Here is a 60,948-nt window from a genome sequence, read left to right as displayed (position 1 = left end):
TTTGGTTTTATAAATTACGTTGCTGACAAAAATTGTTTAGACGAAAAATTATTTTAATCAACATGCCACAGTAATAATATTTTCATAAATTTACGCAAGTATCAATTCGAAAGTAACAATGTATGTGTATAATGTTCAGAACATATTAAAAAAACAGTAATTCAGGTAATGCACAGGCCCATGAGAAGGTGTCGAAATTATTTCGCACCTAACGTACGGAGCCGACTGCACTGGTTGGGAAAACATTTACCGGGAAAGCTCATATGTCGTGCCGCGGTATGGCCAATTTTCACAAATTTATTATTTTGAAACTAAGGCCTATTCGATCAAACGCCGGGAGACATAAACGTTTTTTTCGTCTCCAGAAAAACTAAAAAAATTGGGATCGAAATTCCAGGGTAACACACCTGATCCTCCCCTTGTCAGTGAAAAAAAATCGTACAACGCTCATCAAAAACGCAAATTAAAGGGAAAAATCCACGCTTTCGAACGCTGTAAACCGCATGAAATTTTTTTATCGCGTCGTGTAGCTTTGCAAAGTTTGTAAAATATTTTGAAATTTGACGCATCCCCATTTAAATCTGCGTAACTTCGTAAATAATCTGTAAATCGTTTAATGACTTATCAATTTCAAAACTAAATATTTCAAGCTTTAAAATGTTTTTTTAAAAATTTTCTTACAATCGTTTTTGACAAAGTTACTCTCTTGAATTACGCCTATATTTCGGAGTCAGAGTAGGTGTTTAAATTATTTTGTCCAAGTTTTGTAAATTACTAAAATTATTTCAATACTTTTTGTCCACTTTTTGTTTACAGACAACATCATATTTAATGATAAACAAAAATATGAGTTAAAGGACGCATATTCAACAGTAGCTGTAATAAATAAATTTATATATAGAGTACACAAGATGTTAAAAGTAGCAAAGAAAACATTCGACGATACCATTCATAGCGATGGAAGATATAGTGACGACGAATACGAAGACAATTTAAATCATGATAACAATCTTATCATGTTTTATAAGGCTGGCCTAACAGTGTCAAATGCATTACTAATGATAGTCAGTTATTGTTTGTAGTTTAATGTGACTATAGAAGGAAAAAGAGCTCTTATTGCACTCATAAAAAGATTAGGCCAAAATTTGAATAATGGAATGTTAGTCAGTACATGCTGTCGAAATTATACAATCCGCCGAAAGAAAAAATTGCTTTACATTATTACTGTACGTCTTGCAATAAGAATTATCAACCTTTCCCTTTCGCAATAATATGGGCACAATAAAATCTACCTGTTTTGCGTGCACAGTAAACAATATATTTTAAATACAAATAATGGTAATTCTTTTGTTACAATAGATATAGAATGTCATATTCAACAGCTATGAAATAGAAAAGAAATTCAGAGATGTCTCTTGGAAATATGAGAAATGTGAAAAGTGTGAACAATAGTGAAGACATTGTTATTCGTGACGTGTACGATAGCGATTTGTATACAAATATAGAGACGAACGTTCCAGGATCATTGATTTTCATTTGCAATATAGATAGCGCACCAGAGTTTCATAATTCTAAAAGAAGTTTTTGGCTAATGCAGATATTAATAAACGAACTACCACCGAAAATTTGTTTTCAAAATATTATATTAGCAGCCATGTAGATAACAAAAACTGAACCAAAAGCAGATTTTATAAATCTTTATATGACACACTTAATTGAAGAAACAAACTACCTAAGACAAAAGAGAATTCGATTCTAGATCTTTTATAATTTTTTCACAACAAGGAAAATGGTGTAATTCGTTCTTAGATATTTCAATTAAAAATAGATTTATTTTATTGCGAAATCCATTAATATTGCTTATTAAATCAGAAATTGTTTGATTGCACTTTTGAAGTTGTAAATTTAAAATATTTAAATGATTAGTCATAGCTGTTAAAAAAGCTAATTTTTTTAGAAAATCGGTACTTTTGAATTTATTTTGCAACTCTAATGAGTCTTTTAGAACATAACGTTCCAAAAAGTTTGGAATTTCTTTCCGAAGCGCAAAAAAACGTTGCAAACATTTTCCTGCAATTAGCCATCTAATTTCGGAATGCATTAACAGATCTGGATAACTAGCATTAAATTCGTCTAAAAATATTTGAAATTTACGATGGGAAAGGGATCTGTTACCGCCTCTAATAATATTTGTAATTTTGGTTACAGTTTTCATTGTATCGGATAATTTAAGCGCTTTTCCACATAAAACTTCCTGATGGATTATACAATGAAACATTAAACATTTTACATCATTTTCCAAAAGTAATCCCTTTAGACCAGTTTTGGATCCAATCATTGCTGGTGCTCCGTCAGTAACAATAGCAGAACATTTATCAAAAGAATCAACAAATTTTTTTACTTGTTCTTTTAATGCATTATAAATATCGATTCCTTTTGTCGTATCGTGTAGTGGAACTAAAGTTAACAAATCTTCATGAATAGAGAAATCGTGCTGAATAATTCGTACAAATATTGAAAGCTGACTTACGTCAGAATTATCAGTGCTCTCGTCCAAACAAAGGGAATAGTATTTACACGTCGTTAACAAGTTTTTTAATTTTTCTTCAAGATAATTGCCAATATCATGGATTCTTCTTGAAACTGTTTGTGGCGATAAAGATACGGTGTTAAAGTATTGTACAGTTTCATGAAGATTAAACGCTTTTGCCATTTCTATGGCTCCTTTTTTTATGACATTTTCAGTAGAGAAACTTTTTTTTTCGCGAGCTACAAGTAGAGCAATGGCATAAGAAGCAGTTAGAGATTGTTTTGATAAATTTATATTTTTATCTGTATCAACGTGCTTTTGCGATGTTGTATGTTTAAATTTTAATTCTTGTATTAATTTTAATTTTTTTTCGTTATTATAATTTTCATATTTTATTTTGTGACAAAGATTATAGTGTCTCTTAATATGGAACATTTCTGCACGTGACAAAATTTTGGAACAAATGAGACACTGTGGTTGGTCGTGATTATTAAGAATAAAAAAATAATCATTTTCCCATTCTGTTAGCTGCAATTGCTTATTTTTAACTCTTTTTGCCATTTAAATTTTTGCCAAATAAATTTTAATATTTTATTTTAATTTTTGAAATGTTTTTTTTGCCAAAATATGTAGCTGAGCTAACGCGCGTATTCTCCTCTGTTTTATCTTTCAGCGACGGCTCGCTTTGCATCATAGGCTGTGTTCCGTTTTTACTGGCAGTACTGAAAATTTATAGTTCATGTCACCTATACTATACATTTTCAGTACTGGCAGTTAATATCGGAACACAGCCTCAGTAGCACAGGCCTTTCCATCTCGTCCGCTCGTGCGTAACCCCCTCCATATGGCTCAATCTCCTACGCGACGCCTGCGCCATGGGTCTCGGGTAGGAGACTGAGCCATATGGAGGGGGTAAACCACGAGCGTTCGAGAGGCAGGGGGATTTCAGGAAGTAAATCGCACGCCGTGCGCGAGTTGGAAGGCTTTGATGTAGCTGGTGCTATATTCCTGGATCTCAAGCGCAGTTCGTTATCTCCTCTCTAAACATGAAAATTAGTTACGAACGAATGAAAGTTATCTTATGGATATGCAAGAGGCTATCAATTTCCAACAGCGTATACCTAGAGTGAAAGGTTTATCAATTCTCGCAACTGATCTGGTCTTTTTTGATAACATTTGGAGGTATTCAGTTGATGTGATGCATAAAATATTACTTAGATCTGTGCAACAACTGTGGGAATTGTAGAACAAATCCAAGAAGCTTATATTATTAAAATAATTATTAAAATAATTAGGTTAAGGTGAAATAAGGTGTAAAAGTTGTTTTTCGAGATAAAGAATTATCTCACTTTCTTATCATGTTTATGTATCATAACTCACCGCCGGAACATCTTTCATTATGTTTTCATGTGGCTTTATAGGTATCGTATTATTTTTACCATCTGTGTAAAAGAAACGTAATATAATACTCATACAATAATTTAAAATTATAAACCATTTTTGGAAAAATAATTTCAAGCATACCCGTCAATTGTTTCACATAACTGATAACAGTTTTCTGCAATTCCATATTTAGCCCCGTCATTTCATTATTCATCGCTTTCAAGTCTTTTATTTTAATCTTGGCCGACTCTAAAGCAGCTTCTAGTTGCTCACTTTTCTTCTTTTCCGCAACATACAGCTTACGTAAATCTTGCAACTTTATAAATAATGGCTCGTTTACCGGTTTGCATGGCAGTTTTCGCGTTTTATTAATCTGAAATCACATTACATTATGTATTCGTAAATTTCATCCTGTATTTTTTTCTTTTTCATTTTAAAATTGAAATTTGTCTTATATCAATCGAGTTATTTATTCACTATCATACAACATTACGAGACAATATAAGTTGAACGCACAAATTAGCTAAACATTCAATTAATTATGATCATACTACATACAATACAACACGGAATTTTTTTCCATGACGTTGATAAATATAACATTGTTATGAATATATTATACAAAAATTTACATACCAGAGCATTAGATTTTTTTGACAACACCGATGCACTCTTTATGCCAATTGTACGAACGATGTGCGCACACTGTTCGTATGACTTCCAAACTATTAAAATATTAAACTTGAGTCTAAATAAATCAAATTTAGAAATATAATAATTAATCTAAATAAATGTTTACAAAAATGTAAAATTATTCCTAAATTATAATGTATAAATATTGTCGTATGAAATATTATACATTGAGCATGGTAACTCTTTAAATAAAAAATAATCAAACGGTTTTTGTTAATAAGTGTAAAATATTTATATCTCAAATTTAAATTTATCTAATTGTTGACAAATATTAGAGATTTTAGTTTGTTAAAACTGTTTTATTCTACGTATCATCTTAACGCAAAATTGTCAATTCGTGATTTAATACTATTATTGTACAATATTCGCACGGTATGCCTCGGATTAATAAGAAAAACCTTTAATTAAATTATGTCTCTTTTATTTCTTTCAATGGATGTAAAGTATGTACTCCACAAATTTATTTAAAAATAATTTAATAAAATGTGCGCACTTGGAAGTTTTTTATGAGATCAATAAATAAATACCATATGAATAGACTTTTTTGTAAGATTAGATAAATAAACTATAGGTTAATATGCTTTGTTAACTATATAAAATTAAAGTTAATAATTTTTACACCAACAAACCAGTATGTACATATGTATGCACATGTGCGCAGGAGACGAGAGCTGATGACATAGCGCATGATAGAGAAAGACAAGGGTATGCTCTTGATCACCGTAATAACGGCCAGCCAATAGAGAGTTGTATCGTGACTACGTCATCATTACGGCACAATAAGCGGCAAATTGAACTGTTTTAGTTTTCAACAAAACGGACATTTTCCAACAAGCAACATATTTGACATAGCGTAACACAATAAAAAAAAGCTTTAATTTTAGCTGTTTTTCTGTATCAGTTGGTGCAACCTCGCTTTAACTGCATATAATTCATTTTTTATGAAAGTATGTCATTGTCTAATTTATTTACGCTTTCCAATAATAAGGATGTCACGTATACGTATCACGTTTTCGGCAACGGACAGCCATATGTTATTGATTTATCGAGTCAATGAATACTTATCAATATTATATAATATTTGAATTAAACATTAAATAATGGATATAAAGTAAATGTTAAATAAATGTTAAATAAATACGCAATTAATGTTAAATTAATGTTAATTTAATGTTTATAAAATAATAGTTTCAAATAAAAAATTAGTGTATAATAAATATTAAATCAATGTTGAATAAATGTTAAATTAATATTTTTTTAAATGTCTTTTCAAATAAAAAATTAATGTAAAATAAATAGTAAATCAATGTTAAATAAACGTTAAATTATTGTTTTTGAAAAAGTTTTTTTAAATAAAAAATTAATGTGAAATAAATATTAAATTAATGTTGAATAAATGTTAAATTAATGTTCTTAAAAAATGTTTTTTTAAATAAAAAATTAATGTGAAATAAATATTAAATCAATGTTAAATAAACGTTAAATTAATGTTTTTAAAAAAGTTTCTTCAAATAAAAAAATTATGTGAAATAAATATTAAATTAACGTTGAATAAATGTTAAATTAATGTTTTTGACAATGTTTTTTCAAACAAAAAATTAATGTGAAATAAATATTAAATTAATGTTGAATAAATGTTAAATTAATGTTCTTAAAAAATGTTTTTTCAAATAAAAAATTAATGTAAAATAAATATTAAATAAATGTTAAATTAATGTTTTTGACAATGTTTTTTCAAATGAAAAATTAATGTGAAATAAATATTAAATTAATGTTAAATAAATGTTAAATTAATATTTTTGACAATGTTTTTTCAAATGAAAAATTAATGTAAAATTAATATTAAATTAATGTTAAATAAATGTTAAATTAATGTTCTTAAAGAAATATTTTTTCAAATAAAAAATTAATGTAAAATAAATATTAAATTAATGTTGAATAAATGTTAAATTAATGTTTTTGACAATGTTTTTTCAAATAAATTAATGTGAAATAAATATTAAATTAATGTTGAATAAATGTTAAACTAATATTTTTAAAAAATGTCTTCTAATGAGAAAATTAATGTGAAATAAATGTTAAATTAATGTTGAATAAATGTTAAAAAAATGTTTTTAAAAAATGTTTTTTCAAATTAAAAATTAATGTGAAATAAATATTAATTAAAGTTAAATTAAAGTTAAATAAACGTTAAATAAATATTTTCCAAAATCATTATTTTAAATATTTAATTAATGTTAAATAAATGTTGAATAAACGTTAAATAAATATTAAATAAATATTTTTTTTAAAACATTATTTTAAATATTTAATTAATGTGAAATAAATATTTAATAAACGTTTAATAAATATTTTTCTTATAATGAATTGTACAATAAAAAATTAATATTAAATAAATATTAAAGAAACATTTAAAAAATATTGTGTGCTGGTTGGGTTGTGATCGAATCTGCCGCCAGCCTGCCGACACAGTGCTAACATTTTGCTGACTGGGTATATACATACATATATACATATATATATATATATATATATATATATGTATATATACATATTCTAAGTGTTTGGGCCTTAGTGGACTGTATTGATGAGATAATGCGGAAATTGACTGTATGTACTATGTATTGTACTGGCTCAAGTTACAAAAAAAAACGATATACGATACTTTATAATACGCCATGACACTTCCTCCTTAGAAGTGCCAAATCTTATTCAATTAAATTTCCGTGAGTAATAAGAAGTAGTTAAAGAGCGATATACTTTCCCTAACACTAAGGAAAATTGAAATTTATTCAGGTTAATTTGTAACAAATACAAATGTTTGCTTACATTGGATGTTTACATTTTTATATACGTATATGTAGTATGTAATAATATATTCTGATGTAGTGTACCACACTATACTCGTTTAGGAATTTGAACCAGGGGTAAATACGAGCAAAGTTACAATGGAAAATGAACATGATTAGCAAATACACGAAGAGTTGCAACTGGCACACGTGAGTTATATATTAATGTTAAACTGTAATGTACATATGTTGCAGGCAAATAGTTATTTTAGAAAGATAGTATTTGACTAGGAAAATACTATCTGCCTGGTTAAATAGTTCTCGCCCGTTTATTTTTGTGTCCAAATTTTAATTTGATGCAATAAGCGCATGTTTGGTAGTAATTTCCCTAGTAGCACAGTACATTGGCTTTACATTGGTTAACATTGGCGAAACATTGGTTATGTTGGGAGTACATTGGCCAATATTTCCCAATAAAGAGCCAATATTGGTCTTAGAATCAATTGCACATGCACTTATAATATTGCTCGCCAATTAATAAACAATATTGCATTGGAGGTGCATTGACCAAGATTTGCCAATGTAAAGCGAATATTGTTTATTAAAGAAATGGTAATGTACTGCCAATATTACAAGTCAACAATTTTACAATATTGCTCTTACATTGGAGGTGCATTGGCCAAGATTTGCCAATGTAAAGCGAATATTGTTTATTAAATAAACGGTAATATACTGCCAATACTACAAGTCAACAATTGTACAATATTGCACTTACATTGGAGATGCATTGGCTAAGATTTGCCAATGTAAAGCGAATATTTATTGAAGAAACGGTAATGTACTGCCAATATTACGAGTCAACAATTGTACAATATTGCACTTACATTGGAGGTGCATTGGCCAAGATTTGCCAATCAAAAGCGAATATTGTTTTTTAAAAAAACGGTAATGTGCTGCCAATGTTACGAGTTAACAATTGTACAATATTGTACTTATATTGGAAGCGCATTATTGGTCAAGATTTCCAAATCTAAAACGAATATTGGTTATGAAAGAAATATTAATGTGCTGCCAATGTTACGAGTCAATAATTGTATTGTAAATATTATCAATAAACAAAATAGTTTCATAAATGAAGAAACCTCAATCTACATTCCAATAAGCAAACAATATTTTTCAATTGTTTAAAAAAATTTTTTTTTATAAAAATTTTTTATAAAAATTCTTTATATTTAATTTGTATTATATTGACTTATATTTTCTAATTGCATTCTTACTCAAACAAATAACAGAAAAGTTATTCCAGATACTATTCCGCATTTGTGAAATTAGTAAAAAAACTATAATTTTATATTTGTTTATATAAATAATGTGCTTTAATTATACATATTCAATTTTTTCGATAACGTATATTGACCTGATCTACCAGTTATATACACGTATCAGCACAAAGTGTTCACAGGTCATCACGAGGGATCAGTTCGCAGCGATTACACAGGTCAAGCAACGTTCACCGGAGTTGCGACTTGGATGGGTGACCGCTTAGGTTCAAAAAAAAATTCGACAAAAATTGGTTAAAGTGTTAACCTTCTAATATTGGGCCAATGTTGAAAACCCAATGCACAATCAATATATAATATCGTATTTATTTTTTTTCAATATTGGTTAAATAAGGGTCGATATCAAACTTTGCAATATTGGACCAATATTGAAAATCAATTCACATCCAATAGATAATATTGGGTTGACTTGATTTTTCAATATTGGACCGATATTGCAACTTCAATATTGGTTAAATAAGAGTCAATATCATACTTTGCAATATTGGACTAATACTGAAAATCAATTCACACTCAATATAGAATATTGGGTTTACATTATTTCCCAATATTGAACCAATATTTTGTGCTACTAGGGTTGTAATGTATAAATTTTGATTTTCAGCAGAACAATGGTCATACAGATTCTGAAAAAAGAAAACAGATGTTACCTCAAAAAGAAAAACCAATAATAACAGAAAATGTTATAAAGAGTGCATCGGAGTTGTCGAAAAAATCTAATGTGCTGGTATGTAAATTTTTGTATAATATATTCATAACAATGTTATATTTATCAACGTCATGGAAAAAAATTCCGTGTTGTATTGTATGTAGTATGATCATAATTAATTGAATGTTTAGCTAATTTGTGCGTTCAACTCATATTGTCTCGTAATGTTGTATGATAGTGAATAAATAACTCGATTGATATAAGACAAATTTCAATTTTAAAATGAAAAAGAAAAAAATACAGGATGAAATTTACGTATACATAATGTAATGTGATTTCAGATTAATAAAACGCGAAAACTGCCATGCAAACCGGTAAACGAGCCATTGTTTATAAAGGTGCAAGATTTACGTAAGCTGTATGTTGCGGAAAAGAAGAAAAGTGAGCAACTAGAAGCTGCTTTAGAGTCGGCCAAGATTAAAATAAAAGACTTGAAAGCGATGAATAATGAAATGACGGGGCTAAATATGAAATTGCAGAAAACTGTTATCAGTTATGTGAAACAATTGACGGGTATGCTTGAAATTATTTTTCCAAAAATGGTTTATAATTTTAAATTATTGTATGAGTATTATATTACGTTTCTTTTACACAGATGGTAAAAATAATACGATACCTATAAAGCCACATGAAAACATAATGAAAGATGTTCCGGCGGTGAGTATGATACATAAACATGATAAGAAAGTGAGATAATTCTTTATCTCGAAAAACAACTTTTACACCTTATTTCACCTTAACCTAATTATTTTAATAATTATTTTAATAATATAAGCTTCTTGGATTTGTTCTACAATTCCCACAGTTGTTGCACAGATCTAAGTAATATTTTATGCATCACATCAACTGAATACCTCCAAATGTTATCAAAAAAGACCAGATCAGTTGCGAGAATTGATAAACCTTTCACTCTAGGTATACGCTGTTGGAAATTGATAGCCTCTTGCATATCCATAAGATAACTTTCATTCGTTCGTAACTAATTTTCATGTTTAGAGAGGAGATAACGAACTGCGCTTGAGATCCAGGAATATAGCACCAGCTACATCAAAGCCTTCCAACTCGCGCACGGCGTGCGATTTACTTCCTGAAATCCCCCTGCCTCTCGAACGCTCGTGGTTTACCCCCTCCATATGGCTCAGTCTCCTACCCGAGACCCATGGCGCAGGCGTCGCGTAGGAGATTGAGCCATATGGAGGGGGTTACGCACGAGCGGACGAGATGGAAAGGCCTGTGCTACTGAGATGCAAAGCGAGCCGTCGCTGAAAGATAAAACAGAGGAGAATACGCGCGTTAGCTCAGCTACATATTTTGGCAAAAAAAACATTTCAAAAATTAAAATAAAATATTAAAATTTATTTGGCAAAAATTTAAATGGCAAAAAGAGTTAAAAATAAGCAATTGCAGCTAACAGAATGGGAAAATGATTATTTTTTTATTCTTAATAATCACGACCAACCACAGTGTCTCATTTGTTCCAAAATTTTGTCACGTGCAGAAATGTTCCATATTAAGAGACACTATAATCTTTGTCACAAAATAAAATATGAAAATTATAATAACGAAAAAAAATTAAAATTAATACAAGAATTAAAATTTAAACATACAACATCGCAAAAGCACGTTGATACAGATAAAAATATAAATTTATCAAAACAATCTCTAACTGCTTCTTATGCCATTGCTCTACTTGTAGCTCGCGAAAAAAAAAGTTTCTCTACTGAAAATGTCATAAAAAAAGGAGCCATAGAAATGGCAAAAGCGTTTAATCTTCATGAAACTGTACAATACTTTAACACCGTATCTTTATCGCCACAAACAGTTTCAAGAAGAATCCATGATATTGGCAATTATCTTGAAGAAAAATTAAAAAACTTGTTAACGACGTGTAAATACTATTCCCTTTGTTTGGACGAGAGCACTGATAATTCTGACGTAAGTCAGCTTTCAATATTTGTACGAATTATTCAGCACGATTTCTCTATTCATGAAGATTTGTTAACTTTAGTTCCACTACACGATACGACAAAAGGAATCGATATTTATAATGCATTAAAAGAACAAGTAAAAAAATTTGTTGATTCTTTTGATAAATGTTCTGCTATTGTTACTGACGGAGCACCAGCAATGATTGGATCCAAAACTGGTCTAAAGGGATTACTTTTTGAAAATGATGTAAAATGTTTAATGTTTCATTGTATAATCCATCAGGAAGTTTTATGTGGAAAAGCGCTTAAATTATCCGATACAATGAAAACTGTAACCAAAATTACAAATATTATTAGAGGCGGTAACAGATCCCTTTCCCATCGTAAATTTCAAATATTTTTAGACGAATTTAATGCTAGTTATCCAGATCTGTTAATGCATTCCGAAATCAGATCGCTAATTGCAGGAAAATGTTTGCAACGTTTTTTTGCGCTTCGGAAAGAAATTCCAAACTTTTTGGAACGTTATGTTCTAAAAGACTCATTAGAGTTGCAAAATAAATTCAAAAGTACCGATTTTCTAAAAAGATTAGCTTTTTTAACAGCTATGACTAATCATTTAAATATTTTAAATTTACAACTTCAAAAGTGCAATCAAACAATTTCTGATTTAATAAGCAATATTAATGGATTTCGCAATAAAATAAATCTATTTTTAATTGAAATATCTAAGAACGAATTACACCATTTTCCTTGTTGTGAAAAAATTATAAAAGATCTAGAATCGAATTCTCTTTTGTCTTAGGCAGTTTGTTTCTTCAATTAAGTGCGTCATATAAAGATTTATAAAATCTGCTTTTGGTTCAGTTTTTGTTATCTACATGGCTGCTAATATAATATTTTGAAAACAAATTTTCGATGGTAGTTCGTTTATTAATATCTGCATTAGCCAAAAACTTCTTTTAGAACTATGAAACTCTGGTGCTCTATCTATATTGCAAATGAAAATCAATGATCCTGGAACGTTCGTCTCTATATTTGTATACAAATCGCTATCGTACACGTCACGAATAACAATGTCTTCACTATTGTTCACACTTTTCACATTTCTCCTATTTCCAAGAGACATCTCTGAATTTCTTTTCTATTTCATACCTCCGTGAAGTTGGCACCCGACTTTTACGAAATCAAATTTAAAAGTGTGTTTCTTGTAGGATTTTGTCTGTAGATGATTGTAGTAAACATTATTTTGTTTGTAGTTAAAAAATAAATATGTTATCAGTTTTTAAAAAACAGTAAAAAATTATTTAATAGCTACAGCTGAAATGGCATCAGATTTCAATCTGAAATCGTTTGTAGTTATTTGTAGTTCAAGAATTTTTGTTTAAAGTTTAAAATAAGAACGTTATCAATTTTTAAAAAAACAGTTGGGAATTATTTTATAACTACAGCACAAATGGCATCACATTTCGGTATAAAATTGTTTGTAGTTGTTTATAGTATAAGAGTTTTCATTCGTAGTTGATTGTAGTTTAAGAATTTTTGTTTGCAGTTGAAAAATAAATATGCTATCGTTTAAAAAAAACAGTAAGAAATTATTTAATAGCTACAGCTGAAATGGCATCAGATTTCAATCTGAAATTGTTTGTAGTTGTTTGTAGTATAAGAGTGAAAACTCTTATACTACAAACAACTACAAACGATTTTGGGTTGAAATCTGATGCCATTTGAGCTGTAGCTATTAAATAATTTTTTACTGTTTTTTTTAACCGATAGCATATTAATTTTCAATTGCAAACAAAAATTCTTAAACTACAATCAACTACGAACAAAAACTTTTACACTACAAACAACTACAAACAATTTTTAATGACGATACGATGTAATTTTTTTTTTAATTGTAATTTAATACCCAGCTGTTATTTAATAGTCAATTACAAACATATTTTTTAACTACAAACAAAATTTTGATACTACAAACAACTACAAACAATTTTATATAGAAATGTGATGCCATTTGTGCTGTAGTTATAAAATAATTCCCAACTGTTTTTTTTTAAATTGATAACGTTCTTATTTTTAAACTTTAAACAGAAATTCTTGAACTACAAACAACTACAAACGATTTCAGATTGAAATCTGATGCCATTTGAACTGTAGCTATTAAATAATTTCTTACTGTTTTTTTCTTTAAACCGATAGCATATTTATTTCTCAACTGCAAACAAAAATTCTTAAACTACAATCAACTTCGAATGAAAACTCTTATACTACAAACAACTACAAACGATTTCGGGTTGAAATCTGATGCCATTTGAACTGTAGCTATTAAATAATTTCTTACTGTTTTTTTCTTTAAACCGATAGCATATTTATTTCTCAACTGCAAACAAAAATTCTTAAACTACAATCAACTTCGAATGAAAACTCTTATACTACAAACAACTACAAACGATTTCGGGTTGAAATCTGATGCCATTTGAACTGTAGGTATTAAATAATTTCTTACTGTTTTTTAAAAACCGATAACATATTTATTTTTTAACTACAAACAAAATAATGTTTACTACAATCATCTACAGACAAAATCCTACAAGAAACACACTTTTAAATTTGATTTCGTAAAAGTCGGGTGCCAACTTCACGGAGGTCTATTTCATAGCTGTTGAATTTGACATTCTATATCTATTGTAACAAAATAATTACCATTATTTGTATTTAAAATATATGCACTCGCTGCAGGTAATTGGGCGTTTCCGTTGCTACCGTCATTGCGCGAACCGAAACGTCCAATTGCCAGCGGCGAATACACACTCAGTGCGCACTAGTTTTCCCAGTGAAAAACGCTATTATAGTTGGTTTATAATAACCGTTACCGTAAGACATAGGCTAATCATAGTCGATTTATATAAATTGACTCTGATTAGTCTATTTCTTACGGTTTACGGCTATTATAAATCAACCTATACATGATAACCACGCTCTGCGCGCGCATACATATGTATCCATGCATGTATCAATGCGCCAGCAGGAACACCGTTTCGACGGAACAAAAGAAGAAGAAGAAGAGGAGACTCTGTTTGTGCTGGCTGCAGTGTTCTCAGATTGAAAGATTTCTGACGCATGCGCAGTAGGGCACATGTTCTTTATCTAGCAGTAGCGCGCATAGCTTTACAAATAATAGGTATCGGGGAGCCCGTCTCAAGAAGGAAATAGGAAAAATTAAGGAATTGATATGTAAAGGACTTTATCGATTAAAAAATATAGTTATGGTAAGTCATAATAAACTTTATTAATTTTTTGCGTCTGCAGCCGACTTATTACAAATACCAACATTTGTTGCAAGGGCAAGAAAAACTGCAGAAAACCTTACCAGCATTCGAACAAATACAAAATTATATAATTATAAATGTATTATATTATTGTAAACAAAGAAATATAAATGTTATTATAATAACTATTTAAGTAACATATTAACTTGGGATCTCCCGACTTTTCAGAGCGTGTGTCTTGACAATCAACTTAATATCACTCATGCAGCGTCTCTAAATGTACTTTCAAAGATATTTTAATTTTTTCAAAAATGTTAGGTCAATTTGCCAAACATCATATTAACAAGGAATAAATATTTTTTTTAATATTTTAAATTTGTAACGATACGCCCCTCCATCGTCCGTGCGCCACCGTTCCGTCCACCGAACACCGAACGCCGAGTGCAGCCGAGGACAACGTGCGCGCACAACCGAACTTCGCCGTGCAACCACGCGGCGACACGCGCGCCGACCGTGGCGTTCCGTAACGCTCACACTCCGGCTCAACCGACCGAGCGCGCGGATTGGCTTGCTCAGCCGCGCGTTCGAATATAAAAGCCGGCAGTGGGAACGCACAAGTCAGATCCGTCCGACTATCCGACCCGTCCACAAGACCGAGCATTCTCGATCGCTCCTTAAAGACGAGCATTCTCGTCGCTCTCCTGCTCCTCGACGGGCATTCCCGTTGCTATCCTCGGCCGAGTATCCTCGACCAACCGACTCCGATATCCTCGACGAGCATTCTCGTTATCATCAACGGCCGAGCATTCTCGACCAATCACGTCCGAGATCCTCGACGAGCATTCTCGTCATCATCACCGGCCGAGCATTCTCGTCATCATCACCGGCCGAGCATTCTCGACCAATCACCGTCGTCCTCGAATACCTTTACCGTCGAAACGACAAAATTTCGTAACCCATTCATCGGCAGGGCACAAGCAACCTGTCGATCGAGCGCCCCACTTGCACGGGGCGCGCTCGGGCGAATCGCGGCGGCGACCGCGCCGGCAACGACCCGCACTTGCGCACACGCTTACACAACCGCTTTAGCCAATCCCGCCGCGCCCCGCGACTCCCCGACCGTACGGGCAAGCAGCCCGCATAACTCACTAGTCTAGCCGAAAACTTGTAAATAGATAGTTCTAGCATTAGATATAAACCGCTGGTAATCCGAGTACCAGCCATATCAGTATCTCTTTGCGATCTCTCTGTTATTAGCGCGATCATTATCTTTTTATTTTGATATCTCTCTATTTCGTTAGCTCTTTTATTTTCTTTCATGTTCATTCTGTCAGCTCTTTATGCAATTGTTATTTTTAATAAATCCTTCACTATCTTTTGCTACGTAAAACATTGGGTATAGTCATTACGGACACCTGACCAACCGACGAGCCTTATCCGGTCCGATCCCGAAGTTCCCGCACCGCACCGAACCGACCGAAACCGCGTACCGTTACAAATTATTATTTTATTATTATTCTTTAAATTTACATTTTTTACAATACCTATTTATTATATATGCAATATAGAACTTATGGGGCTGAGAATATAATAATACGTAAATAAAAATTCTATTATAATTATATAATATAAGGTAATTGTTAAGAATACCCACTGCACCTCCGATTTTGACGAAATTAGGCTCATTCGACGCGTTTTCACTCAAAATGAAAGAATCTGGCAAGAAAAGTGTCGCTCTGGCCCGCGAATCGAGATATCAAGTGTTAAAGTTGGCGATTGCACAGGTTAAGATACCTGTCATCTCGGCGTTATGTAGCAAACTGAGCATGCGCTTTGGGCACGTTTGCATGCTCCATGGGCACACACATACAAAAAGTGCGCGAATTTGAAACATAAATACAGAGCAATATAAGTGATTCAGTGATAAATGAATAAATTAATTAAGTTATCGTGCGGAAAGTAAATGCTTAAAAGGGGGAGGGGCTTCGCCCCTCCCTCCGCCCCCCTTTTTTTAACCCAACCCAACCTGAATCTTAGTTTTAAATAAAAAATTGTTTTGCATGAAAGTTGAAATTACCGATGTCTGTTTTACAGTGAAATTAACTTTTATCTTAATTTGCATGATACAAAGCACTTTCCACGTGAAGCGAGGTCCATCCCCATCCCACTTTCTCCACCCTCAGCGTACCCTCCTCCACAGATGTCTGCTTTGCAGCCAAATTAATTGTTATTTTAATTTACATGATACAGGGGGCTTTTTACGCGGAGCGAGGTCCACCCTCACCTCACCTTTCCACTCCCACCTCCACCCCACCACCCCCCGCGCGCGCGGGGGCCATAATTGCGCCCAGCAGTGTAGTTGAGCACGAGTCTGTCATCAATGCATATGTATGAGTAAAGTCCTATCTGTGATGACTAGTTCTACTGCGCATGCGTCAGAAGTCCCTCAATCTGTCATCTGAGAACAGTGAGAACACTGGCTGGCTGCCGGCGCGGAGATACATATCCTGCGCGAGAGTCGCGTCATTAGTTTTAATTTGTTAGGTTAGTTTTTTTAGATTGTAATTAAGTGTTAATTATTAAAGAGTTAACTTATTAAAGAGTTCGGACTCTGTGCATTTTGCATCGCGCCACGTATGCCGCAGTGTTGAGTCGAAGACATTAAGATGGCCATTAAGATTAGCCGGAACACGTGGTACGTAATTCTATTGTGATCGTGTAAAAAATTATATACCGCAGTGATTTAAGTCATTATTGGTAAGTCTATTTACTTATTTATTTCTTTGATAGCTTTTTAATTTTCTAATATTATAGTAGCGATCAAGTTTGTTATTTCGATCGTAGTGCACGTCTTCGATCAATCTCTACATATATGTGATATTAATGGATATTAATCCCCTTCAGCAGAGCTCGCAGATCGCGCGGCCCTGCTCTTGAATAAGGTTTTATATATGAGATTTCTGATTTATTTTCAGCGGTATTGACTTTAGTATTGGTTATGTTTTGTAAAGATAATTTATAATTATTGTACTCATGCCTAACTAAATTTCAACAATTCTTAATGATAATGTTATATGTTGCTACATTGTCTATGCGCGGATATTGATAATATATGATTAAAAAATTGCAACAATACAACGATAACGAAACTGTCGTTTTAATGAGTTACGCAATTTAAGTTCTAAAAGCTTCTGATTTGATACAGAAACTTCTGTACATATATTTTTCATTATTTGTTTTTTTTCTACATAAGATGAAGACCATGGCTACGTTTTCTTTCATGCATATCATGTGTGTAACAGAATGTAATATATATATATATGTATGTATATATGTGTGTATATTACATTCTGTTTCACGCATGATACTCATATATATGTGTATACGTAAAAAATTTCTGTATCGTAATAAAAAAAATATATATATATAATTTTATTGCGATACACAGATTTTTTATTTTATAAATTACTAAAATATTCATTTATTCTATATTTGTATAACTGATCTTTGAATCACAGTAAAACTTTGCATAAATCATTTTGAATATTTAAAATATTGAAAAAATTGAGACTTGCTATTATTCTTTTAAATGTTAGTTTGTAACAATAAAAGTAATAACAAACGAAATTAATATAAAAAATGTTGGTCAATAAAATCATATTATTAATACAACTTTTATTTAAGTAAAAATATCAATGCATTTGTAAAAATACATTATTAGATATATTTAATTTTATAAAACTGTCAGTTTAAATTAATGGATTTGTGAAATCTTTTTGTTTTTATATTTTTCTCAATGTGATTTAATTTTAAGTCAAATTAAAAGTCTATCAAAATGCACATTGGTATATATTTTATATTACATAAATGTTTTTATGTACAATATTTCTGATTTCAGTGCAATAGTCAAATATAATTGAGAATTATATCTGAAGTAAGAATTTTTTTTACACTACTGTGTAGTCTGAGATATTTAAATACTTATTTGGTATTGAGCTTGGTAAGTCGTACAGAGAGATCAATTTTATGTATTTTGATAGCTTTCTATTTTATTTCCTAAAATTATTAATAGGATAGCATAACATAAAACTACTAAAACAGTAAGTATTGTTGACATATTAATTTATATAAGATACTTACTTGTTTTAAGAAGTTTATGTTATGCACATGAATTTTATATTATTTCGTGTGTGACACTCTTAAGATTGAAATTTTTGGGATATTGTATATGCGCTTATTATATCAACCATATTTTTGGAATTTACATATTATTTAGATGTAATATATTCCAAAAGTATGGTATAACTGCAACTTTTATATTGAATGTGCTATCTTAGTATATATTGATATGTTGCTCCTTACTTTAATTTATTTGTATTACTAACAGCAAGGCTTTAACTTTAACCCTTACGCCGATGCCGTAAAATATGTAAATACATTTTCTGGTTTGGGAGACTTTTTTAACTTTGAGAAGTTATAACTTTGGTTCCAATTTAAATATTTCAACAACTTTTTTTTTAAAATAAAAGTTCAAAATCTCAAAAATGTGATTGCGTAATCGATTTAAATAGATTAGAATTTTACATGAGTTAAAAATTTTAAGGAAGGTATATAGTTTTAAACTTGTACATCTTATACTTACATATGTTATAAGTATATAAATTTATTTATAGTTATTAAAAAACATGCTAAAAGACATACCGTTTCATAAACTTTTCAAGAAAGTTAAAAGACGGAAACTTAACACTGAAAATTTACAAGAACACGGTTCAACAGATTCTTCAATTGATTTTGATGAACATATTCAGCAATTAAATGCTTCTGTTAAAAGCCATAGTCCTGAAATACCAGATTTTTGTTATCAAGAAATAGAACATGAACTTTCTTTTTCTGAACTATCTCATTGTTTGGAACTTTCTCATTCTGATCATTATTCGGAACATCCTAGTCATTCTGATCATTCTAATCTATCTTGTCATTCTGAATCTTCTAGTCGTTCTGGTAATTTCGATTTATCTCAACAATTTGAATATTCTGGTTATTCTAATTCACATTCTACTTTAAACAGTTCTGGATGTAGCAACAGTTCAATTTCAGATAATTCAAAAATACTCAAATTTCTTCACGGTTGGGCTTTAAAACACAATATAACACATGAAGCTACTTCAGACTTATTGAAAGGTTTAAAAGAAAATCACGAATGTTTTACCAATGAATCTAAATCCACATTCCCTGTAAACGCACGAACACTGTTGAAAACGGAAAGGAAAATAATTAAAAAAGTTGTAGAGCCTGGTTATTACATCCACTTTGGATTACAGAAACAATTGTTAAAAATTGCTTTTGAGTATTTTAAAACTGTAGATTCTTTTAAGTTATTAATAAACATTGATGGATTACCTTTGTTCAAAAGTTTGTCTGATTAAGTTTATCCTATATTATGCAGTGTAATTTCCATTCCAGAATTGCGTAATAAAATGTTTCCTATCGGAATATATTATGGTAAAGATAAACTTGCGAATTTAGAAGACTATTAAAAAGATTTTATAACGGAAATTACTAACCTTAATGAAAATGGTCTCCATTTTGTAAATTGCACTGTACAGTTAAATAGTATTTATTTTGTTTGCGATGCTCCAGCAAAGAGCTTTATAATGGGGACAGTATCGCATACAGGTTTTTATTCTTGCACTAGATGCACTGTTTGTGGTGTCATCTCGGACAATCGACAAATTTTTATAGATTTAGAGAGTCCTGCTCGTACTAGTGAAGATTTTTTACAACGCAGAGACCTGAATTTTTGTCGCCGAGATACCCCTCTTACTAATATTGTGGGTTTAGATTTTGTAAACCATTTTATTTTAGATTATTTACATCTCCAATGCCTTGGTGTTCTGCGTTCTATGATAATGAATATGTGGTATAAGGGAAAAATTCCTCATAGATTTTCGGTTTCTCAAGTTGAACTTGTGTCAAATCTTCTTGTTCGGTTTCAATGCTGTATTCCTACAGAGTTTGCAAGAAAACCTAGGGAGTTGTACATTGTTTCACGGTGGAAAGCAACAGAATTTAGATTATTTATTCTGTATTTAGGGCCAATTGTTCTCAAAAATATTTTAAGTAAAGAGAAATATGTACATTTTTTGGAATTTCATTTTGCTATGAGAATTCTATTAAACGCAAACCTTTGTAAACAACAGGAACTTCGCCAATTTGCTAAAGCTCTTTTAAAACGTTTCGTTCAATCAACTGCAATATTGTATGATGAAAATTTTATTACTCATAACTTTCATAACAACATCCACATAGCTGACGATACAGATTATTTTGTCAATAAATTACATGGTTTCTCTTTAGATACGATATCTGCATTTCCTTTTGAAAGTTATATGCAGAATATTAAGAAAAAAGTTAGAGGACGCAGTAAATCACTTGAACAAATAGGACGACGATTTGCAGAAATAATGTCATATGAATCTGATTTAAAACGTCAAAATAATAAATTTCGGAAGTTTCTTTATCCTCATCATAACGGCCCGTTATTACCAGATTGCACGCGTCAGTATCGTGGAGTTGTTCTTCCAAAATTTAAAATGTTAAATCAATGTTTGATTCAGACATGTGATTCTCTTCATAATGATTGATCCTTCATTTTCTAGTGTAAAAGAATTTTCGAGAAAAATGAACTTAAATAATCGAAAAGTTTCGCCCTTTAAAATGAGCCCTGGAAGATCGTTTTATAATTTTCTGTTTTTACAAAGTTCAAATATCGACTTCAGCAAAGATCAAGTGAGCGTTCAACAGCAAAATTAAAAGATCACCTACAGCTACTCTCCAAAAAAAGTGTAACATGATAAATCAACAAAAATGATAAATCAAATGTTTTAAAAACGCATGTTACAGTTTAACGTTTCTACATACACTTTTAATATCGACTTTGAAAACGTATACTGATTTTTTACGGAGTTTTATGCATAAAAATAAAGATGCGGCAAAATTTATTATGTATTTTGCGAGGTTATTTGACGTAAATTAAAAATTGCACACAAATGCGGTTAACAGCATTTGAAAGCGTGAATCTATACCTTTAATTTACCTTTAATTAGTTTTTGTTGAGCGTTGTACAATTTTTATTCACTGAATTATACGACATTGAAGGCTATTTTTGCTTCAGTGTTGCCTAACTCAGTGAAAAAAAATCGTACAACGCTCATCAAAAACGCAAATTAAAGGGAAAGAGCCACGCTTTTACGAATGCTCTAAACCGCATTTGCGTGCAATTTTTATATCGCGTTGTGGAGCTTTGCAGAGTTTGTAAAACATTTTGATATTTAACGCATTAACATTTAAATCCGCGTAACTTCGTAAACAATCTGTAAATTGTTTAATGACTTATCAATTTCGAAACTAGAGATTTCAAGCTTTAAAATGCTTTTTTATTAATTTTTTTATAATTATTTTTTATAAAGTTCCACTCTCTTGAATAATGCCTATTTTTTGAGTGTTCAGAATATGTGTTCATATTATTTTGTATAACTCCTGTATGTATCAAGGAATTGCGATATGTTACACATAATTAATTTCGACACCTACTCATGGGCCTGTGCATTACCTGAATTACTGTTTTTTTAATAAGTTTTAAACATTATACACATACATTGTTACTTTCGAATTAATACTTGCGTAAATTTATGAAAATATCATTACTGTGGCATGTTGATTAAAATAATTTTTCGTCTAAACAATTTTTGTCAGCAACGTAATTTATAAAAACAAATATGTATTTTAATATTTTTTAAAAGTAATTGTTAATAATTAAACATTGTGTAACAATTTAATGATTAAATTAACAATTTTATGTAATCTAATACAGTAACTTTAGATATCGTGCAAATAATTATAATAATAAATTAACATTTATATAATTTTTGTATAACTTTGTTTAGGTAATATTCATTACGTTCATAATATTCGGCCTATAATTAAGGCCTTTAATTATGCGGAATTAAAAAAAAATGTAAAAAAAGATTTACAGAAATTTTTAATGTGCAATCTTGTTATTGAAAAAATTTTTTCATTTAAATTACTCACGTATTATTTCGCACATATACAAATAAAACATTGAACGAAGATATAAGGTAATATTATTTAACTTTTACAAGAACATTGACGTTTATTCCTGTATTCTATAACTACACGCAGAAAATTTGTACATTTTTAATAGTACGCGTTCAGAAGACAATATATTCTTTAAATGTCAATTTAATAATTACTAATTTATTAATTATGCAATGTGTAAGAGTCGAATAACATTGTTATTTAAAAAATATCTTAAAATACGTAGATAAAAATTTACCAAGGGATTAGAATAAATGTAATAAGTATACATTATTAATATAACAAATTTTTTTTACCATATCGCGTTTATGTTGCTCCGACAACTTCTGTAATTTGATATTTAAAATATTTTTGGTATTGTTAGCCGCTCTTGATTCCTACACAGATGAATAATCAAACACTGAAAATACATACTTGGCAAAAAGTTATTACAAAGATGAAACTCTTTGACTAACAAGGGCACCACACACAACCCGGGTCACCGATTTTGATGAAACTTTACAGTTATGTAGTATTAGTATAGAAGTACTAAATGCTAAACGGAGACGATGCACTACTCAACCGTTGACGTGAAATCGTTGTTTGAATTTCACCATATAGCTTTAATACCGTAACATTGAAGGAGTTTGGCAAGTAGCAGCGTGGTGTGGCGGACAGCGCGAGCGCCTATAGTTTTGCAGGTCGCGGCCGTCGCGAGTTCGAGTCCACAAGTTTTTCTTTTTTTTTCTTTTACCCAGTACTCTTATTGTTACAATATATATATATATATATAATAAAATATATAATAAATAAAATAAAAAAAAATTGGATTTAAATTGGATTTATAAAATGTTCGTGGTGTAAATCAGTTTTATGTTTTACTTGTTTTTATGATTATCATCACCCGAAAGTGTGCAAAATTACACAGCAAGACGACGAATAAATTCATTTGTAATTGTTTTTGTACTTACACATAAATAAATATGCATATTAACTCTCACAATCAAATATATCATATAAATATCTCGCCATCCATATAAATCTATGTGTGTATATATATATATATATATATATATATATATATATATATAAATGTATATAAAGTAAACTAACAAAAGTTCGAATGCAGAGAAGATTTTTTGCGTATTATTATATCTATATCTGTGTATTATTTATTATATATTTTATTATATATATATATATATATATATATATATATATATATATATATTGTAACAATAAGAGTACTGGGTAAAAGAAAAAAAAAAAAAACTTGTGGACTCGAACCCGCGACGGCCGCGACCTGCAAAACTATAGGCGCTCGCGCTGTCCGCCACACCACGCTGCTACTTGCCAAACTCCTTCAATATTACGGTATTAAAGCTATATGGTGAAATTCAAACAACGATTTCACGTCAACGGTTGAGTAGTGCATCGTCTCCGTTTAGCATTTAGTACTTCTATACTAATACTACATAACTGTAAAGTTTCATCAAAATCGGTGACCCGGGTTGTGTGTGGTGCCCTTGTAAGTGTAAATATACTTGAGCTTTTCGCGGTTATTATTTAAAATGCTATTAGTTTATGAGTTGTACGCAATTACAATATTTACGTAAACACATCTTCGTACCTGGAAGACTTTATTAACTTTGAGAAGCTATAATTTTGGTTCCTATCAATATTTTTCAACAATGTTTTTTCAAATCAAAGTTTAGAATCTCAAAAATGTGACTGCACAAACGGCATTGCCGAAAAATGATTTATTACAAAGTTATAAAGGAAAAACCATTAGGCAAAAATGAAAAATTGTTCAAAAATCTACTTTTTCTTTCAAAAAAAATCATATCTTTGCAACAAAAAACTTTTAAAGATTTAAAAAAAAATTTAACAAAAGGCACTATTTGATCAACATCCAAAAATTGCAGTCAATGCCGATAAATTAAAATCGGTATAAAAGAAAAAAGAGTAGGACTATGGGTCAGATATAATGTGTGTGATTTGGTGATGTAGAATCCTACATACTTATATTTAGCACAATTTAATAAAATTACATTTTTTTAAATATTAATAATTGAATTATTTCATTCCACTATAACATTTGTAAAAGATTATTAAGAGATTGTATATTATAAGAAATATTTTCTTTTAATTGGATTTTTATAAGTTTTGAATTTTTGTAAGTAAATAAAAAACTTACTATTCTCAAGTTTTGGATTTCTGGATCAGAGGCGGAATCCAAATAAGCAGTTGGAAACAGCTGCAAGACGCTTTCTGAGAATCTGTTTCTCTAAAATATTTCAATTTTCTGTAATAATATAAAAACGCATTAGGACATGCATTATACCGCTACCGGTAGTCGAGCGTGCTTTTGTGATTTTCTTGCTTACTGGGATATGTAGATAGATTTAATAACGATTTTTAAATCCGATCAACTCTACATCTCTTCAACTATCTCTAAAATTAAATGTAAAAAATATGTTGTAAATAAGACAAAAAACTTACCGTGATAAGCCACCACAGAGTGCTTGGATATTTTTTCACCTTGCGCGGACTTAATTCGGTATAGTTTTGTCTTTATTATTTTTTTTTCATTGAAATTATATATGTCTTTCGAAGAAACTATCGTTTTTTCTTCACTGGTTAACTTGAGACACACAAACATGTTACAATTACTCGTGTTAAACGCGGCGTATATGTATAAAATCACAATCGCGGCGATGCAAATAATCAGTTCGTAAAAACAGCAAATTAATTGTATATTTGAGAATAATTGTGTTGACTATGTTTAGCGGAAATATACTCGTGTGTAGCTCGAATGTGCTAGAGGCCTGTCGCGGGCTCGCAAAAGCTAGCTCGAACTCCCTCAGTCGTGTGCGCTGTCTCGATAGAGAGAGACGGAGAGTAAATAAAACGGATTTAATTTACTGTTCACTGAGAGAAACAATGAAATGCTAGCTCAGAAAATTCCTGCGATTCGCGTAGGTTCTATCTGAAATTACCGGTAGGATAGCTGATATCGATGCTTCCTTCCTTCTTTTTTTGTTTCTTGACATATAAAGAGTGTTTCAAATGAAAACTGAATCAAAAAATCCTAAAACATTTTTTCCTAAAACGTTTAATAAAATCAGTAAGTATTAAATAAAGTTAATTCAATCAGACATACGTCGGTGAAGTTGTAGAGGCAACTAGCAAGTTATTAATTAGTATGTTTTCAAGAATAGGGCCCTAGGCGCGTGATTCACCGACATATGTCTGTTTAAAGGACAGCGTTGATTACATTAGCTTTACTCAGTAATTAGTGCTTTATTAAGCATTTATAGAACAAAACGGTTTACGACTTTTCAATTCAGTCTTTAACAAGGAATAACACTACATGATTGGTGAACCCTTTTTAAGAAACACCCTGTGCATATATCAAGAAATTTTAACAGAGCTGGCAAAAACCCGGGTTTTTCACGTTAAACCCAACCTACTCGGTTATAACCGGTTTTATTTAGTTTTGCCCGGTTAAATCCGTTTTTTAAAAAATTCGTAACTATTAGGTGTAGTGAAAAGAAATCCATTATTTTTTGACGCGCGCTCAAACAATACTGAGTCAAGCAATCACAAAACTGTCTGCTAGAAGTTTTTTTAGTAGGAAATCTTATCTTTTTAACGCCATCAGTGTAATCCGGTCGCACTTATACAACGCGAGATACAGCCCAGATAACATTTTTTGCTGGCAAGTTTTGCGCGCGATGTGCATGCGAACTTTGTAACAGATTTGCATGCGTTTTGTTCGTAGAACGTGTTACATCATGTATATTGCTTACAAGTGGCTAGCTCATGTATTGTCCAATACACCAGCATATCACATGCAAATGGATACCATTTTGCATGTGATTTGCTGGTGTATTGGATAATTATATTTGCTCGTAAGTTGCTTGCACCCAGATAACATCTTTTGCGCGCAAAGTTTGCGCGTCTTATGCATGTAAACTGTGTACGCGATTTGCGTGACTTTTGCCAGCAAGTTGAAATTCTGTAATTTCAGATTGAAATGGGTTTAACAAGTGAGTGCTAACGCCACCGCTAGGCGGCCGCAGGAGATTTTCTCGTGAGTTGAGTGCGGCCACAGGCGTTATATCTAGGCGCCACCGCCGCTAACTCGTCAGCTCATATACTTTAGTGACACTTTGAGGAGCTGCTTTTTGTAACCTCCAGACGAACATTCGCTCTCATTCTTTTCAAACATAGCGTATGTGTGAAAACGCTGTTCCACATAAAATTTTATATTTTTACAAGTAAATAACAATTTGTATTGTTATTTAATCTTGTACATAAATTAAATGTTTAATTCAAATTTAATCTTTTTTTAAATCTTTTTTAACAAAAAGAATACAAGAAATATTTTTTTTGTAAACTAAACATTTATTACGTTTACATTAATGTATTCTGTTTTAATAAATCTATCTGGGTTTGGATCTTATTTTTCAATCGGTCTTAATACCATATTTTCGGTGCGGAAATTCCGATCAATTCAAATTAACTTTTTTTAAATTGGTTTTAATAGCACATTTTCGGCAGGGTATAGCTTATTGAGATCGCGCGCAAAATGTGCTAGCGTTTTGCGTGCATATCGCTTATTGAGATCGCGCGCAAAGTGTGCTAGCGTTTTGCGTGCATATCGCTTATTGAAATTGCGCACAAAGTGTGCTAGTGTTTTGCTAGCGCTATGACGACGCAGTTGGATAAGGTTTTGCTTGCGTTGTAGGAATCCCTTTTGCGCGTGATTTGCTGAACGTTTACCCGCAAAATGTTTTCTGGGAGATTACTAAATCCATCTATTGGAAAAATAATGGATTTCTTTTAACTACACCTAATATATTAAATATTATAGGTTTTTAATTTAGATGACAGCACAATGGCGTTATATCAACGCGACCTTGTGTGGCGTTAGTTTACGAATGCCACACAAGACACAAGGTCGCATTGACATAACCTATAAACATTACACGACTTGATTTATGTGCTGTATATGCAAGTACTCGTATTAAGATAATCTTAATATTTATAGAAATTAAAACTTTATATATAACTTCTTATTATAGCAGAAAATTAATCATCAAGATGGCAAGTTATAGTGGATTTAGTGAGAAACAAAAAGGTGGAAGGAAAATGTCTTTAGAATGGATGCATGTATTAATTGAAAAAAATAACGAGAAAACAATAACTAAATGTAAATATTGTGATTGTGTTCTTAGTCCAAAAATTGAAAGAATCAGAACACATTTAAAGAAATGCACTAAGTTTAACAAAAATGATTCCAATTCAGACACTGACTCAAACTCAAGTCATTCAACATCTGTAGCAACATCAACAAAAGTAAATGAAATAAAACCATTAGAAATTAGCACTTTCAATACAGTTAAAAATAGTAAGTAAATGTTATATTAAATATTATATATATTTTTTGTTATTATACATAACGTGTTTTTAAAATTTCTTAGGATCCGATGACAGTCTTCCTAAAAAACTAAAACGAAAAGGGACATTGAATGATTTCATAATTCCAACCACAAAACAACAAAAGAATCAATTTGATGAAGCTTTAGCTGAGTTTTTTTATGCTTCAAATCTGGCATTCGAAAAAGTAGAACATCCATCTTTTTTGCGATTTTTGAATCTTCTTCGTCCAGGATATAATCCGCCTAATAGAAAGGAATTATCAGGACCTTTACTAGACATCGTGTCGAAAAAAATTGACCTTATGATGACATCTGAATTGATGCAGGATGATAGGCCCATTACACTTCTGCAGGATGGATGGTCGAGCGTGAAAAATGATCCAATAATTGCCACTTCAATTCACACAGGCAAACATTCTTATTTATTAAATATCATTGATTGTAAAACGGAAAAAAAGACCGCAGAGTATTGTTTGGAAGTTGCTGTCGATTCAATAAAAACATGTGAAGAGAAATTGGGTAAAAAAGTATTTGCTATTTGTACTGACAATGAACATAAAATGGTTAAAATAAGAAAATCTTTACATGAAATATATCCAAATATTATAACTTATGGGTGCTCTGCCCATTATCTAAATTTATTAGAAAAAGAACTTACACCAAAAACAGTATTAAAACATATCGTAGATATTGAAAAATTTTTTCGTAATTATCCGGCTCGTGGACTTTTAAAAAAAAAAATAAATTCTAAAATGCTTCAACTGCCAAATGATACTAGGTGGAACTCACAAATTGAATGTGTTGATACTTTTATAAATAATTATCACATATATCGAGATATAGTTATAGAAAATGAGTCTTTATTTGAAAGCCAAGCTGATTACAAACAAATTAAAAATAAAATTTCTAATATTAACATATATTCCAATTCACTAGACTTGCAAAAACAGTTAAAAATAATAGGAAATGCTTTGAATAAATTGCAAAGTGATCAAGTAAATTTTTCCGAAGCATTTATAATTTGGAAAAATTTATTAAACGATAAACAATTACAGCAATATTCAAACAAAATAAAAATAAGATATAATCAGGCTGTTACTCCCTATCATTTCTTAGCTAATTATATGGATCCTAAATACTTTGGGAAAGATCTGAGCAACAATGAAGAAAAGGAAGCTGAAGAGTTAATTCTAAAGTATTATCCAGAGTATGTTGATGATATATTAAGTTTCAAAATTAAAGATATTGATAAATACCCGTCCAACATGTTTTCTGATCAAGTAATTTCAACAATGTCATCACATAAATGGTGGATTATTTTAGCTAATAAATGCGACAAAATAGATAATAGTAATGGCCCTAAAAAAGAATTTTGCATTTTTATGGCAAATCTCTTCAGTTGTCCAGTTTCATCGGCAGCTACAGAAAGAATTTTTTCTACATATGCTCATGTCTGGAGCAAGTTGAGAAATTCATTGGCTCCACAAAAAATTGACAAACTTGTTAAGATTTACAGATATCAAAATAAATAAATATTTTTAATCTTTAATAATTTAATATCTACTTCAAGTTTTAATTAAATTATTTTGAATCATATTTAATTCATTTAACAAAATAAAAATTATTTTATTATATAATTATATTATATAATTTTTATTACATAGTTTTATTTTATGTATTATTTATATTTGTATTCTTATTATGTGTATTATTTTATTTTATGTTTTATTTTATATATTAATATATTATATGTATTAACTAACATTATAATTTCAAAATGCATGTATAATAAATATAAATAATAAAGTGCAATTTTTGTTTTTTTGTGATTTACAATCTAGATATTATTTTATTATATAATTTTATGATATAACTTTTCTTATACAATTTTATTTTATGTATTATTTATATTTTTATTTTTATTTCATATATTATTTTATATATTAATATATTATATGTATTAAGTGACATTATAATTTAGAAATATAATAAATATAAATAATAAAGCGCAACTTTTGTTCTTTTTGTGATTTACAATCTAGATATTAATTTTATTTATGTTTTCCTAGGCTTTAAAGTTGTATAGTAAAATAAAACATCTGTGGGTTTTATCATGGGTTTTTTACTTGGTTAAAACCGATTTTAACTGGGTGGGTTTAACTGAGTTGGGCAAAATTTTACCAGCCCTGAATTTTAAACAGTAAAATGGATTGAAAGTTTGGATTAACAGTTTCCACTTAATATTGAATAAGAGAAAGTCTTGGATATTCCAATATAACCGTGTAGCTTTTACACATTAAAGCTTTTCAATACACAAGTCACGGATTTCTGACTTTCTCTATGTTCATATAATTTCGAAAAATAAAATTGGATGTTTAGTTGCCGTCCAGCAGCAAACAAATTTTAGATTTCTAAATATAACCCAGTATGGAAATCCGTTTCAAAACCGTTTTTAACATAAGTGAATTTCCAATATCAACCACTTTCGCATAATTTTGAAAAGATATACTGGATTACCTACCAGTGATCAAGCCTTGCATTTCCAAATACAACCGCGTAGAAGTATTCTACGAAATTGCATATTGCATCCATATTGCTCTTTGGAATTCCATATGTTGTTTATTTTCAATTGAATACGAATATACATGCAATTACAGACCAATCTTTCATCAGAAAACTAATACTAAATTCTTATACTATTTAAATACAGAAATCCTTACATAAACCAGATCACCGGTTTTCTACGTAAAAACTAGTAAACTTTATGTCGTAAATTTCCTACATGTTCAAATATACTTGGAATTATGGGTATAAACAGATAATATTTATATATGGAATGTCAACTAAATATTACTTGGAACTTGGAATTGCGTGCATAATCAGATTTTATTTTTACTCGGATAGATTTTGTACCAGTAAAGATTTGATTTGTCCAGGTAAGTCCTAATACGACCGTATATAATTTTATATCTGGACATTTCTGGAATTTTCAGCAGGGATGAAATTCCTGTTTACTCTTACGAAAGACGCATGCGCTGGAAATTGTAATCTTATATTGCAATAACTACAAAAAAATACTACAATAACCACACACAAATATTACAATAACGTGTAAATGTTACAATAGACTTGTGTGATTTTTTCGTACTATAAATGATCAGTGTGAAGTTAGCACAAGTAAAAAAAATAATATTTTTTTTAGAGTGCCGGTTTCTTTTCTAATAGTGCTCTTCTATAGTGCTTGATAATTTTTAGAAATAGTTCTAGCGATTAAACCCCCCAAAAAACGAGTTTTAAAAATAAGGTGCCAACTTCACGTTGGCACCCCATTTTCAAAGAAATTATATTTTTTTTAGAGTTCCCAGTAGTTTTTGAATAGTTTTATAGTTCCCAATACTTTTTTTCAATAGTTCCGTTTTATTTCAAAATTATGGAACTTTGGTAATTCATAACTCGGCTCCAAAGTACGTAAAACTTTTGTAATTTTTGCTTTACAGAAGAAAGTTATTTAACTTTTTTTGAGCACTCAAGGAGTACTATTCAGCATACTCAAGAAGAAAACCGGAACTCAGAATTTTTAATTTTTTGGTACTTTGAAATTTTTTCGTGGCGGACCCTACTGAGTACGTAAAACTTTGTAATTTTTATTTGACAGAAAAAAGTTATTTAACTTTTTAAGAGCACTCAGGGAGGGCTAAATAGAACTCAAGAAAAAATTAGAAATCTGAGTTAAAATTTCTAGTAGCAAATAACAATAAAATTCTATTTGAGTGTAGTGTTAAGTTATCACATTTACATTAACGTTATTACTTCTTCAATTAAAGTACTTCCTAAGTGCTTTTAAAAAGTTCGCCACGAAAAATTTCAAAGTACCAAAAAATTAAAAATTTGGAGTTCTTGTTTTTTTCTTGAGTGTGCTGAATAGCACTCCCTGATTGCTCAAAGAAGTTAAATAATTTTTTTCTGTAAAGTGAAAATTACAAAAGTTTTACGTACTTTGTAGAAGCCAAGTTATGAATTTTCAAAGTTTTTTAATTTTGAAAATAAAACGGAACTATTGAAAAAAAGTATAGGAAACTATAGAACTATTCAAAAACTACTGGGAACTCTAAAAAGAATATAATTTTTTTAAAAATAGGGTGCCAACGTGAAGTTGGCACCTTATTTTTAAAACTCGTTTTTTGGGGGGTTTAATCGCTAGAACTATTTCTAAAAATTATCAAGCACTATAGAACTATTAACAAAGAAGCCGACACTCTAAAAAAAAAAAATATTTTTTTTTTTACTTTGGGGTGCTAACTTCACACGGGTCTATAAATGGGGAGGGTCCCAGATGCGCACAAGCTCAATTGGACACCACCAATTATAGTGGCCGATGCCTAGAGTATTTCCGTTAGTTGGGTTAGATTATATTACGTGATTTGTGGTGTCCGTTCGGGTCTGTGTGCATCTGGGACCCTCCCGTAAACTTAGTAAAAATAACTTTGAAACCATTCAACTACATTAATTAATATTAATTCAACTACACATTAATCAATATTAATTTATATGTTAAAAATCAATAATGTTTCTGAAAATGTTTTTTTTTATTCTTTTGCAGATCGTAAATAAACCTCAATTCCATGAATAAATAAAAATTATTTAAAAATGTATTTATATGAAGAAGGCATTATTGAAGAATATCAATTTGTGCTAACTTAAAATTTGTAAAATCTGCTTTTTTTGTTAGTTGTTCATTAGAGAGTAATAATATAAAAACGGAATATATATAAATAAAATTCAAATAATTGTACGCATATATGACTTTTATTGTAATCAAAGGTACATATCAGTCATTCATAACAAAAATAAAAATTTTATGTAAGTTTTAACATAATCTTTGGCTTTTAACACGAATCGTAATATGCTAAACTTATAATAAACTCAGAATTGATGACATAGACTTTAATTCTTTAAAAACTCTTTTTGAATTCTCTGTGCTGTCATATAAGAAGTTGTCATATAAGAAATTTTTTTTTTCTAGTTTTTGCTGATCGAAACCTTATTATTATAAAGTAGTATAATTTGTTGCATATTACGATTCATGTCACGTTAAAATCCAAAGATTATGTTAAAATTTACAAAATGTTTTTTAAGTAATAGAGAGATATTTTGACCGTTACTGTAGCAATACAAATTGAACAAAAATGCCTTCAACAGTCGTAACTAGATCTTCGTGCTTGTATTGTTTGATTATATCACGAAAAAATTTTTATTTTTGCTATGAATGACAAATATGTACATTTTATTACAATAAAAGTCATGTATGCATACAATTATTTGAATTTTATTTATGTATATTCCGTTCTTATATTATTACTCTCTAATGAACAACTAACAAAAAATAACAGATTTTACAAACTTTAAGTTAGCACAAATTGATGTTGTTCAATAATGCCCTTTTCATGTAAATCCATTTTCCAGAAATTTTTATTTATTCTTGGAGTTGAAGTTTATTTACGATCTGAAAAAGAATAAAAAGAACATTTTCAAAGACATTATTGATTTTTAATATCCAAATTAATATAATTAATGTGTAATGTAGTTGAATGATTTCAAAGTTATTTTTACTAAGTTTATAATAAACAGGAATTCTAGATGATATGCTTGAAATTTTATATGCTTTAATATGTACCTAACAATTAATAATTGTTTTATTAATTTTGATTTGTTCCCGATATAACCACAAACTTTAGAATAGATTAATTAATTTTTACAAACAGAAATTTAAACGAAATCCAGTGTTTAGACAAAAAATATTACAATAAATCTAAATTCAAATCATTCTTTTTAATTTCATTTTTGATTTTTTGTTTTATTATTTAAAAAAATAAAGAGACTTACATTTCAAGCATGCTTCTGCGTCTCCACGCTTTCGTCATCAATCGGATCACATTTGAGACAGAGATCGTCAATCCGATTAGTCTAGGGAAATTTCCTATACTTACGTTGAATACTATTGTTCAATCCAAGATCCGAGATCCGATTAGTTATCGTAAACACCCCAAGTCTCACCGGTCATGCACTCGACACTATGGCCGGTATTCATAGTCGAGTCTTATTTCAAGATTGTCTTAAGCAACGTCTTAAGATGCTAATACGACTCTCTGATTGGTTGATGGCATCTTAAGGTGATACTTAAGACGATCTTAAATATAAGAATCGACTATGAATACCGGCCTATAACATTGATTCCAATTACCGCGGACAACTTTGACATTTCCTGAAGAACATTAGTTTCGCGATTCGGTAATAAGCGACGGCTCATCGACGTGCATATTTCCGCGCTGTATTCTCTGCCGACACAAATCCGCTCTAAACTTAACGCACTTCGCGACAAAGCGAATCGCGCTATCGCTTCATTAAAAAATTTAAATTGAACGTTCGAGCAAATGTTAAGCGATATCTTATAGCGTCACGCAAAAAGTTGATCCCGTTACTCGGAAAGCGTGAAAGTTGAAAACCAGTGAAGACTCGAGTATTCCATAGTATGAGGCTCTCGACTGATTTCTCGAAACACGTATTCGTGATTTGGAGGGCATTTTTTCGGCCAATGTTCCAAAATTCTCGCGCGCGTCAAAGGTGACCAGCGCTAATGCCACTGCCTCTGGTCCATCTTGCCTACTTTGTCAGGCCTTTGAATTTGGAAGCCTTAGATCAGGAGCTTAGACGATTTTGGGAAATCGAAGATACTCCTTGACAGGCTCTTTTCAGCCCTGAAGAGCAGTAGTGCGAGGAGCATTTCGTAGCCACGCATTCGCGCGGTGCTGATGGCAGATACATTGTGCGTCTTCTATTCAAGCGCTGTCCGCCGATCGACATCGGAGAGTTCTATAAACAAAATTTACGTATTTATTTACAGATATAAATAAAATTTGCATAAATTATCTTAAATACTTAAAGCAGATACATATATTAAAAAATTGAAATCTCTGTCTTTATGTTTTTAATACATTATAGTTTTCAATTTACTTTTCAGGGACTATATTAGTGATACATCCTTAAAATGTTTTGCTCGCTAATTTTATCTTTGAATAGTGAGTTTTCAGCCAAATATTACAGCCGAAGTCCTTAATATTGTTACGGTCGTGCGATATTTGTAATATGTCACCGTATAGTTTATGTAATCGATAGTAATGAGTTGACGGTTGCTCGTTGACGACGGTTGTGGTTATGTTGCTGTCGTCTGGAGCCTCGTTTCGGTGACAGACGTGTTCTAATAAACGTCTCAGTTTCTTTTAAAGAGTCTGCTCAATTATTTATTGTGCGTGAGTGCGCGTGAGTGTCTTGTGCCACCGTCGGACGTAACAATATTATTAGTCACAATCAGAATAGGCAAGCAAAATCATTTGCTAAAATTTATGGCCATGTGATTTTACCACTATTTTATATTATAATAGATAACATAAGGATCGGTTATTTAAAGCAGTGTTGCCAGTTAAATTATTGACCCGTCGATTGCTCTCTGCAAACTGATTTCTGGAATGTAAGTGTACTAGTTCGGTAGATTCTTATCAAATTTTCATTACTGTTCCGCAAATAGCTCTACATTTCTCTACTTGTGTTACAAACCTCTAACATTTGATTAGCAGCATTCTGTATGGTTTATTGTTAGTAAATGTTAGTATCTGTCTTTTGCATTTACTCAGTGGAATTCACTTTTTTCTAGCATTATTTATTACATTATATAATAACAAATAATCAATTTTAATTAAAATTAAAATTTAACTTGAAAGTCACTTTTGAAAATTTAAAACAATTAAAACCATAATTAAAATTATAATATAAAATTACTTTATAATATCAACTTGTAAAAATGATGTGTATGAGAAGATTCAAGAAGAAAACAAAAAAAATATGATATCTCGTATCTAATTTATGTAAAACAAATAAACAAATTTTTATATCTCTGTGGATCTGATGTTTTACAACAAGAATATTAATAAAATTATTCACAACAATAGTAAATAAAATTATGCATTGTAAATGAAAGTGAAGAAGTTTCAAACCCTACAGATTTCTTATCCCTGAAAGAGTAGATGGAGGAGAATAGCGAGGTTTAGACTGGGAAACGAGATGAGAGAAGGAAGATATTGGGAAAAAGAGGAGGAAAAGAAATGTAGATTATGTGAAGGAGAGGGGAAAACATGGGAACATGTTTGGGAAAGATGTAGAAACAGGGGGGAGGAAGAAGAAAGTTGGCAAGTGGCAAGTATTTTATTTTACTGAATTGTGATAAAATATTATCTGTAATTCTAATCACAGAAGAAGATTTATAACAAATACCATTTTCTTCGTAATGTGTAGTTAATAGAAAATCTTCGAATTTTTGGATGTTTGATTCAATTCTAAAATTTTTTATATGACCCCACTGTGTTATCAGAAAATTCTTTTTTATTCTAATATCAATACGTAGATTAAAGCTGAGTTCGATTAGAAAGTGTAAAAGGCAAATTCACGCGACTTCTGCAACTGTGGGCATTTAATTTTAAATTTTTATGTTTCGTTTCAAATCTCATAGATGATAAGTAATGAGGAGATCCAACTTTTTTCAATAATGCGTGGATAGTGTGTCAAAAAGTGCTATTTAGATTTAAGATTATCATAAACATATATACAGGGTGCGAGAAAAGTTCCGGGACGGCGAAATATCTCGAAAACTAAGCATTTTAGGAAAAAGTGTTTCAGACAAAAGTTGTAGGGTTTCAAAAGATCTATTTACTGATCTTATCAGTTTGACCTTGGATGGCGTTGCCAAGGTCAGATCGAAATCACATCAACTTTTTTAAATGGAACTGTCTACTTTTTATTGCATATTCTTGTAGCTTATCTCAAGACCTTTCCAAAACACTACAAGAAAGTTTATTTTCGTTGAGTACTTTCCGAGTTGTGAGGCTTGAAAGCTACAGTGTACTGCAGTGTGGGTCCAGCCAGTTAAGGCAAGAGTGGCGTGTGGGTCCGGCCAGTTAAGGCAAGTGTGGCGTGTGTCCGGCCAGTTAAGGCAAGTGTGGCGTGTGTCCGGCCAGTTAAGGCAAGTGTGGCGTGTGTCCGGCCAGTTAAGGCAAGAGTGGCTGGACCCACACTACAGTACACTGTAGCTTTCAAGCCTCACAACTCGGAAAGTACTCAACGAAAATAAACTTTCCTGTAGTGTTTTGGAAAGGTCTCGAGATAAGCTACAAGAATATGCAATAAAAAGTAGACAGTTCCATTTAAAAAAGTTGATGTGATTTCGATCTGACCTTGGCAACGCCATCCAAGGTCAAACTGATAAGATCAGTAAATAGATCTTTTGAAACCTTACAACTTTTGTCTGAAACACTTTTTCCTAAAATGCTTAGTTTTCGAGATATTTCGCCGTCCCGGAACTTTTCTCGCACCCTGTATACAGGGTGTTCGTTAATGGTTGTCCAGCCTTTTACCGTACGTAGATGCCGTACCGACTGAGCTTGCTAATTTGCTAAACGTTTCCTAGATGACAGCTGCTTCGATTGAGCGCGCGAACGCGATCTCGCAGGACCGAGTGACACGTACAGGCCCCTGGTGAAAATTTTTCTCATATTTTTTTTGTATAATTTTTCCGAACATCTGTATAATTTTTTATGAAACGTTATAAAATGTAAAAGAGTTAAAAGTATTACTACTTTATTTATTAATTTGATTAATAAATAGAAATAGTAATCTTAGTAACAAATGTAATATAACAAAGTATGCACAGCTTTCCCCGGTAAAAACTATTCTAATAATTTTTTATAAAATTTCTCGTTTATAGAATTTAACATTCCTGGTTACAGTTTTTCTCATAATTTTTATACGAATAGGAACATTTTTCAGAAATACGTAGAAATAATACTTAGAAAGTCTACATCTCTTATTGTTAGAACTTTTCATACACGTACATTCTGAAGTATTCTGAGATTTCTCATCTCACAGTTTTAAAAAAATACTTTTAACTTTTTTACATTTTATAACGTTTCATAAAAAATTATACAGATGTTCGGAAAAATTATACGAAAAAAATATGAGAAAAATTTTCACCAGGGGCCTGTACGTGTCACTCGGTCCTGCGAGATCGCGTTCGCGCGCTCAACCGAAGCAGCTGTCATCTAGGAAACGTTTAGCAAATTAGCAAGCTCAGTCGGTACGGCATCTACGTACGGTAAAAGGCTGGACAACCATTAACGAACACCCTGTATATACAGGGTGTTTCAGACCACCCGTACACCCCTTTTCTCTTCGCAGGATTAGGACCAATCAAAAATATGTTCAGACGAAAGTTGTAGGGTTTCAAAAAATCTATTCAATGATCTTATCAGTTTGACCTTGGATGGCGTCGCCAAGGTCAGATCGAAATCACATTAAGTTTTTTAAATGGAACACCCTATTTTTGATTCCAGAATCTAATAGCTGGTGTCAAGACCTTTCCAAAACACTATAAGAATGTTTATTTTCGTTGACTACTTTCCGAGTTGTGCGGCTTGAAAGTTACACTACCGCCAGCATCAGCATTACTCAAGATGTACCATGTGGTGGTTACTTAGTCGGATTTAATCTTGTGTGTGGGTGTGTGCATACGTGCATGCGTATGTGTATGGGGGAGGAAAAGGGGAGTCAAAGTTTTATGTACTCTGCTTTTGTTTATTTACTGGATTGATTATGTTTGATGATCAATCATGTCCAGATTGACTGTATGCATTTTCCCGTGCTTAGCATTATCCAGAATGAACGACGTGGACGTGACGAGAATTTCATCCCATTGGGGTGCTTGATTCACGTGAGTCCCCTTGCCTCTCACGTTTGGGGTGCTTGATTCACGTGAGTCCCCTTGCCTCTCACGTTTGGGGTGCTTGATTCACGTGAGTCCCCTTGCCTCTCACGTTTGGGGTGCTTGATTCACGTGAGTCCCCTTGCCTCTCACGTTTGGGGTGCTTGATTCACGTGAGTCCCCTTGCCTCTCACGTTCGGGAATGAATGAGTGTATGTTTTGTTAAGCGACTAAATGTTCAAAGTGAGCACCATTCTCTGCGATGCAAGCATCAACTCTATTTTGAAAATCATTGGTTGCTCGAAGAATTTCCTCGGCACGTAAGGATCGAATTGCTTCACTTATTCTACGAATCATATTATCCCTCGTAGTCGGACGTTCATGATAGACCAAGTTTTTTATCCTTCCTCAGAAATAATAATCAAGGACGGTGAGATCTGGTGATCGGGGTGGATAATTGATTGGACCGTATTTGCCTATCCACTTGTCGGGGAACATAGTATTTAATGCCGCACGAGCAACTCTCGATGTATGAGACGGACATGCATCTTGTTGGAACCACATGTTCAGGCGCAATTGCAGAGGAATATTTTCTAGTAAGACAGGAAGATCTGTCATTATCAAGGCGGAATATCTATCACCGTTTAGATTTTCGTCAAAGAAAACAGGACCTATGATTTGACTTCCAATAATTCCACACCAAACATTGACTTTCCAAATGGTTTGATGATCTACTTCTCTCAACCAGGATTATTTTGTGCCCAATAACGAGAGTTCCAAGTATTAACAGATCCATCACTTTTAAGTGTACATTCGTCAGAAAATAAAATTTTCAAGTGGAAATCAAGTGGTTGCTGTCTTATAAAGTTGCAAAATACAAGTCTCTGTCTAATATCGTTATAATTCAACGCTTGATGAACAGACATTGTAAGGGTGAAATTTGTTATTTTTTAGAATGCGCCAAACACTGATTTTACTAACACCAGAATCTTGTTCTCGTCGTCTTAAAGAATCATAAGTTCAATTCTGTCGATGCAAGAATTTCCACTGTTCTTTCATCCATAATCGGACGACGAATTTGTGTACCTTTGTTATGTTGAGGCTGAACGACACCTTTAATTTTGATTCGTTTAGCCAAACGTGAAAAAACATTTCGCGAGTGAGGAGTCCGATCAGGATAACGTTCCCGCCACAATCTTTCCGCTGCAATGAATGTACCTCGACACTCACCTAAAATTAGCAGCATATCATATGCTTCTTCATTGGAATAGGACATGGCTAAATAAACCTAGACTAATAAAGAGGGTCGGATTTTTGTTGCGCGATTGATACTGATATGACGGTTATTGAAGACGTAGGTGACAAGTTTGAGAGAGTTATTGTCACTCGTGTTGAGTTGAGTCACAATAGCGTTGTGGTGAATACATCTCTACTACATCCTATGCAAATAACAATATGTATAAAATCACGAGTTAGACATCGTTACGCAGAAAGCCGCGCTCGTTATTGCTCGTGTGCTACCGTTAAAGTAATAATGTAATTACATAATATTATGACATACATATGTATGTGACTATCTACGGTCGCGACAGCTAACTTTCACGATTTTTCATGATCTGTTTTTGTTGGCCCGGCTCGCGTGTTTACTTTCTTTGTGTCGGCTGCACGGCTTTCTGCGTAACGCGTGATTTTATATTGTTATTTACATGGTGTTGGCGGTAGTGTAACTTTCAAGCCGCACAACTCGGAAAGTAGTCAACGAAAATAAACTTTCTTGTAGTGTTTTGGAAAGGTCTTGACACCAGCTATTAGATTCTGGAATCAAAAATAGGGTGTTTCATTTAAAAAACTTAATCTGATTTCGATCTGACCTTGGCGACGCCATCCAAGGTCAAACTGATAAGATCATTGAATAGATCTTTTGAAACCCTACAACTTTCGTCTGAACATATTTTTGATTGGTCCTAATCCTGCGAAGAGAAAAGGGGTGTACGGGTGGTCTGAAACACCCTGTATATATATATATATATATATATCTCTTCAACGATCGGCGTGAAAAAGAAGAATGAACGCTGCTAGTGCTGCGGATTGATCGCGAAAGATATTCTGCTGTTTACAATAATATACCTAACTTTGTCTCTCTACATATCGGCAAGTCTGTTCTGAAAATATTAATGTCAAAAAAGAAAGAAATAATGGAAAAAAAACTTCAACGATACAGTAGAAAAATCTTTTGTTAAAAACTGTAACTCCCTACTACCGGAAAATAACATAACAAAAAAAACGAGGAAAAAAGTTTGATGTGAAGTGCAAGTATGATAAAGAACATGTTCGTACACTAACCTGAATTAATTTCAATTCTTCTTTGAATATATATATCCACATAGCAAGTTTCCCTCACGTTGCTATCAATTTGATAAAAATGCGTTGCTAAGTTGTAATCTTTTTTGAGAAAAGCGGCTTTCGATTCTGCTTAAGATATTGCTGGCAACGCGTGCCGCGTATGCAACTTTATAACAAGTTATTAGAACTTTCATAATAATAAATTCTGTACGCTGTTATTATTCAGTTGCCTGAGAAACAGTTTCTTTCCTATTGTCTTTAATTTGCCCTGTGTGAAAGGATTAGCTAATCCTAATAGAAATTATATATATACATACATGTGTGTGTATATATATATATATATATATATATATATATATATATATATATATCCCGTTAGCCAAACGTGAACGAACAGATCATTCGGAGAGTGTGTTATCAATTTCTGTTGCTAGAAAGGCAATAGATTTCACACAGACTCTGCAATATCTGCGGTGTCAGCAAACTGCTGTCAGAAATAGAACAGAAACTGTTGGCATTTAATTCCAGCAGAAATCGAGCAAATAGTGTTGACAGTACTGTTGTCAGATTGGAGGTAGAAATCAAGCACAACCTGTGCAACACAATCTGACGGCAGACTGGCAACAAAAATCGAGCACCGCGTGCTGACAAGACCTGGCGTCAGATTGGCGGTAACAAACGAGCAGGATCGACGCGACAGACTGGCAGCACCACGCGAACACGCCGTGCTGTCAGCACCTAATGTCAGATAGGCGACAGAATTAGAGCAAGACCTGTACAATATAATCTGACGGCAGATTGTTAGCACCAATCGAGCACCCCGTGCTAACAGGATCTGACGTCACGCTGACAGTAGAAATCAAGCAAACCGAACTGTTTTGTATATTTTTAAAATGTGACGTCACTCTTCATGAATTCATTAAGGACTTATTCAAACAAACTTGCATAATTGCATGCATAAATAACATATTCATAAAGAAAGCGATTGATCCATTTTCTTATGCATTTGCTTTTAATTATTGGACCAATCAATTTCTTTATGTATATGTTCTGTCTGTTTTTGTTTGCATTCTATACGCTGCAATTTCTATCTGCACCTGTCCGCGATTACGTACAGGAATCCGTATCTATCCGCATGTATTGTGTCCAGATTTCTATCTGCATCTGCCCGCATATATAAAACCTATTCCTGGCCATGGTCTGACTAATAAAAATTTCCTATTTTTATAGTCTAAAAAAAATTGGAATTGGAAATAGGACCAAAGCATAAAAAAATATTATTGACGTAGAAAGAACTTTTCAAAACTCAATTTTGCAATCAATTGGTATAAATAAATTATTAAAAATTTACTCTAAAAAAGAACTAATTGCGTTAATCGATTCTACAGGAAAAATTATTAAAGAAACGTTGCAAAAATAAATTTTACAACTAATTTGTTATAACAATTAAGAAAACGTTATGCATGTTTCTTGATTCATTTTTCCCGTAAAATTGGTTGGAGGTATCAGTTTTCCTCTACAATCAATTTTTAGTATTTTGTTTATAACAATTAGTTGCACAATTGATTTTTGCAAGCGTACTTTTTACGCCAATGTTTTTTTTATGCTCTAGTACAGTGCTCGGAGTTAGTTGCTCATTTCGAGCCGATTCTCGAAGCGTCCCCCCACTACTGCTCGCCGCTCGACGATCGAGCCGACGATCGCGCGGCTGGCGCTCTGCATCAGGAGCGTCTCTGAGTGAAAAATACGCTGGTTGCGTACCATTCGAGAAATTTGTCGTAAAAAATTTTTCTTTTTACATAATTTTTATAAATAAAATTTTCTGTTATTTAGAGAAAATTTTATTTATAAAAATCTGTTATTTACATTTTCTGTTATATATTTTTGCAAAAATATAAATGACAATAATGTACGATAATTAGAATTAAGATAAGTTTTTCGCATCACCTTTGAAGTACTATTGCGTTTTTTAAAGTGGTTTTTCTCGTATGTCTATTTGACTACAAAAATATCTAAGAAGATTATAAAATATACGGTTCGAGAATAAAATATTTTAATGTAAAACATTTAATTAAACACGAGAACAGGAGAATTAACTATTTTTCTTAAAAATTAATTTGATCTTCTAAGTCGTTTCTAGGACATACATCATCTTTAACGCGGGAAAAGAATACAATGCTAATAAAAATTTTAATTTTTTTTCGAAAAAAAAAGCTTTCATCGATTCTTGATTTTACAATTTTGTCACTTAATGAAATGTTGCTCACTTTTTCAATAGTTAAAAAATTTTTGAACGACTCTATTGTTACGATAAGGCATTTCTTTACAAATTTTCCTTTAGTGAACGGCTTAAAATTTTTACAATTAAATTCAGAATTATGTACGACGCTATAAGAGCTTCTACTGAAGATGTAGCATTATCGGCATAAGGATTCGAACCTTATATTTGTAGAAACTACAATCTTTTTGATGAATTTATTTTAAAATTTCTCAATCAAATCGAATTTCTTCTTGTCCATATATTTTGAATACTCATTTGTGTGTATGTTTAATATTATAATGTCTGACGATGGCATTTTTTACGGCAGATAGTAACTACATAAAAGGTGGTTTTATTATATAATAAATTAATACAAAACAAATTCCCACGCCTTGTCAAAAGATTACACATATCTATCCATTCCTTAAATGCATTTAATGGTAATATTATACTAAAAAAAAAAGGAAATAATGTTTACAAGTTCACTATTATACTTTGCTTGTATTTTTATAGCGCGCACCTACTCCTGCTGCGCGTTGATATGCAATTGTTTTTCCTCTTTCGCTATTTCTCAATAGTTGTTTACCAGTGAGGCGCAGGCGACACGTGTACGTTAAAATTCTTACTTCTTAATATATAATCTTATATTTTCATATATAATTTGTATATATAATCTTATATAATCTTATTTCTTATTAAGATTATTGAGTCTTCAGGATTCGTAGCTAAACGCGTAAAAACAGAAGATATTATTAACGTGTTAGAGCTATTTGTGATTGTGCTATATGTGATAGTGATACGTGTGATAGATAGAGGATGGATAAATACGTTCAATCTTTTGATAAGGCATGGGAAGAATTTTTTTTTGCATTAATTAACAATAAAACCACTTGTCTTCTATGTGGTTATGAACCATCCGTTGTAAAAAAATATAATGTTCATAGGCATTATAATATCAAACATTCGAGTGATTATTCAGAATATGTGGACAAGGAGAAATTCGATATAATTGAGGGCTTAAAATTAGTTTATCAAGAAGGTTATTCGAATTCTTTTATCAAAAATCCTACATCTTCAGTAAAAGCTCTTACAGCGTCATACGCAATTTCGAATTTAATTGCGAAAAATTTTAAGCCCTTCACTGAAGGACAATTTGTAAAAGAGTGCCTCATCACAACAGTAGAGTCATTCGGAAATTCTTTGACTCTTGAAGAAGCTAGCAGCATTCCACTAAGTGACAAAACTATAAAATCAAGGATCGAAGACATTGCTTTTTCTTTAAAAAATAAATTAAAATCTTTATTAGCATCTTGCTCTTACTTTTCATTATGTCTCGATGAAAGCACCGATAATCGGCATGTGAGTCAATTGAGTATTTTTGCTCGAATCGTGCAAAACGATTTCTTACATGTCGAGGAGCTTTTAGATTTAGTTCCGTTACATAATACAACAAGGGGAATTGATATTTTTGAAGCTGTTAACCAAACTCTTCAAAAATTTGATATAGATTTTTCAAAATGTTCGGCTATTGTAACTGATGGTGCAAAAGCAATGGTAGGTTCAAAAAATGGATTCTTCGGTCAAATAAAGCAGCAAGGTTTAAAATTTCCTATTATTCATTGCATTATACATCAAGAAGCGTTATGCGGGAAAGTTGTAAAATTATGCACTGCAATGCAAACCGTCACAAAAATTATTAACGTAATTAAAGGCGGTCACAAATTCCTTTCTCATCGGAAGTTTCAAAACTTTCTTGAGGAACATAACGCACTTTATACAGATGTGCCCCTTTATTGTGAAGTTCGATGGCTCAGCGCAGGGAAATGTTTAGAAAAATTCTTCGCAATAAGAAAAGAGGTCTTCCTTTTCTTGCAAGATCAGGTTCCTGCTGAATATGATAAATTTAAATTTTTTTTTGAAGATTTAGATTCACTTTGCGAGCTTTCTTTAATAACTGACATGACGAATCATTTAAATACTTTAAACTTAAAGCTGCAAAAAACTGACCAAACCATTTCAGAACTCGTTAGCCATGTCGATTCTTTCCGCAGAAAATTAATATTATTTAAAAATCATTTAGAAAATAATAATTTTCATTTTTTTCCATCCTGCCAGATTCTCTTTAAAGAACACGACAAAAAATGTAATTTTGAAAACCAATTTCATGTAATTGAGTCTTTAATAAGTCAATTTAATACGCGCTTTAATGATTTTGAAACGTTAAGACAAGATTTAATTCTTTTTGAAAATCCGCTCACTGTACAAATCGAGGAACAAAGCCTAGAATTTCAGGAAGAACTTTGCGATTTACAGTGTGACATTTCTTTAAAAGCACGGCAAGAAAAAGGGGTCGAGTTTTTCAAAATTTTAGATGTATCACGTTATCCACAACTTAGAAATTTTGGTCTTCGAATTTTTTCTATGTTTGGATCCACATATCTCTGCGAATGCTCCTTCTCTAAAATGAAGATCATAAAAACGGATAAACGTTCCTGTTTGAATGATGCATCATTATCTTCATTGATGCGAATTGGTACATCCACAATCCCCGTAGATATATCATCTTTAGTATCGTGCAAACGACTCAGAAAATCAAATTAACTTTTTAGAAAATTAGTTAAAAAATCTATTCTGCGTTTTACGCAGTAAAATACATAAAGAAACATTCTACTCTACCGTATTTGTATTTCATCAAGTATTTTACATTATAAAATATTTTAATCTTGAGCTGTATATTTTATTTTCTTAAATTTTTTAGTGGACTAGGCCTACTGGGGAAACCACATTAAAAAAAACGCATCTGTAATAGTACCTCAGAGGTGATGTGGAAAACTATTGTTTAAATTCTAATTACCGTACATTATTGTTATTATAAAAATTAAGTTAAAAGGAAAAGTTTTTATAACAAATTTCTCGACTGGTACGCTACCAGCGTGTTTTTCACTCAGGGACGCTCCTGATGCAAAGCGCCTGCCGCGTGATTGCCGGCTCGACTGTCGAGCGGCGAGCGGTAGTGGGGGGACAGTGGGCGTCGCTTCAAGAATCGGCTCGAAATGAGCAACTAACTCCGAGCACTGCTCTAGTACTATTTCCAATTGTTGTTTTTTTTTACTATATTACTTTGGGCAGAATCAGGTTTTAATTATTTACATAATTTATACAGTTTATATAGTTTATGTTAAAAATACTTAAAGCTAAATAATTAAAGGGCTACTGAAAATGTTCGCGCGATACTCAACACGATAAATTTCTTCCTGTTAAATCAGCTTTACTTCAAATATAACTTTTTATTAATGGTATCACAAGTGTACGATTAGCTCAGTGTTAGTGCATTAGGTTATTGTCCCGAAATCTTAGGTTCGAATCCCGCCGGCGCCAATGCGTTTTTAAAAATTGTAAAATAATGCGTAATCGTAATTAGTAAAATAAAATATATGCAAATTTGATTAACCTATAATAAAAATAAGAATAAAGTTTTCTGCAAGAAAACTAAAAAAAATTTTTTTATAATAAAAATTTTTGAAATTTTTAAATAAAAATGCTTGATTTTTGCTGCCAGCGTGACGTCAGAACTTGTCAGCACGGCATGCTCGATTTGGCTTAGCAGTCTGCCATCAGATTGTGTTGCGCATGTCATGTTTGAATTCTGCCGCCTATCTGGCGTTACGTGCTGGCAGCACGGCGTGCTCGCCTAGTGCTGTCATTCTGCTAACATAAAATATCAACAGGTTCTGTTAACATAATGTAAGCAAAATTTGAGATCAGTTGAGTTCAGTCTGTCAACACGTTCCCAAATATTGCACACAATATTTTTTAAATGTTTTTAAAAACATTTAAAAAACATTTTTAAAAACATTTGTAAAAACGTTAAAAATAATGGGTTAAGTGCCCTTTTTTCATTAAAAAAACGTTTATTTTAACGTTAAAAAAAACATTTTTTTAACGTTTGAAAAACATTTATTTTAATGTTTAAACAAATATTATTTTAATGTTTGAAAAACATTTATTTTAACGTTTAAAAAACATTTTTTTAACGTTTGAAAAATATTTATTTTAACGTTTAAAATAACATTTATTTTACGTTTGAAAAATATTTATTTTAACGTTTGAACAAACATTATTTTAATGTTTGAAAAACATTTATTTTAACGTTTAAAATAACATTTATTTTACGTTTGAAAAATATTTATTTTAACGTTTAAACAAATACTATTTTAATGTTTCAAAAACGTTTATTTGAACGTTTAAAAAATGTTTTTTTTTTATTATATGATAAACATTTATTTTAATATGTGAAAAGGTTTTATTCAAAATTTGTAAAAACTTACATTTAAAATATTTATATATTTAATATTTTTTATACACATACGTATAATTAACATTTAAATGTATTTATATATATCTTATATGAATGAATATTAAATATTTAATACTTAATATTTATATATATTTTTTCTATAACTAAACTCTATATGTAACATTTATATTTTTATATTTGAAACTTATTCTATGTATTCTTATTCTAATATTTATATTTGATATTTATTTATATATATTTTTTTTATGCCTAAACTCTATATGTAACATTTATATTTTTAAATTTGAAACTTATTCTATATATTCTTATTCTAACATTTATATTTTTATATTTGAAATGTATTTTTAACATATTCTATATGCATGTTTATATAAACAATTATGTATATAAATTTTTTTATAATTAACATTCATATATATATATATATATATATATTTTTTTTTTATATTGAACAATATATTTTTTTTAAACTTAATGATTATTAAAATATTTTATACTTAATACTTTTATATAATATATATAATGAACTTTATACTTAACATTAAAAATTTTAGATTTGAAACTCATATATTTTCTGTTTATATAAACAACATTTGTGTATGTATATATCCATATATACATACATATATATATATATATATATATATATATATATATATATATATATATATATATCTTTTATCGTTTATTGTTGATGCTCATTATCCTCGTCCTCACTTACATCACTCTTGGAGGAATTACTCTTGGAAGAATTACTCTCGGAGCTATTGTCATCTGGAGCTTCTTTAAACGTGTGTCTGCTAATGTTAAAAGTATGTCAACATCAATAAACATCAAAACTAATAAATAAATATAATAATAGTACAATTTAACAAATCTTTGACTCGTGCGCACGTAATAGTCAATTCAGTGTTAAACGATTTTGTATAAAAACTAAAATGTATACTAAATGTATACTTACTTTTTTATACGAAAAGTGGCTTCGGCCAGCCAAGGTCCTGCTTTTCTACCAAATATGGTTTCGTTTATTGATGGAAATTTCTTACCAACCGCTTCTGTAAGAAAAAATTTATAACTAAAAAGTAATAAGGTTAACAGGGATTAAATATTATCTATAACCAATTGTAAAAATTAAACTTTCTTTGTGACAAAATATATATTCGTGATTCACTACCCGTGCTACAAAATGGCAAACATCTCAGATGTAATAAAAAAGTTAACTGTAAAATAATATACCTATCAATTATTAACTTACTTATCCGGCGATTTGATAATTTTAGTTTTGTTCCTCGTTGACCTTTCCAATTAAAAGAACTTGCCACTTTATCATCTAAAATAATCCGGAGCACGGAATTTACCGCTTTTTGAATAGATGCTCCTTTAATTTCTAAATGTAAAGCGTCAACCTATAAATTATATAAAATTATAGTCTCACTGTAGTTACGAAAAAAAATTTCATGTCTTACCACTGCAGAATAAAAAGTTTCATCTTTTTTTAATTTTTGCTCCATCGTTTTTAAATCATTTGTATTTCTTATTGGAAATTCATTAAGAATATGCACGCTAGGAGGAACATTGTCAGTTGGTTTGTCATGGCTTTTAGTCAGTATTTCACATTCCAAAAAACTTTCTATGTTTTTATCAGTTTTGCGCAAAATCAATTTATATGAGAACATTTCAGCTAAAAATATTAAAAACAACATATTAATTTTTATGTAAATAATTATATATCAATTGACAGAGATGGAAAGTAATTGTATTGGAATATGAATATAGAACATTTTTTAAAAAATATTAACAATTTTCTAAGTGACTATTATTTAAAGTAAAAGAAATAATATTAAAATATTTAAAAAAATTTTAGTAACATTTATTTGCTGGTTTTAAATAACCATTTTAAAAAGCTGTAATAAAAAATTAAATTTTATTTATGTATCTATTTCATTTAAAGAGTTTTGGCTTAGTTCTAATCCGTTTGAAAATAATGATAAATAAACAAACTCTAGTTATAATCTATATTAAGTTGTCTTTTTATATTTAAGTGTGTATTATAACATGCAAAAAAATTTTATATTAATATAAGAACAATATTTTTTACGTACCATTAAGATGACAAATTGCATCTACAAAAGATTCCAATGTGACCTCTTCATCAGAGTTGTAAGCACATTTATGATTTGTTTTTGATCCTTCATTTTACATCCTTTTGCACTTGAAATTTTTTTAAGACTGTATATTTCTTTTAAAGCAGTGGTTGCTGACTTTGATTTGTGCTTTTCTGTATTATCTTTCAAAAGTTTTATTAAAATATTCCTACATTCGGTATTTTTGTTTTGCAATATTTTATGAGAAACATTTATGTCCTGTAAAAAAATAGATTGTTATTCATTGTTATGCAAATATAATAGTTAGATCTATGTAGAATCATCTTACCACTTTTATCCATTTTGTTATATAATGGCCGCGTCGACTTACTCTCATTCAATTTTGGAATTGGTGGTAACATTGACAATAAAGTTTGTTTTTTATCGCAATAATTTCGATTATTTTCTTTGTCGGAATCATCATGCTTGATCGGTTTTTTTAATCGCTTTTCTTTGCCTTTTTCTTCAACATCTGAATATAATGTAGCATTAGGATTTTTTGAGATTTTAACAAGTATTTTCATCCCCTGATCATAATTGTCTGAAAAAAATTAGAAACTTTAATAACAAGAGCACACAGAAATACATAAGGACATTTTAATACCTCTACTTAAAGCTCGTTTCTAGTCGGCCAAAAACAATATCGATACAGTATCGCGACAGGAATTGAAAATAATAAGCATGGAACGTTCACATTTTTTCTTGTATATACCCCATTTCGTTATTATGTGCTTCATTGTGAAAAAGTAAAAATATGCCGCAAGTAAAGTTATTTTTGAATTTTATACGTAAAACATATTTTTCGCTGTCTTCAACACCTATACATGTTTTCTTGCTTTCATATCACGAGTCTTTAACCATTATTTATTGATTGACAGGAGGGAAGAGATACTTTCTGCACATTTGTACAAATGTTTTGAAGCGATCTCATTTGATTTTATCCAAATTCTTTTTATTTAAAAATAGCATGCAAGAAACTTAAATGTGTCATTTCTCGTTTATGATGTCATGATTCTAATATGACCATGGCGATTACTCAAGACCTTTAAATATTTTTTTCCTGTACCTTTTACAAAAAGATTTTAAGCTAGAGTTTTATTGTTTACAGAGAAACAAATTAGAGCAGAATCAATTTTTGAATAAAAATATTACTATTATTATCACATTGTATTTTAAAAAATGGCAGTAACCTTTATGTGATCAAAAATTGATTTTTTTTTTAATTGATTTTATAATTATTCGTTTATCTTGAAACTATTTGATTAAAATATTTTTTTGTAAAAGGTATAAAAAGCATTTAAATGGAGATATTAAAACAATCTACCATATAACATTGAAGAATAAATTTACAAAAAAGTATTGTTAACTTTACCAATGCCATCTTGTATCTTTTTTATTAAATAACAATTCCAATTCGAACTTGCTTTGGAACATTGTTTAACTATTATCTGTATTGTTGCTTTTTTTCATCCATAGGATACCAACTTAATGTTCCATTTGTTGTAATCCATGAAGATGGAATCAAATCACTGAAACTTTCAACATTCTCTTCTTCGTCACTATTAAAGTGAACAATAGACCATTCTGTCACATCGTTATCAGTACACACTTTTTCAGCAAGTACTTTTTCACAAATATCATTTGTGTCTGGTAAACTATCGTTTACTATATTATCGGTCAAAGTATTTGGATCGCTCATCGTTACAATTATTATTCCTACAAAATTGAAAAAAATTAGTATATACATTGACTGCATTCCAAAATTCGCTTTAAATACTAAAAATCTATAGTATATGTATACACGTAAAATGTATGTCTGCTATATTATAACGAATAAAATTTTCTTCGGAGAGGATGTTTTGGAATGTAATTCAAGTTTTCAATTATTCATGTTTCAATGACTTAACTATTATACAACTTATAATCACAATAATATCATCACAAATGATTTATTTTTACCTGTAGTAATTCATGACACAACGATATATACACATATAAAGTAAAATACCAGAACAAAAAACAAACAAACAAAAGAACAAAAGACAGACAAAAAATAAAAAGAACAGAAAACAAACACAAAATAAAACGAACAGAAAAAAATGAAGTAAATTAGAAGATGTGTGAAGTAAGATATGGCATGAGAATCTATACTACACATTTAAAGCACGTCACAATGTTAAATTGACGATACAATGTAACCGTTTTTATACGGTAATTGTACATACTTTACGGTAATTTCTGACAAGGGCTACATTTTTAAATTAGATAATTTATTAACTTTAAATATTCCTACGCGGGAACTCTCAGAAGGTTTAATGTAAAAGTCGCATTTTTTAATAAATTTTTTTACCAATAACCGGAATTAGTAAACGTTCCGAAAAAGCTATATTTTCAATTACAATAATACTTTCGGCAATAGTACCACAGCAATTGATTAAGGAAGAAATTCAAGAAAAAGAAGCCATTTTTGCTTTAGTGTTGCCTAACTCAGTGAAAAAAAATCGTACAACGCTCATCAAAAACGCAAATTAAAGGGAAAAATCCACGCTTTTGAACGCTATAAACCGCATGCAATTTTTATTTCGCGTCGTCTAGCTTTGCAAAGTTTGTAAAATATTTTGAAATTTGACGCATCCCCATTTAAATCTGCGTAACTTCGTAAATAATCTGTAAATCGTTTAATGACTTATCAATTTCAAAACTAAAGTATCAAGCTTTAAAATGCTTTTTTAAAAATTTTCTTACAATCGTTTTTGACAAACTCTCTTGAATTACGCCTATATTTCGGAGTCAGAATAGGTGTTTATATTATTTTGTCCAAGTTCTGTAAATTACTAAAATTATTTCAATACTTTTTGTCCACTTTTTGTTTACAGACAACATCATATTTAATGATAAACAAAAATATGAGTTAAAAAACGCATATTCAACAGTAGCTGTAATAAATAAATTTATAAATAGAGTACACAAGATGTTAAAAGTAGCAAAGAAAACATTCGACGATACCATTCATAGCGATGGAGGATATAGTGACGACGAATACGAAGACAATTTAAATAATGATAACAATCTTATCATGTTTTATGAGGCTAGCCTAATAGTGTCAGATGCATTACTGATGATAGTCAGTTATTGTTTGTAGTTTAATGTGATACTATAGAAGGAAAAAGAGCTCTTATTGCACTCATAAAAAGATTAGCAAGGCCAAAATTTGAATAATGTAATGTTATTCAGTACATGCTGTCGAAATTATACAATCCGCCGAAAGATAAAATTGCTTTACATTATTACTGTACGTCTTGCAATAAGAATTATCAACCTTTCCCTTTCGCAATAATATGGGCACAATAAAATCAACCTGTTTTGCGTACAATAAACAATATATTTTAAATACAAATAATGGTAATTATTTTGTTACACTAGATATACGAGGTGTGTTCAAAAAGTATCGCGAATTTTGAATTTTCGCGGGTTACGTATATTCGAATTTCGATCTTTTTGTGGCGTTATGTTGGTACTCATGTCTCTCACTTATGCCGACAAGCTCGGCCATTTTGAATGTTCACTTAATTGTTGACAGCTGCTTTGCTTGCACGTGTTTTGGATCGTCTTCGATTTTTACCTATTCAAAAAAATGGATCAAAGAACCTGTATCAAATTTTGTGTGAAAAACGAAATTAAGTGCGCGGATGCATTCCGAATGTTGACTGTGGCATACGGAGAAGCTACCTTGGACCGAAGCAACGTTTATCGGTGGTACAAAATGTTCTCAGAAGGCCGAGAAGATGTGAACGACGAAGAGCGTGCCGGACGCCCGAGCACTTCAACAACAGACGAAAAAATTAATGAAGTGGAGAAAATGGTATTGACCAATCGTCGAATCACCGTTAGAGAAGTTGCTGAGGACCTAAACATATCGATTGGCTCGTGCCATTCGATTTTTATCAATGATTTGGGCATGAGACGGGTCGCCGCGAAATTCGTACCAAACGCCCCTGCTCACACATCGTTGCTTGTGCGCGACTTTTTGGCCAAAAACAACACACTAATGATGCCGCAGCCACCGTATTCCCCAGATCTGGCCCCCTGTGACTTTTTCTTGTTCCCTAAACTGAAGAGGCCCATGAAAGGACGACGTTACGCTACGCTTGACGAGATAAAGACGGCATCGAAGGAGGAGCTGAACAAGATAAAAAAAAATGATTTTTTGAAGTGCTTCGAAGATTGGAAAAACCGTTGGCACAAGTGTATAATATCTCATGGGGATTACTTTGAAGAGGACAAAATAGATATTCATGAATAAATAAATAATTTTTGAAAAAACACAAAATTCGCGATACTTTTTGAACACACCTCGTAGAATGTCAAATTCAACAGCTATGAAATAGAAAAGAAATTCAGAGATGTCTCTTGGAAATATGAGAAATGTGAAAAGTGTGAACACTAGTGAAGACATTGTTATTCGTGACGTGTACGATAGCGATTTGTATGCAAATATAGAGACGAACGTTCCAGGATCATTGATTTTCATTTGCAATATAGATAGCGCACCAGAGTTTCATAGTTCTAAAAGAAGTTTTTGGCTAATGCAGATATTAATAAACGAACTACCACCGAAAATTTGTTTTCAAAATATTATATTAGCAGCCGTGTAGATAACAAAAACTGAACCAAAAGCAGATTTTATAAATCTTTATATGACACACTTAATTGAAGAAACAAACTGCCCAAGACAAAAGGGAATTCGATTAAAACATTATGAGACTGGCTGTAACACGATAATTCAATTATCATAACTTTGTATGTGTGTTGATTCTGTTGCAAAGCCAATAATGCAAAACCGTATTCAATTCAACGGTTTCTATGGATGTAGCTGGTGCTATATTCCTGGATCTCAAGCGCAGTTCGTTATCTCCTCTCTAAACATGAAAATTAGTTACGAACGAATGAAAGTCATCTTATGGATATGCAAGAGGCTATCAATTTCCAACAGCGTATACGTAGAGTGTAAGGTTTATCAATTCTCGCAACTGATCTGATCTTTTTTGATAACATTTGGAGGTAATCAGTTGATGTGATGCATAAAATATTACTTAGATCTGTGCAACAACTGTGGGAATTGTAGAACAAATCCAAGAAGCTTATATTATTAAAATAATTATTAAAATAATTAGGTTAAGGTGAAATAAGGTTTAAAAGTTGTTTTTACGAGATAAAGAATTATCTCACTTTCTTATCATGTTTATGTATCATAACTCACCGCCGGAACACCTTTCATTATGTTTTCATGTGGCTTTATAGGTATCGTATTATTTTTACCATCTGTGTAAAAGAAACGTAATATAATACTCATACAATAATTTAAAATTATAAACCATTTTCGGAAAAATAATTTCAAGCATACCCGTCAATTGTTTCACATAACTGATAACAGTTTTCTGCAATTCCATATTTAGCCCCGTCATTTCATTATTCATCGCTTTCAAGTCTTTTATTTTAATCTTGGCCGACTCTAAAGCAGCTTCTAGTTGCTTACTTTTCTTCTTTTCCGCAACATACAGTTTACGTAAATCTTGCAACTTTATAAATAATGGCTCGTTTACCGGTTTGCATGGCAGTTTTCGCGTTTTATTAATCTGAAATTACATTATATTATGTATTCGTAAATTTCATCCTGTATTTTTTTCTTTTTCATTTTAAAATTGAAATTTGTCTTATATTAATCAAGTTATTTATTCACCATCATACAACATTACGAGACAATATGAGTTGAACGCACAAATCAGCTAAACATTCAATTTATTATGATCATACTACATACAATACAACACGGAATTTTTTTCCATGACGTCGATAAATATAACCATTGTTATGAATATATTATACAAAAATTTACATACCAGCGCATTAGAATTTTTCGACATCTCTGATGCACTCTTTATGCCAATTGTACGAACGATGTGCGCACATTGTTCGTATGACTTCCAAACTATTAAAATATAAAACTTGAGTCTAAATAAATCAAATTTAGAAATATAATAATTAATCCAAATAAATGTTTACAAAAATGCAAAATTATTCCTAAATTATAATGTATAAATATTGTCGTATGAAATATTATACATTCAGCATGGTAACTTTTTAAATAAAAAATAATCAAACGGTTTTTGTTAATAATTGTAAAATATTTATATCTCAAATTTAAATTTATCTAATTGTTGACAAATATTAGAGATTTTAGTTTGTTAAAACTGCTTTCTTCTACGTATCATCTTAACGCAATTATTCAAAATTGTCAATTCGTGATTTAATACTATTATTGTACAATATTCGCACAGTATGCCTCGGATTAATAAGAAAAACCTTTAATTAAATTATGTCTCTTTTATTTCTTTCAATGGATGTAAAGTACGTACTCCACAAATTTATTTAAAAATAATTTAATAAAATGTGCGCATTTGGAAGTTTTTTATGAGATCAATAAATAAATACCATATGAGTAGATTTTTTTGTAAGATTAGATAAATAAACTATAGGTTAACATGCTTTGTTAACTATATAAAATTAAAGTTAATAATTTTTCAAATTAATTTTATTATGTTAAAATAAATTACATGAACGTAAAACTTATTTTAGTTAAAAGTTATAAGATTAAATTAAAATAAATTAAAAATTAATTTTGAAAACATTGTAAACGACTAATTTATTAGAAAGTAATTTTTTTTAATTATAGTTTTTGGAGTTATTCAAACACAATAATAATATGGATTGTTTTAAATAAATTTAATATTTTATTTCTAAATTAAGTTTATATGAAATAAAAAATATTACTTTTTTTAATAAATGTGTAATTAGGTAAGAGACAACGCTAAAGTACATTAATATTTATATTTCTTTATTTTGATAAATATCCTAAATAAAAAAGTTAGTGAAAATCCGTGAAGTGCGTTTTTGCGGTCGCATTTCCGCTTTCTGCGATGCCGATTGGCTGGCTGGCGTGGACGAGTCCATGGTGTAATAATGGGCGAGTCGATTGAGATCGGTGAGGTGCGTAGTGTGTGAACCGCTCGAGACAAGTCTTTTTGGGTTGACCGCGTACCCAGTGAGCGTAATTTTCACTGGTACGCGATCATTAACGTACGGGATAAGTATGTGTGGTGTGTGCAACCGCTCGAGACAAGATCTTTTTAGGTTGACCACGTACAGTGAAAATCACGCTCACTGATGCGCGGTCATTAACATGCGGTGAGGTTAACTGCTTAGTGTGTGCAACCACTCGAGACCATCCACCTGTGTTACTGCAACACGGTTTTTTGTGCAGCTCCGTTGACTGGATTATTCCTGGGAAGAACAAATCACTTGGTATCATTAATTAAATTGAGGAATTGTCAATTGTCTTTTTGGATTGACTAGTGGGGCGTACCAGTGAGAATTACGCTCACTATTACGCTGTCATGATAAAAATCTGGACAGGATTTAAAAAAAGAAGGTCCTTAGTGATGAGACATTATTGTATTAAATACTAATATTGCATTGTTTATTAATATATAATTTATTATTAATATCTTTTATTTTACACAGACGTAATAGTCGATTTGTATTCATCCAATAAGCTCACAAGATTGGCAGGTGCCAAGCAGATTCACATATTTGATAGAATAGCTGATGAAACCATCTCCTGGATACAGGAGAAGAAAGCGGCTTACAGCTCGGACGACTACGGCCAAGATTTAGAAGCGAGTCAAGCACTGGTAAGGAAGCATCAAGGATTCGAAACTGATCTGGCGGCTGTGAAGGAACAAATGGAGAGCGGTTATTAGACAATTCTCATCGTGCGCAACATAACGAACTTAACGATTCAGTCGACGAACATGAATCTGCGAATATGTGAGTAAAAGTTAATATACTCGAAGCTGAGATATTCTACATAATAATTTGAATTTTTCACAAATATCTTGCTCATCAGGTTATCTCCGCTGAAAGGTGCTATTGCTTCCGAAACAATAGAACCTGCGACATCTCAGAAGCCACTTGGTTTATCACACATGTTAGGCGAAAGATTAAGATGAGGTACGGAATATTTATGCAAAGATATCAATAACTGGGGTGATAAATTTGAAGCTTTATATACAAAGTAATTGATACGTATTTTTAATATTATTGAAAATTACACTACTTGAGCTTATATATTTTAAGAAAAAAATACATTTCTGTCATATTTATATATGAAAATCATGTTTCTGTCATTTTAGATATGAAAAAACACATGTTCTCGAAGATAAGTTAAAGTCAGGGAGTTGATAAGGTTTCTCATCATTCAAGTACAATTTGAAATAGGAGTATCATATATAGTTTTTAAAAATCATTGTAATCGCAAATTGAATCATCAGGATCTGGGTACAATTGAATGCAGCAGTTTCTCTACTGAAGTAGTTTAATATTTAAGTTTCATTGAATGCCATGTGTAACATAGCTTCAATCACTGTCAACATGTTTGTGAATTCTACTAAGAGAACTTTCGATTTTTATGAACTTAAGAGGATGCTATAGTGACCGAAGAACTTCCTCGACGTCGGCATTGCAGATTATTTTTCGAGGGAGACCAGGCTATCGCTCTTTGTCCAACGCATAGATCTGTCTTTGTTTTTCGATTATTTTGCCATCTGCGAAAAGACCTATCAACTACAGCCACTGCTCTTCTTGCCATCATTTACGTGCGCTAAGCGAAATTTGGACACGTACAGCTGTTCACCTATTAAACTTTTTTGTTAGGTTATTGACTGAAACGATACACAGTCAGTGTTGTGTGTTAGAGTTTTCTGAAGTTCGCCCTGGTCTCATTTTATACATACGAGCTGCAGAACGTCAGTAAATAACAAAAATTAACCTTGGTTGACAGAGCCACGAGTCGAAAATAAATGAATTTTTAACTTTTTGATCGATTTTCTCATAAAATTTACCAGAGCAGACTTTGTTTTGGTGCGTACTTTTATTTTGCAAAAGGATTTTGTGATCTGTAAAGCCAATTCAAAAATTAATGAACACTGTAATGGTCGGTAATTTCCGTCAGTATAGCATCCTCTTAAGGAAGTAGCGAAAATTGTCACCTACAATTTGAATAAGATGATTGACGATAATTTTTATCCTCTGCCAGAGGTGAAATTATCATGTGATACACACAGATCTATCGGTAAGCTACTTATACATAATTCACGTATTCTATATATTGCTGTTTTAAACATTTATTTTTAAAACTAGGTATTAGTGTACAAGGATTAGCAGATGCGTTGATTTTGATGAGATACCCATTTCAAAGTAACAAAGCTAAGGAACTCAAAGTCCAAATTTTTGAGATTCTTTATTATGGCGCTCTAGAAGCAAGTTACGAAACAGTTACTGAGAAAGATGCTTATGAGTCAGATGAAGGCAATCCAGTCAATAAAGTTGTGTTTTTTAAAGTAAATATTATCTTAATTATGTTAAAAATCGGAGAGACATGCATAAACTTGTATGGTAAAATAAATATTTTTATATGATAACAATTGTATCGTTATTTCTAATAAATATAATAATATTGCATATAAAAAAGATTATCTCATTATTAGTTAAAGTATAATAATAATTGGAAACTATATTATCTATACTTTTGAAAGCGCGCGCTAACGCGGCCAAATTGATGTATAACCAACTATTGTGCGCGTTCAAACTGGCAAATCAGCTTGCCTGATCAAGTTGAATGTCATTTGTTACATCCGCAGACAACCAATCGTGTGCATACAATCGTTTCGCAGAGCTGCCTATGGGTGCGTTCCGTTTCATACATGATGCGCATATATCTTTGTTTAACATTTGGTGAACAACAAGGATAAACGATGCATCGCACGCATTATGCGTGAAACGGAACGCACCCACAGTTACTACGCCGGCTTTAGAACTTTAGACGCATCCAATGTTTCCTTATACCAATTATATGGTCATCTCTTGTCACGCGGGAAATGTCCTACGTACAATCCAGTCTGCAATCTGCATAGATCCTCTCTACGGAGTCATAAAACAGCGATAATAAATGCGTATATAATTTATATATGTAACAAAGTGGGCATAAATGATCATATAAAAGTTTGATTCAATTATAAACATCTGCAGTTACTTTTTTAGTAAGTATAATACTAAAAATCTTTTCCAAAGATCTTAGACAATATAAAGTTCAAATTTGGATCAAGTCTTTAAAATATTATATATGATTCGATTTTGGACTTTATGTGTATTCCAATGAGAACATTAATAATGGAATTGACATCGAATGGATGTCAATTCCATTATCATTTCTCACTGGAATTTATATGTAAGAATTATAATGTATAGAAATATTCCCTATTTATGTAGAAATAATGTATAACAATATTTATACTTATTTATATTTATATAGATGTAACGTTACGCCTTTCCGCCGCCGAACGCAACGCGTAAGATCGAACACGCGCGCGCGTTCGGCTAAGCATGCCGCGATCACGCGCTACCATGCGTGCCGCGCGCCGCGCTCGGCAAGCGTCCCTACTCCGGCCGGCCCCACCACGCGCTCTGACTAGTACATACGACCGCGCGGACTGCTATATAAGCCGGCAGCGACTGCAGCGAGCAGCCGAGATCAGATCACTCCGAGCCACCGATCTCAAACCTACTCCGCTCCTGCGCCGGGTATTCTCGACGCTCCTTAGCTTGGGCATTCTCAAGCACTTCCCCAGAACGGGCATTCTCGTTCTAACTTTCTCGCGACGGGAATACTCGTCGGTCCTAACGGCTGGGAATACTCGGCCAATCCCATCCTCCGTTCCGCGACGGGAATACTCGTCGTTTCCGCGGCTGGGTATTCTCGGCCAACAGGAACCGT

The 60,948-nt window shown here is 31.3% G+C and overlaps 4 protein-coding genes across 15 annotated transcripts; 3 read left to right on the top strand and 1 right to left on the bottom strand.

Moving 5' to 3' along the window:
* Positions 1-684: 684 nt before the first annotated feature.
* LOC120358692 (general transcription factor II-I repeat domain-containing protein 2-like) lies at positions 685-4,508 on the bottom strand. Its single transcript, XM_039453726.1, has 2 exons — positions 4,055-4,508; positions 685-3,972 (listed from the first exon to the last, which is right to left on the bottom strand). Exon 2 carries the CDS (start codon positions 3,089-3,091, stop codon positions 1,733-1,735), a length of 1,359 nt encoding a protein of 452 aa, XP_039309660.1. The 5' UTR covers positions 3,092-3,972; positions 4,055-4,508; the 3' UTR covers positions 685-1,732.
* Positions 4,509-9,249: 4,741 nt separating this feature from the next.
* On the top strand, positions 9,250-10,140 carry LOC120358693. The gene is made up of 3 exons (XM_039453729.1): positions 9,250-9,462; positions 9,726-9,957; positions 10,040-10,140. The coding sequence occupies exons 1-3, from the start codon at positions 9,379-9,381 to the stop codon at positions 10,138-10,140; spliced, it is 417 nt and encodes a 138-aa protein (XP_039309663.1). The 5' UTR covers positions 9,250-9,378.
* Positions 10,141-16,989: 6,849 nt separating this feature from the next.
* Positions 16,990-29,738, top strand: LOC113003598. 12 transcript variants are annotated; one of them, XM_039453655.1, is made up of 7 exons: positions 16,994-17,401; positions 18,543-18,644; positions 26,775-26,837; positions 27,832-27,959; positions 28,056-28,157; positions 28,231-28,596; positions 29,305-29,738. In XM_039453655.1, the coding sequence occupies exons 4-7, from the start codon at positions 27,851-27,853 to the stop codon at positions 29,718-29,720; spliced, it is 993 nt and encodes a 330-aa protein (XP_039309589.1). In that variant the 5' UTR covers positions 16,994-17,401; positions 18,543-18,644; positions 26,775-26,837; positions 27,832-27,850; the 3' UTR covers positions 29,721-29,738. The 12 variants fall into 12 exon arrangements, with proteins under 12 accessions (XP_039309587.1, XP_039309589.1, XP_039309578.1 ...); XM_039453654.1 differs by lacking the exon at positions 26,775-26,837 and having other exon boundaries at positions 16,999-17,401; XM_039453648.1 differs by having other exon boundaries at positions 17,011-17,401; positions 27,832-28,157.
* A 29,197-nt stretch (positions 29,739-58,935) lies between these two features.
* Positions 58,936-59,645, top strand: LOC105206749 (ribonucleoside-diphosphate reductase large subunit-like). Its single transcript, XM_039453658.1, has 2 exons — positions 58,936-59,247; positions 59,316-59,645. The coding sequence occupies exons 1-2, from the start codon at positions 59,181-59,183 to the stop codon at positions 59,591-59,593; spliced, it is 345 nt and encodes a 114-aa protein (XP_039309592.1). The 5' UTR covers positions 58,936-59,180; the 3' UTR covers positions 59,594-59,645.
* The last annotated feature ends 1,303 nt before the right edge of the window (positions 59,646-60,948 follow it).

Source organism: Solenopsis invicta, chromosome 9 (assembly GCF_016802725.1).
Source record: "Solenopsis invicta isolate M01_SB chromosome 9, UNIL_Sinv_3.0, whole genome shotgun sequence".
In the NCBI taxonomy this organism is placed as follows: Eukaryota; Metazoa; Arthropoda; class Insecta; order Hymenoptera; family Formicidae; genus Solenopsis; species Solenopsis invicta.
The sequence above is the reverse complement of the archived record's forward strand: the minus strand, read 5'-3'. Positions and strand labels throughout refer to the sequence as shown.

Excerpts from the sequence above, each read along its gene's own strand:
- LOC120358692 (XM_039453726.1), bottom strand. The coding sequence starts at position 3,091 with ATGGCAAAAAGAGTTAAAAATAAGCAATTGCAGCTAACAGAATGGGAA.
- LOC120358693 (XM_039453729.1), top strand. The coding sequence starts at position 9,379 with ATGTTACCTCAAAAAGAAAAACCAATAATAACAGAAAATGTTATAAAG. Across the intron at positions 9,463-9,725 it reads CGAAAAAATCTAATGTGCTG|ATTAATAAAACGCGAAAACT; the intron begins GTATGTAAATTT and ends ATGTGATTTCAG. Across the intron at positions 9,958-10,039 it reads TTATGTGAAACAATTGACGG|ATGGTAAAAATAATACGATA; the intron begins GTATGCTTGAAA and ends TCTTTTACACAG.
- LOC113003598 (XM_039453644.1), top strand. The coding sequence starts at position 17,311 with ATGGCCATTAAGATTAGCCGGAACACGTG. Across the intron at positions 17,340-27,831 it reads AAGATTAGCCGGAACACGTG|CAGAAAATTAATCATCAAGA; the intron begins GTACGTAATTCT and ends TTCTTATTATAG. Across the intron at positions 28,597-29,304 it reads TGCCACTTCAATTCACACAG|CTAATTATATGGATCCTAAA; the intron begins GCAAACATTCTT and ends ATCATTTCTTAG.
- LOC105206749 (XM_039453658.1), top strand. The coding sequence starts at position 59,181 with ATGATTGACGATAATTTTTATCCTCTGCCAGAGGTGAAATTATCATGT. Across the intron at positions 59,248-59,315 it reads TGATACACACAGATCTATCG|GTATTAGTGTACAAGGATTA; the intron begins GTAAGCTACTTA and ends TTTTAAAACTAG.